Below are 72,089 nucleotides of genomic sequence, written 5' to 3' on the forward strand. Positions count from 1 at the left end.
GGAATTTGGTTCAAGAAGAGTGAAAGTTCAAGACTGTTTGGATTCACAGACAGTGATTAGGCTGGCTCTCATGAAGACATGAAAAGCACTTTAGGTTATGTGTTCTTTGTTAGATTAAATGTATTCAACTAAAATTTAAAGAAATAAGAAACCGTGGCCCAATCGATAGCAGAAACAGAGTTTATAGCTACTGCAGCTACTATTAGTCAAGTAATTTGGCTAAGAAAAATTTTGATGGATTTGAGTCAAAAGCAAGATGATCCAACAGAAATTTTTTTTGTGATAATCAATCAACAATTGCAATAGTCAAGAACCTTATGTTTCATGGAAGACCTAAGCACATTAAGATCAAGTATCACTTTATTAGAGAAGTTAAAGCTGAGAATGAAATGAAGCTGGTGCACTATAAGTCAGAAGATTAAATTGCAGATATTCTGACCAAGGCCTTACCTAAGGCAAGGTTTGAAACATTAAGAAAAAATCTTGTTGTTTCCAGTAGAAATGCCAAGAATGAGTGTTAGTGGTTAAAGTAACTAGGTATGGCATATTTACTGTAACTTTTGCAACTTGTTCTGCCATCTTATCTGTTTAGGTAGTATGTTGGATCTGTGTATGGTGATCCATACTGTTAGGCAAACAACTTTTGTAGTAGTTAAATAAGCTTTTGTATTTTGATGCCTATAAATTAATAAAATGAAGCTCATGATCAGTATGAGCTAATTTACTTCAATTACCAGACTAGTTTCTTCATTTTTTCCTTATTCTTTCTTTGCTCTAATCTTTCAAATGGTCATCCCTTGCATTACCAAGCATGCCAATTTGTCAATTTACCCACACATGAAACAATAACACAAAATTAGGTTGGAAAATTAAATTTAATAGTTAAGAATCAAGTAAATGATATAATTGATCAAATAAGTTTATTATAATTTTTTAAAAAATAGAATTATCAATGATTCAAAATCCCCTTAAAATGATCCAAGGTGTCTTTTCAATTTTGCATGTACACTCTCGGCCCTAAACGATAAACCATAAATAATATTAAAAATGCAACTAAATCGTACTTATTTCTTGTAACATTACTAAAGTGCATTACTTTATCCGTTCAAGCAACAATAAATCTATTCTTTGTCAACTACCGCTTTCCACAAACTTTATTGCACCTAGATAAGTTTAGTAATCATTTTCTAATGAACTTAGATGTCTTTTGTACTCATCATCAATAGAAAAAAAAAAAAAAACACTCCAACCTGACATAAATGCCTTCCATATTCCTTTTTGTTAAAAGAACTTTTACAATTTGCAAACACATTTATTAAGATATGAAATCTGTATAAAAAATTTGTCATGTTGGGAAACATAACCTTTGTTGCATTTATCAATACCAAATTTCTATTAGTAACAATGATAATAGGAAATTTATTAGGAAGCATCAAAATTTTTAACATATCTAATTCCTAACTGTAGTTGTCATAATGCTTGGCTTCCAAATTCACAAATACAATAAAAAATATCCTCTTAATAGAAGTCACACCAACGATCTCAAGCAATGGGAACAATATTTGTTTGTTTTATAGTTGTAATCTATAATTAATACACTTGGGAAGGTATGCAACAAATCTATACCAAAGATGAGCCCAAAACAAGTCTTTCGCACATCAATTGACTCGTTAGTCCTATGCCACTCCACATATTTACAATCAGTCAATTTTTTCATGAGTTGTTACATCTGTGATCTATCAATTTTCTTAATATATCTATCTCTGACATTCATTGTATATAATCTTTGTAGTACTAACGTTCTTCTCATCATGTTGTTTTAGACTCAACAGTATGTTTTTAAGTTTGATCATACTTTTTGACATATCAACCACTGTTCTCTTTTTTTTTTTTTTCAAATAATAATCTTTTAAATGAATGTCCCTTTAATTGTTTTGCTGGTAGATGATTGTGAAACTTAGAAATTACTTTCACGCCTCATTCATCATTCATTGCCAACTTAACCCAAGTATCTCAAATAGGCAATCACATTTTTTTGTTCCCATTTCCTTACACTGCATTTCTTTTACTTTGAGCTTATTTTTTAATTGTTTGTATTTTTCATTTCATTCACATATCAATTTTATTCTAGGTTTTTTCAGTGGACCTCTTAAATTAAAGTTTTTAATCACAATCACAGAACAATTATCTTTTCCAACCTATCTAGCTCATAAAATAAAAACTCCTCTACTACAAAACACCTACATAACATATTTAACTTATTACTCTTTGCCATTATACAAACTAACATGTTATGCCTCCATAACAAACTAATTTGAAAAACCTAATATTATCTCTTCAGTAATAAATGAAGAACTACAATCATATTTGATATTTAAATTTTTTAATGATTGGTTACACTTTATCGGTGCGATTTCCAAATTGGTTTGCATATTACAACATGTTAAAAAATTAAAATAATACAATAATATTAAAAAAAAATTTGTGTTTATAGAAATCAATTTTGTATTTTCGAATATGTATATCTAGTCAGGCACTCTAAGTTTTGAATATGCATATCTATTAATATAATATTGATTCTAGATATCCATTTTTATAAGAATCAAATTTTCAATTGAAACTAAGCTTTAAATGACTTACCTCTTCTTGCTGCTCTTTATCTCCTCTGTCCCCCAATCTTGTATGGACAGATTTATATTTCTCTTCCATTCTGTTTAGGGTTATGATGGTAAGAAGACAAAAAGAAGAGAAGGAGAAGAAGAGAAGAAAAGAAATCTAAAAAATGGGTGTAAAAGGGTTAATTTTATTGAAAATAAACTCAATCTTATTAGTTAGAAAAACACATTTAATCTCTTGAAAAAAAAAAATTAATATTAGAATTCCGTTAATCAAACTAACATTCTTTCAAATTTTACTTTTAAAAATATCCTCATTTTATTTATTTTGTATTTTCCTTTTTCAATAATTTTTGTTTTAATCAATTTATTTATCACTAATTTTTTAAATAATGATAATAAATTTATTTTAAATAAAAATAACATAACACATTTATCTTTATAGTTAATCGGCTCCTGACATCCACGGATGACAATAATCTGAGATTCAGCGTCTGTTCTGAGAAAAATCATTACCTGTCATAAATCACCTAACCCCAGAAGAAGAAGAAAAAAAAAAAGGTATTATCGAAGATTGATAAATCCAGTATTGATGACAAGTTCAAGAATCCTTTAAGATGTCGAAAACCCTCAACTTTTTCTCCAAGTGCTATCCCTATCAGAGCAAAACTCTAAACTAGTGCAACAATAGTTACCAACTCCATTCTGAAATGACTGTAATGCCAAGAGCAGAAACACAACTGACCAAAAAGAAGCATCTAAATTCTAAAATCCAGCTGATTCCCTAAAATTAAACAAACAAATTTGCACTTTACATCGCCTCACATCTCCTAGTTTTGAAATTCCAGTTGAGAAAATAGATATCAGACAGGATTTCCACAGCCTGGGGGAGCAGCCAATTCATAATTTGCTGCATGTGGTTGTCCAATAGCCCGCCTATGGGATTTGCGAGATTCCTTTTCCAGTTTCAAGGATAATTTCTTCACTCTCTTCTTCAATTCCCGCCGCTGCTGCTGCTGCTTCTTCATTTGCTCTTTCAGCATTGGGATCACCATTTTCTCAATCCTCTCTTCTTCAGAAATATCCAGGCCAGAACCTTTCAGTGGCATACGGGAAATTTCCTTAGATGCATCAAGGTGCTGATCCGGGGTTTCTTTACAGGAAATCTTCCTACAAGGCAAAGCCAAAATATGACTACTAGACTCAGAAGTCTGCCTCTCTTGCACAGCCCGTAATTGAGAAATTGAACTAGCTTCCCCTTGAACACCAACCTCCATTTTCTGTGCGGACTTCTTTCTACTGTCCTCTCTAACCTTAACAATAAACATGCCCAAACATTTAAAACCATAGCTAAGTAAAGCTAAAATAGTTTTCAGTTTCAGAATAAAAGAATTTTTATCAAATACATTCTATGTTACCAGTAACAAGACTCAAATTTGCCAGTATAAGTAGCTGTTGGCACTGTAAATGCAGCAAATCAAATCTTAAATAGACTGCCGCATCATGATTCTCATGATTAGAAGAAGTCCCTACAAGATGTTAATTATACATTTCAAAGGCATACTGTGCAATAGTGCGTTTTATTCCAACACCAATATACGAGAAAGTAACCCAAATAAGGTCTGTTCATTGAATCAGGGCTACAGATTCAGAGCACTAAATATTGCATATAAATTCCATTACATGCAAGTACTTCACAGTGCTCGATGGTCATTACTATGCAAAAATTTTAGAAATTTTATTTATAGGTATTTGATCCATTAATTAAACAAACAGCGTTACCAGTGAATTGACCGAATGGAGTATTAAGGGCATCTTGACCAAATACTGATTACCAGACATCAATAAAATCGACTATTCAAAGCAGCTCTTGTACAGCATGAATAGGAATGAGAGAAAAGTCCTTTTTCACTTTTTGTTTTTTCATGGTTCAATGAAGAGAGAGAGCTTTAGTCATCAGAAAGCTTCTGTAGATTTTAAAAATTGATCCAGATGGCAGAACCAGCAGTGAAATCATTTCGTAAATTCTAAAATGGAAATTCCACTGAGGATGATCCACTAAACTTTGCAGTTCCTAAAAATGCATCAAATATATTTCTATTGTGCTGCTTCTCAATACCAGGATGTAGCCAGTGCAATAGGCCAACAGTAACAAAGGAAAACATGCAACTAACCATCAGTCTATGTATTAAGCAAATAAGAAACATTTAAATACAGATTAAATTCAGAATAAATGAAATGTTCATGATGGCCCCAATCTGGTGCTGCCTGATTACTAGGAAATATTGATCATACCTCACATGCAGTGTGAGGTCTATCATTCAAAATTTTAGTTAAAACAGTCCATATATCCTTTCTATTGACAAAAAGACATTTGAAAATATTTACATAAATGCTTTTTGATAATGTAAGTAACTACAACCATGGTCCAGACACAATGACCAGAAACTAGTGTCATAAGAGCTATAGCCTGTCCCAATATATCTCCTTCATTCAAACCTCCATTTATCAAAGATCAGAACTTGCATATATCAAAGATCTAAATCCAGTCCTTTGACAGCCTACCCCATTAATGCATTTGATCATCATCTCCCCTTTTCTATATCTAATGACATCGAATTATAATGAAGGATTGAACTAAAGATTTATATTGAGCAATAACTACAAAAGAAGTGCATACCTTATCATATTTGCACAATGCCCTTCTGCGTTCCTTTGCCCTACGAATTGCACTTTTTATCCCATGGTTGTCCATGATTCCATTTGGCCACAGTTCTGCAAGCTGTATGACACAAATGGAGTATCAATAAAATCACCCAATGGAAAAAAAAGAAAAAGAATGTAATTAATATAAAAGTGCCAGCTAGCTAGGCTGGTAAATCTTACAACAAAAGTCAAAAAGAAAGCGCAAGCAAAGGGGTGAAATTATTGATATGGTCAAATTATATGCTGCCCCTTAAATTATGAGGTCAATCTTAATTTTGTGGCAAAATTACTAATTGAAGCAATATTCCCCGAAACACATAGGCCATGTTCAATATCCCCCACCTCAATAAAAAATTCCCTAATTTAGGTGAAAATTTCCATTAATTGATTACTTCACCGTTAATCAACAAATGGCAGGTGTACCCTTGAAAAAGAAAAAGAATTGACTTATTACCAATCTAATTATAGCTGGATCAAGAAAATGAGGTAAAAAAAACTGCAGTTGACTTCTAGAAGAATTTTCAGATGCAACTTTAAGCATATTAAAAATCTACCAACATCTAGGCCCACATGGCTTCAATTAAAAGTTCAGATGCACAAATTGCAATTACACTCATATTGGCAGATACAAAAGTATTATATATCTCTTTCAATGTGATGAAGCAGGCACGGACACACGTCCAATACAATATTTATGATCAAATGAAAAGTAAAACAAATTAGAAACTCCTGGTCAAAGACAACAGTCCAAACAAGTTTAAGACAAACTCATTAGAACTAAACTTGAAGAATCTCCAAGCCCTTTATCAGAAACTATTAACTTGATAAGAAAAGCTTATTCAGGACATGTGGCATATTATGAAAATATGCACAGTTCGGTATCTCAGACAACCTGAAGAAAAAGGATTCACCGTTGGTTCCTTTTCATTTTCAAGGCAAAAGAAGCAAAAAATATTAAAGGAAAATGCAAAATCTACTGACATCATAAAATTTTGGGCCAAAAAGAATTATCTTTATGGTTCAATATATGCATCAAGTGTAAACCAAGCAGTTTTTGCATTTAAGTTTAAAGTAAAAGAAGAGAGGAAAAAAGTTATGATCAAATTGTTCTGGAGAAACAATAGCAAGGTAAGGACCAGGAAGGCACATGCCTTAATCTCACATAAGGCAAAGCCCAACGAAAGCGCATCAAAAGCTCAACTTAGATTCTGATATATTGAAATCCGATGTCTCATTATTATGTCAATTTAAGCCCAAGACAGTAATTCTAGTTGAACCCAAAGAAGACTTATCAACAAGCTAAGGAAAAAGAGCAGAGCAGAAAAGATGCATGATACTAAAATAGTTATTTCTCTATTTCGTATTTCATGTACATTCCTGCTCTATATCTTTTCATATTTGCGTTTCTGAAAATCTGTGTCAAATGAGCCATCATTTCAACAGGGGAGCAAAGAACTCAAAGGATGAAAGTTTAAAGTGCCATGTTATGATTGATTTAAAGACAAAAAATCAAAGAGAAATATCAACAGAAGCTCGTATCAAGCTATGAGTGTGTGTCTGTAAGCATGTGTCATCAACCAACTAACATGCAGTTTGTCCTGGTCTCCTGATCTACCCAAAAGAAACAAACATCATAAGTACTACAATCTTTGTCATTTTCTATTTTTTTGTTCTAACAAAAAGTTCACAGTTTTGTCATATATTTCAAAGTTCTTTAAGATTTATGAATAAGGCAACATTTGGAAGGGCAGTGTGGTCCGGTGAGGAAGGCTCCCCACTGCATTGCACCCCCAGTCAACCCCATTTTTGCACTGAAGAAATAGGGATCCTGATTTAACTAACTACAGTAGAGTTAATTTTAGATGGTTTCCATGCAGTCTTAGGCTTATTTATTTATGTGGAATGAGATAAAAAAAAATTTTAAAAAAAGAAATTTGACAATAAGAGAAGTTTGCTTGCATTTAGATGCACAATTCTCTCTTTAGCCCATTGACGTTTCTTCTTTTTTCCTATTTATTCTTGCCCCTAATTCTGTTAACTTTGTCAAGTTCTTTACTTAGTGCTTAACACTTTTTCCAATTCATTGCTGCTCTTCAAGGTTTTCATTCAATGCAATAAAAACCTTTTCCTTTTCACAAAATTCCATTGTACTTGATTCACTTGGTTTTTTTCAATATTTACTTTGATTACTTTTCATACAAATATTTTAACTTTTATGTTTTGTGAAGGAGTTTCCTAAATGATAATTTTTTATGTTTTGCAAATCCCCACCAAAATAAAAGATAATAAGTAATTTCAAATCCATGCAATAACACGAAATGGAAATACAGTATATAATCCAAAGTATGAAAACATAATTTAATTATGTATAATGGTTCATATTAATCTTTACCAATATCAAAAAAATAAAAAAGATAGTAATATTAAACTTTGTTATAACGAAAAACGAAAAAGAAAGTTATTTGACTAATATCTTCTATAAAAAAAAAAAAAAAATCATAATCTTCTTTCATTTTAATTATAATTTTTTTCTGACATTACATTAATCTTTCTTAGGAACTGTTGACCCCCTAACTATAAGTCCTGGCAACCTCATGCACAAGCATTTGCATGGCACACATAGAATTTACAAACTCCTCGTGCTTGACTCTAGTGGTATGCCGTACTAATTCTTTCGATTCTTCTACATCTTTACCTTTTTTGCCATGCATGTTCCCTTTCATACTTCTAGGATATCTGTCCCACTCCTCACATTACTGGAAAGATAGTTTACACCTTAAGTCCAGCTTGGCTTCTTATGAGTATTATGGGACAATTCATAGTTCTTCAGATTTGCAACCATATATAAACATATAACTAGTTGGTTCGCACCATAGTCTATGTGTGAAACTACTGTTGACAGATTATGTATCAAACCAAGATCAATTTCCTGATTTGTTGGGATTTATATTTGTGGTCTTTTATTTCTTTCTATGTTTGGATGATTATGTCCTGATTATGTGTTGATTTTGTGGGTTTTTTTGTACATATCTATTCCTTTATATATTTGGGAATTCCTTTTTAATAAAATAACACTCAGAGAACATTGTTTTTATCTCTGTTTTTCATGGTATCAGAGCAATGTTTGCTCTTGTTTTTACTTTTCTAATGGCCAAAACAACCATAATTGGTGCCTCTCTCAAGAGCGGATCAGAGGTGACTACTGAACCAATTAGTACACTTACTCAAAATGCACAATTGCACAAAAAGGTAATTATATCTCTGCTTTGGGTGCAAAATCAGATTCTAGAAATTTTGGATTATAGATTCTAGGGCATCCAGCCATATGACTAGATGCCATAAATTGTTTTCAACATATAATCCATGTCCAGGAAACCTTTTATATTCATATTACTGATGAATCACTATCCTCTGTTGCTGGAAAAGGAAACATTAAAGTTTCTAATATGACATTATATTCAGCCTTGCATGTTCCTAATTTAGCATGTAATTTAGTGTCTATTAATAAATTGACAAAGGACTTGAATTGTGTGGCTAAATTCTATCCTTTATATTGTGAGTTTTAGGATTTACTTTCGGGGAGGATAATTGGCAATGCTAAGGAGCATGAAGGCTCATACTGTCTTGAGGATCCTCAACAAGTGAATAAACAAGTTTTGGCTCTAAGAAGTGAATCTGTTTTTGTTTTTAGTGAAATTATGTTATGGCACAATAAATTAAAACATCCTCGTTTTACATATCTAAAAACTTTTTTCCTTCTTTTTTTAAGAATAAAGATGCCCATTCCTTTGTTGTGAAACTTGGTCAACTTGCCAAACACACTCATGATCCTTATCTTAGTCATCCATATAGATTTTCTAAACTTTTTGGTTTAGTTCATAGTGATATTTAGGGACCTTCATGGGAAAACAACATAACTGGAACTAAGTAGTTCCTAACTTTTATAGATGATCACATACAAGCTTGTTGGGTTTACTTATTAAAAGACAAGTTTGATGCTAAGACAATTCTTCAGCAATTTCAAAAAATGACTCAAACACAATTTCAAGCTCAAATCCAAATTTTCCGCATAAACAATGGGAGGGAATACTTTATTCAATCCTTGGTGATTATCTAAAAAAAAATGGGATTTTTCACCAAAGTTCTTGTGTTAACACCTTCCAATAAAATAGGGTTGCAAAATGTAAAAATCATCATCTATTAGAAATTGCTCGTGCAATCATGTTTACCACTAATGTTCCTAAGTATTTTTTGGGGGGAGATGCTATTTTAACAGCCTCATACTTGATTAATAGACTTCTAGTAGAGTTTTCAATTTCAAAAAACCATTGAACATGTTACTTGAATCATATCCACAAACCAGGTTGTTTACTGCTTGACCCCTAAAAGTCTTTGGTTGCGCATCTTTTGTTCACAATAAAAGTCCATCTCGTGGGAAACTAGAACCTAGAGCTATAAGTGTGGGAAAACATTTATTTACAGCTGGTTGTAATCTTGTAATCTGTATATTTATATTTGTATCTCTAGAATTAAGTATTTGTATCCTTAGAATTAAGGAAGATTTAGTTTCCTAGTTTAACCCCTAGTTAGTTGTATATAAACCTAAGATTCTTGTATAATTCGAAATAAGCTGTTTTTCAATATACATTCAGTTTTCACATAGTATCAGAGCTAGCCCTAAACCGTTCGATCCACGCCGAGCCCCTCGAGTGAGGTAGGCAAGGTGGCCGGCCTCCGTGACGAGGGCGTCACGAGATTGGGTGCGAGAGAATGTCACGGACCTAAGAAAGAGTCCTGAATCCCACATCGAACATAATAGGTGGGTCACTGGGGAGGGTCACTGGGGTATATAAGGGTTCACAGCATCTCTACCTTGTGAAGCACCTTTTGTAGGACAAAACCATGAGGCCAGGGGGCCAGAGCGGACAATACCTCACAAGGGTGTGAATCGAGGCAGGTAGGCTGATCTGGGACGACGGATGAGTGGATACCCGGGTCCCGGAGCCACGCGGGTTCGAAGCTTAAGTCTCAACCCGTGACAAGTGGTATCAAAGCTTTAGGCTCTTCTTGGGAAGCAAAATTTTCAGCCTTCATTGTTGATTTGTTTAGGCCTTCATTGCTGAATCCTGTTTAGGCCTTCATTGCCGAACCCTTTCAAAGAAAGATATCACTACCACCCAATTTGAGGAAATGTTAACTGGAAAAATCACTGGAGTACTACAGATATCTCAGAAACAAGGAGAGTTCAACAGGGAAGAGATTGAAAAGCTGAGAAACTTATTGAAAATCCTTGAAAAGCATACTATGGTATTTTCTTTTGGTAAAGTTTCTAGTTCAGGTAAAACTTCTGGTTCTCATGGATTAAATGTCTCGACTAAGCCTATTACAAGTTCTTGGGTCATTGACTCAGGAGCCACAGAGCACATGACACATTCCTCACAAAAGTTTAGTACATATAACCTGTGTCCTAGTAATAAGAAAATTGTTGTTGCAGATGGTTCACTTAACACAGTGGCAGGATTAGGAGATGTTCAAGTTAATCCTTCGTTTGTTCTCAAAAATGTTCTTCATGTTCTTAGATTGTCTACTAATCTGATATCTATACAAAAACTTACTAGAGATTTGAATTGCAAAGTAACCTTTTATCCCTCTTATTGTGAATTTTAGGACCAGAGTTCGGAGAAGATGATTGGACTTGCTAAGGAAAAGGATGGACTATACTATCTTGAGACATCAAATAACACAAGTAGTATCAACAATAGTTTACCTTTGTCATTTCTTTCTGAAAAATCTTCCAATAAAGACAAAATCTGGCTTTATCATTTTCGTCTTGGATATCCTTCTTTTGGAACCTTGAGAAACATGTTTCCTTCTTTGTTCAAAGGATTAAATGTTGAAGATTTTCATTGTGATATTTGCGAATTTGCAAAACATAGAGGTGTCTTTTCCAATCAGTAACAAAAGAAGTTCTACTCCCTTTTACTTGATTTATAGTGACATTTGGGGTCCCTCTACAATTCCTAATATTTCTGGTGCGAGATGGCTTGTTTCATTCATAGATTATTGTATTAGGGTCTCTTGGGTTTTTTTACTTAAATCAAAATCAGATGTGAATAGTGTGTTTTTAAGCTTCCAAAACATTATCCAAAATCAATTTGGAGTGAGAATCAAGAGATTTAGGTCTGATAGTGCAAAAGACTACTTCAACCAGAGTCTATCCACCTATTTTAAAAAAAGAAAATTATCCATGAGTCATCTTGTGTTAATACTCCACAGTAGAATGGAGCGGCAGAGAGGAAAAACAGCCATTTACTAGCCACAACCCGAGCCTTTCTTTTTCAAGCAAATGTACCTAAATCTTATTAGGGGGAAGCTGTTCTCACTGCACACATATTATAAATAGGTTACCTTCAAGAGTTTTGGGATTTAAAACTCCTATGAAACTACTCTCACAATTTTATCCCAACCTCAATACCACAAACAATCTCATACCTAGGATATTTGGTTGTACATCATTTGTTCATGTTCACAGTCATAACAGGGGAAAGTTGGATCCAAGAGCGATTAAGTGTATTTTTGTGGGGTATTCTTCAACTCAAAAAGGATATAAGTGCTATCATCCTCCTACCAAAACATTCTGTGTTTGCAGATGTCACTTTTGAAGAAAATAAACTATTTTTTACTTAACCTTATCTTCAGGGGGAGACTTCATTTATGGAAGATAAGGATAAAGACTTCTTTTTGCTTGATTTGCCCCCTTCTTCAACATTTACACCCATTAATTCTTCTGAGTCGAAACCTGTTTCTGCTGAGCCCAAGTCAAACACTGAATTTGAGTCTGAACCCATTTCGAATACAGAAGATGTGACAAAGGATAATATTGTTCTTGATTCTATGAAGGAATTACAGGTGTACTCAAGAAGAAAAGTTCTAGATCTTGAACCAGTGCCAGTCCAAGAACCTGATCCTAACTTTGGAAATGAGGTAACTACAGTTTTTGACTCTGTTTATCAAAATGAGCATGAATCTCCTAAAACTATAGCTAGTGATTATGATTTGCCTATTGCCATTAGGAAAGGAACCAGAGAATGTACCAAGCATCCACTATACCCAATATCTAACTTTGTGTCATTCGAAAAATTCTCACCCTCTCACAAAAGTTTTCTTGTGAGCCTAAACACTATTTCTATTCCAACTACATTATCCGAAGCATTATCTAGTGAGAAATGGAGGTAAGCCATGAAAATAGAAATGGAGGCCTTAGAAAAAAATCAGATATGGGAACTGGTAGAGTTGCCTAAAGGAAAAAATCCAATGGGGTGTAAATGGGTTTTCACTGTAAAATACAAGGCAGATGGTACTGTTGAAAGGTATAAAGCTAGGTTAGTGGCTAAGGGCTACACTCAAACCTATGGAGTGGATTACCAGGAAACCTTTGCTCCAGTTGCCAAGATGAATACAGTTAGGATTTTGTTATCATTGGCTGCAAATTATAATTGGCAGCTTCAACAATTTGATGTAAAGAATGCTTTTCTACATGGTGATTTGGAAGAAAAAATATATATGAAGGTTCCACCAGGATTTGGAGGTCATCTAGAAGCAAACAAAGTATGCAGGCTAAAAAAAACTTTGTATGGCCTTAAACAATCTCCTAGAGCTTGGTTCTGGAGATTTGCCAAAGTGATGCTAGCAATGGGATATAAACAGAGTCAAGGAGATCACACATTGTTTATCAAGCACTCTGATTCAGGGAGAGTCACAGTTCTATTAGTGTATGTTGATATAATTGTAACTGGAGATGATGAAAAAGAGAAAGAATCTCTAAAACAGTGTTTGGCTAGAAAATTTGAGATAAAAGAGCTAGGGAGATTGAAGTACTTCCTAGGAATTGAAGTAGCTCACTCACCGCATGGTATTTTTATCTCACAACAGAAATATGTGATGGATCTTCTGAAAGAAACTAAGAAGCTTGCATGTAAACCTGCAAATACCCCTATAGATCCTAATCATAAAATTGGAGAAGCTAATGAAGATGCTGCTGTAAATAGAGAGATGTACTAAAGATTAGTTGGAAGACTCATTTATCTCTCACATTCTAGACCTGATATAGCATATGCTGTGAGTGTGGTAAGTCAATTTATGCATAGTCCTAAAGAAGTGCACCTACAAGCTGTCTACCGTTTATTGCACTATTTGAAGGCCAATCCTGGGAAAGGTATCTTATTCAAAAGAAATTCGGGGTTAGCTCTAGAAGCATATACAGATGCTGATTATGCAGGTTCAGTAACTGATAGAAGATCTACCTCAGGCTACTGCACTTTCTTAGGTAGTAATCTTGTGACTTGGAGGAGTAAAAAACAGAATGTGGTGGCAAGATCAAGTGCTGAAGCAGAGTTCAGAGCAATGGCTCAAGGAATTTGTGAATTACTATGGTTAAAGATTATCCTAGAAGACTTGAAGATCAAGTGGGATGAACCAATGAGACTCTACTGTGATAACAAGTCTGCAATAAGCATTACACACAATCCTGTGCAACATGACAGAACAAAACACCTTGAAGTAGACCGGCATTTCATAAAGGAGAAACTAGACAGTGGGTTGATTTGTACACCTTATGTATCAACCAAGGGTCAACTTGCAGATGTGTTGACTAAAGGTCTCAGCAGTGTAACATTTCAAGAAATTATTTTCAAGCTGGGAATGAAAAACACCTATTCACCAGCTTGAGCGGGAGTGTGGGAAAACACTTATTTACAGCTGGTTGTAATCTTGTAATCTGTATATTTATATTTGTATCTCTAGAATTAAGTATTTGTATCCCTAAAATTAAGGAAGATTTAGTTTCCTAGTTTAACCCCTAGTTAGTTGTATATAAACCTAAGATTCTTGTATAATTCGAAATAAGCTGTTTTTCAATATACATTCAGTTTCCACAATAAGATGTATCTTTATTGGGTACTCTCCTACTCAAAAAGAGTATAAGTGCTATTGTACATCCACGAAACAAACATTTGTCTCATTAAATGTCACATTCTTTGAAAATCAACCCTTTTACCCAAAACTAACTCTTCAAGGGGAGAAGTTAGGTGAAGATAGGCTTTGGGATTTTTCCATTCCACTTTCTATAGCATCTACTATTCCTTTGTGCCACCAACAAAAGCTAAGTTGAAAACAGGGATATAGATTCATTTATACTTAGTCTTCAACAAAAAAACAGACTCTTAGTTTATTCACAATGTAAACCATAGCCTCAAAAAGCACAAACTTTTGTGCCCTAGACACATTGTCAAGAATCTAATCCACAAGTAAATTTTGAATCAAAAAATACTGAGCCCACAACACCATCACCGATGAATACTGATCCACAAGTAAATTCTAAATCATAAAATGTTGTGCCTATCACACCATCAATTGTGAATACTCCGTCTGACGATCTAGACATGCCTATAGCACTCAGGAAAGGTATAAGATCGTGCACTCAACACCTGCTGTCTAATTATCTATCCTACAGTCATTTGTCCACTGCATTTCGTGCCATGATAGGAAAGATTAAGGTAACTAAAATCCCACAAGATATTCATGAAGCTCTAAAATCCTAGAATGGGAAGCTGCTACATTGAAGAGATGAAAGCATTGAAAAGGAACGAGACTTGTGATGTTGTAGAGTTGCCTAGAGGAAAAACATTGGTTGAATGTAAGTGGGTGTTTACTATTAAGCATAATTCAAATGGTAGAATTGAGAGACACAAGGCCTGCTTTGTTGCGAAAAGATTTACTCAAACTTTTGGAGTACATTACACTCAAACCTTTGCTCCATTTGATAAATTGAATACTATAAGGGCACTACTTTCACTAGCTGTTAATCTTGACTGGCCATTACACCAAATGGATGTCTAGAATGCCTTTCCTAATGGGGAGCTGGATGAAGAAGTTTATATGGACCTGCCTCTTGGCTTTGAAGGGAGAAACAATGACAAGAAGGTATGCAAACTAAAGAAGTCTCTCTATGGTTTAAAATAGTGACCAAAGGCTTGGTTTGATCACTTTACAAATCAGTAAGGAGACACAGATTTAGCCAAGGACAAACTGATCATACTCCTTTTTTCAAACACTAACAACATGGAAAAAAGACTACTTTGATCGTTTATGTTGATGATATTGTTAAAATTAAAGCTTTAGAGAACAACTTGCTAATCCCTTGGATTAGCCTTTCATTATATAGACAATAATAAGGAAAGATAATCAATTACAAAGTACACATTAATGTTTCCAATAAATCCCTCCTAAACTATCTCCCATGAAATATTCCCATAATATTCCAACTCACACACACGCATACACTAACGCTCCCCTTCAAGCTGGAGCATATATATAAGTCATGCTCAGCTTTTACATATATAGTCAACTCAAAACTTCTAGAAGTGATTTCATAAGAATATCGGCAAGTTGTTCCCCTATGCGCACATGCTTCAATAATATTGTTCCACCCTGTAACTTTTCCCTAATGAAATGACAATCAACTTTTATATGCTTGGTTCTTTCACGAAATACTGGATTTAAAGCAATGTGAATCGCCACGTGATTATCACACCATAACTCTGCAAGAGTTCGAACTGAAAGCCCAATTTCATCTAAGAATTGAATCATCCATAATACCTCTGTTGTAGCCAAAGCCATCGCTCTATACTCTACTTCTACGCTAGACCTAGCAACTACTTGCTACTTTTTACTCTTCCAAAACACCAAATTACTCCCAAGGAAGATAGCATAACCAGATGTAGACTTACTATCTATAGGAAAGCCTACTCAATCTGCATCTGCATAGGCTTGAATACACCCATCACTAGTAGAACTATAGAGTATTCTCTTTCCAAGAATTCTCAACAAATATCGGAGGATGGCATCACTGCTCTCCAGTGAGTATCTCTAAAAGCTCCCACGAATTGACTAACCACACTTACTAGAAAAGATATATTAGGTCTCGTCATGGTCAGGTAATTCAGTTTTCCCACTAGTCTCTTGTAAGGTGTGGGATCATCGAGTAAAGTGCCATCTTACGGAGAAAGCTTGATACCTGGATCCATCGGTGTGTCACTTGGCTTGGCATGAAACAAGCCTGCATCTTTAAAATATTCAGCACATACTTCCTTTAAGATAAAAAGATTCCCTTTTTACACCTTCCCACTTCAATACCAAGAAAATATTTCAATTGACCAAGATCCTTGGTCTCAAACTGGGACTTTAGATAAATCTTAAATCTGTCAATCGCTACATTATCACTGCCAGTGATGATAATATCATCTACATACACTCCCAACAATATAAGGCCAGAACTCTGCCGCATATAAAATACTGAATGATCTTTCTCACTCTGTCGCATGCCATACTGAACAATAGTTGCACTAAATTTGCTAAACCACGTGCATGGAGACTGCTTAAGACCATATAGAGACCTACGCAAACAGCACACCTCCCCAGCTCCCCCTCAGCAACAAACCCTGGAGGTTGCTCCATATATACCTCCTTAATCAAGTCACCATGTAGGAAAGCATTCTTCACATCCAACTGATGTAATGCCCACTTATGTCTAGCAGTAAAATAGAGAAATAGGCGAATAAATGTCATCTTTGCCATTGGTGAAAAGGTATCAAAATAATCTACTCCATATGTCTGCACGTATCCCTTTGCTACTCGTCTTGCCTTCAATCTAGCCAATGAACCATCAAGATTCAATTTTGTAGTGTAAACCCACTTGCACCCAACAGCTTGTTTCCCTTCTGGTAGGGAAACCAAGTCCCATGTATGGTTGGCCTAGGGCCATCATCTCATCCTCCATAGCCTTATGCCATCCTGAATTTGCAAAAGCATCACAAAGAGTACGCGGCACAGTGATAGCATCAATTGTGACAATACAAGTCTGAAGTTGAGCAAAAAGTCCTTTGTATGAGGGCATGTATAAAGGAAAATTTCTGCAAGTTCACGTACCTTTTCGTAGAGTAATCAGTACATCTTCAGCCACAATGTCTCAAGGTGGATCCATCGACAAAGAGATTGTCTTGATAAAGGAAGTTTTCATAGGTGGATCTACGTAAGTCCTTTTATACGTACAACCAAATCAAGTATTTGGGCATGCCCCAAAAGGAGATGCATTGACCGATGAACTATGTATTTGATAAATGAGAAAATCTTTTTCTTCTTATATGATAGGTGATGGATGAAACTATAGTATTGAAGGAAAAAGAACCGACTCATGAAACGCGACATCTGCTGAATAATAAAGCGACCCAGCTCTAAAGAGTAGCATCGATACCCTTTTTAGACATGTGAATAACCAAGGAAGATACATTTAAGAGAACATGGGTTTAATTTAGTGCAACTTGGATGAGTGTCACAAACAAAACATGTGCACCTAAACACCTAGAAGGAGATTGTAAATAAGGGACGATCAGGAAACAATACTTAAAGAGGAACTTTTCCTTTAAGAACCAAGGATGGCAAAAGATTTATAAGATAGAATGCTACAAGGATAGCTTCACTCCAGAACACCTTAAGGACCTTCATTTGAAACAAAAGAGCTCTAGCCACTTCCAACAAATGATGATTCTTCCTTTCAGCAACCCCATTTTGCTATGGCGTATTTGTACACAAGGACTGATGAACAATACCTTTTGCATTTAGGAATTGAACAACCTCTATAGAAAAATACTCTACCCCATTATCACTGCATAAAATTTTGGTAGACTTATTGAATTGATTCTCTATTTCAGCATGAAAGGTAGTGAAGACAAAGAATAATTCGGTGTGGCTCCGCAACAAATACAACCAGCAAACTCGTGAATAATCATCAACAAACGTCACAAAGTATCTATAACTAGATTCCGAAATAATAGGACAAGCCCCCCATACATTATAATGAATCGCATAAAGGCCTTCAATCCGTCCCCTACTAATAGTTTGTTTCATCAACTAATCCTGAAAAACACAATAAGTAGGAAAGAAAGAGACACTACAATTCAAATTCCTTGTAATCTGACTAACTGAAAGTAAGTTAAAAGGAGAAGAAGGGACATGTAGCACAAAATGTAAAGGTAATGTGGATATAGGTTGAGTCTTGCCACTTCCCACAACATCTATAGAGTTTCCATCAACAACCAAAACAAACTATTTCCCTGTCATAGGAGTATATGAATAAAGAATACCTGTAGTACCCATCATGTGATCCGAAGCTCCTAAATCAATCACCCAAGTCCTAAAAGGGGTAGCCAAGCATGCAGTAGATTTACCTTGTATAAAAGTTATTGTCAGAGAGGAAATCGAAGTCTGATTCTGAAGCATCCGAATAAGCCTATCATACTCATCCTGGGATAACTGAACTCCCTTATTCTCTTACTACTGGGGCTAAAGCACAGCATCAGTCACATATGCCGCTGGTGGGCCAATATTGCCTCAAAGATGCGGACAAACATTCCATAAATGTCCCTGCTATCCCCATTGATAGCAAGATTGTGGGTCTCTTCTACCACTTCCACGTCCTCTACCTCGTCCACCACATCCTCTGCGTGATTCTCGGCCTTCACGCTATGGGGCCACAAGTACTACCCTATCTGCATGTGGAGGATCATGTTGGTTGACCCTATTCAAGCACTTATAAGCATCAAGTAGAGAAAGTGGATCTCCGCTCGCTAATATCTGAGTACTAGCACCGGCGCACTCCTTCCTCAAACCTGCTAAGAAAAACATTATAGCTAGAGCCTCTTGTTGCTCCTGATTTGTTTCCAAATCGGTAAACAAGGGCATGAGTTCATTAAACTTGTCATATACCTCCTTAAACACACAAAATATTCCCTCAGGCTCTTACCGGATTGCTCCATTCTAGTCTATGCCCTAGTAACATCGAAAATCCTCTGCCAATTCTCAGAATTTATATAAACAATTTGTAAAGCATCCCAAAGTTCTTTCCTTGTGAAGTATTAATTGAACATCACCTTGACTCATCATTCCATCAAGTTGAACTATTGTCCAAGTACTCGATTGTCCTCATGCTCCCACACTGCATACTCCGAGCTTTCCTTTGTTGGCCGCTCACTTGTCAAAAGCCAAGCCTTTTCAAGACCTCACAAGGTCACCAACACAGTCTCGTTCCATGATAAGTAGTTGGAGCCATTGAGTTTCTCATCCAACAACCATGAGCCCGTGATAATCTCCTAAGTTATCATCTTCGATGTGGTTGCCTCTTCCTTAGCCATGGCTACAAAACCTTCTTCCTCCAAAATACAACTAGTAATCCTTCAATCAGGTAACACAATCCCAAATCAACAACCAAGAACTTCGTCCCTAGTTCTGCAACCACACTCTACACCGAAAACTTGTCCTCTCGATCTATCATTCACGAAGAGGTTGCAACCCCTTCTTGCTACCTTTGAGAATAAAGGGGTGGCCCCCCTTTTAACTAATGAAGGACTGTTGAAGAGAAAGGAAAAGTTTTAAGTACATTGCTTTAGGGCTGCGAGATCAAAGTCTGTAGTAGCGACGGTTTAGTTGACGCCGCAAAGGCTATAGCAGATGAGTTTGGGGAAAGAGAGAGAGGTCCACAGCAGCTAGAATTGCACTGCTAGCTTTGATACCATGTTAAAATTAACGCTTTAGAGAACAACTTGCTAATCCCTTGGATTAGCCTTTCATTATATAGACAATAATAAGGAAAGAGAATCAATTACAAATTACACATTAATGCTCCCAATTAATCCCTCCTAAATTGTATCCCATGGAATATTCTTATAATATTTCAACTCACACACGCATACACTAACAGATATTATATTGATAGGTGATGACACTGAAGAAATAGAAAGGTGAAAGAAAACTCTTGGAAAAGAATTTGAGCTTAAAGATCTTGGACAACTAAAATACTTTTTAGGGATGAAAGTTGCAAGAAGTAAGAATAGCATTATTGTTTCCCAAAAGAAATATACGGTTGATCTCTTGAAGGAAACTGGTATGCTTGGCTATAAACCAATTGATAGACCTATAGATCCTAATGCGAAACTTGGAAAGAAAGGAGGAATTCCAGTAGATAAAGGGAGATATCAATGACTAGTTGGAAAGCAGTTCTACTTATCTCATACAAGACCTAATATTGCCTTTGTAGTTGGAGTAGTAAGTCAGTACATGCACTACCCATTTGAGGAGCATCTTGAAGTTGTGTATCGAATCTTAAGGTATTTGAAGGTCACACCTGGTAAGGGTTTGTTGTTTGAGAAGAATGAACAAAGAAATGTGAAAGGGTTTATAGACGCAGATTGGGCAGGATCAATTGAAGACAAAATCCACCTCTGGGTATTGTACAAAGGTTTGGGGTAATCTTGTCACATGAAGGACCAAGAAACAATCTATTGTTGCTCAAAGTAGTGCAGAAGCAGAATTTAGAGCTCTTGCACAAGGAACTTGCAAACTTATCTAGCTGAAGAGACTTTTGGAAGAATAGAAAATGACAACTAAATACCCTATGAAACTGTATTGCGATAACAAGGCTGCTATAAATATTGCTCATAATCCAATGCATCATGATTGAACAAAGCATGTGGAAGTTGATAGACATTTTATCAAAGAGAAGATTGATATGGGAGTGATCTATATGACCTATGTTCCTACAAAGGAACAAGTAGCAGATATCCTAACAAAGTGACTATATAAACCAAGCTTTGAGACTCTTGTTGACAAGCTGAGAATGAGAAATATGTATTCTCCAGCTTTAGGGGAAGTGTTGATAGATTATGTATCTAATCAGGATCAATTTCCCAATTTGTTGGGATATATATTTTTGGTCTTTTATTTCTTTCTATATTTGGATGATTATGTCCTGATTATGTCCTAATTTTGTGGGTTTCTTTGTAGATATCGATTCCTCTATATATTTGGGGATTCCCTTTTAATAAAATAAAACTCAGAGAACATTGTTTTTATCTCTGTTTTTCAACTACAAATAGTCGTCCATTACCCTAACCTCTATTCTATCAGCAGTTACAAATTTGGCAGATCAAGGCAACTAGACAGTTTGAACTGAAGAAGAGAATAGAGAGAAAGGATAACACCCAAGTCAAAATGCTTAAGGCCGGTGTTTCACACATTAGGTCATAAATTGATAATGCTACACTTCATGCTTACATTTAATCACCATGAAAGAATAAGCCAGTGTCTAGGAAAATATCATGGCAATTAATTTATGAAAGAAAAGCAAATAAATATGAACAAGCAACCAAAACCAAAACTGCATAGGAACAACGAGTACCTCAACATATAACTTTCGGATTTGTGGACCTTTGTCTTCATCCATCCCCTAGAACCATTAATAGTGTAAAGAACTTAGTAAGTTAATAAAGCTATTTATAATACAGAGAACAAGAATAGTTAGTTGATAAAAGCACCTGGACATATAAGTCATAAAGATCACAGATTTTATCTTCCATGGCGTTATCTATGATGTATTGTTCTTTAAGGACTAGTTGTTCTTCAGAACCAAGCACTTCCTGTAAATCATCAGTTGCTACATCTCTTCGTTTAGATGCCTGGAAAGTTATGCATGTTCATAAGCAAAGAACTAAAACATGTTATCATCACTTGCCACTGAATTTGCACATATACCAAATAATATATTGCAGCATAAGAATGCCTTTCATAACATAAGATAAAAATTCGCAGCCATAAATGTTTGTATCACATTATTCTCACAGCACTAAATGAAGATCAAAGTTTGTCTATATTTTGCCACAAGTGCTGCCTCTTCTGAGAAAAAAAGTTGTATGATGCTGGTGATCAAAGTGACGATAACCATATCAGTCATTATAATACTGAGTATCAATGATGATAGCAAAAGGGTGTAAAATTATTGAAACACCAATATAGAACCAAGGCATCAAAGAGAGGACTGCTTGTGAGAAAGAAACTAAGAACCTACGACCTCAAAGCATCTAAAAACTATTTGGAAATTGCTCAAAGTGATTTTTGAGGAAACCTGCAATTTGATCATTTCAGTGACCTCCATTTTAATCTTTTGAAATCTATCAGCTTTTTCCCGCTTCGCAGAGAGTCCCAGTAAAACCATCTCTCTTAAGTTCCTCTGTATCCAAACAATCAATTGTAGCAAGGGTAAAGAAGAAGGTTAGTATCTAAGAACATAATTAAAAACATAAAGAGCTTAAAAAGTTAGTTAGGAAAATGCAACCATCTTAATTATCAGAAGGAGAGAGAGAGAGAATGCAACTATCCAGAAAACTTGAAATCAATCACCGGTTAGACTACTTAAACTAGAAATTAAGCCAATGAAGCATTGTCTTGATGGCAAGCAGTAGACCTTGGAACTTTTAGGTCCCATGTTCAAGTCTCAGCCTTTGTAGGTTTAATTAGTTTGTTTATCAATGTCTTATTGGATAAAATGTCTTATTGGATGCTAATTTCTACTTGTACAAGTAATCTAATTAAAATGACACTTGAAATTCAGAAGTTATGCTAATTTCATTTATCCTTGACCAAAATCAGAATTAATTTCCAAATTATAGTATGTCAAAGGAATTAACGTATTGGCAAGGCATAGAACAGAATTAAAAAAGAATTACCCATATCACATAAGCTTAAATGCTATTGATTCAAAATTTCTTTGCAAAAAGGTTCTTCATATTTATGATAACTTCATATATTGGAGTCCATAATAAATGCATAATTTATCAATATTTTATATTAAAAATAACACTTCTATTCTATGGAACATTTCAATATCTGTCCCAAAAATATCATATTCTACACTAATCTCAATCTTTTCTTACTATTATTATCATAACTACTACCATTCCTACTAACAGTACTATTCTTTTTTTCACTTAATTAAGCATAATCAAGGGCACAAGGCACACAAAAAGTGCTAAGGCCATTGTATTCTGTTATGGCAAAATATGCAAAAAAAAAAAAGTGCTCACCCTAGGGAAGCAAAGCAAAAATTCTTAAAAGATTAATAAATGGCCACAAAAACAAACTTATATTTATTATACCTAAAAACTTGCATTATACAATTTCTTTAATCAGCAAAAAAGTGCTGACACCATTCTGTTTCTTAATGTGCCATAAATATCAAACATTAGTAAAAGTCATCATAAAACTCTAGCTGTAAGTTCTCTCACTTCCATCACCAGCAAGAATTTATACATGGACGATATTATACTTTCCCTGTACTTGAAAAAGACACGCTCATGTATCATATTTCTTTGTTGAAGAAACACCATTGAAGAAAACATAAGAGAAGCTAAGACACAGGAATAAGAATACAAGGTATGGGTACTGACATGATGACATAGCCATTTTCAAAATTTTAAGATACAATAACAAAATATGATATATGCATATATAACAAACACACTGAACCTTTTCCAACTATTACAGGGATCACCTACATGGATATTATTCCATATTTAAAATCATATGCTCAATCAACTTAGTAAAAATGAGCCTTTTCTTTCTTTATGATATTCATCCATCTCCTATGAAGCACGAGCACACCTTGCACCCTGTGTGTCCATGTTGGACACTGTCCAAACACAAACACTCTTCCAACATGGAGGCAATGTGTTTACACATAGATAACGTAAAATGGCATGAATCAAGGCCAAAGCCCTGTAAGATTGAACATTATAAACATTTTTCCCCTTTTCTTTTATCTCTATTATAGGATATTTCCTTCAATTCACCATCACATTTTTCCAAGATGCAACCCAAACCAGAAATAGATGTAAGTTAGAGGGAGCAGTGTCCATTCTTCATAGAAAAGAACTCAAATAATGCATTCTTTTTCTGTGCCTTTTGCATTTCAAGGCAAAAACTTACTGATGAAAAGCAAGCTGCCTCAATAAAGACCCCTAGAGAGGTTTAAGGTATTTTTCCTAGATTGCACTACACCTTGGCACCTAGGCACAGGGCTTGACTTCACAGCTAAATTGAAATTATTTGCTCAAATTAAAATTATTTGCTCATATACAATAATGTGACACAATAAGAAAATTCGGGAAAAATATATACTAGTAAATAATAAAGCATGTACACAAACACATAGATAGAAATACATTTATATAGAAAATAGGTATATAATCCATCAAAATATATATATATATATATATATATATATATACTTACATTCAATCATTGTGGCCATAGTTGCGTTTTTGGTTGCATCGCATTTATCGCGATTGAGGATGAAATAGATGCTATCACAATCATTGTGCTCATCGCGATTGTGAACTTTTTTCAGTTTTGCACAACTTATCGTAAAGCATAGTAATCATAATTATAATAATAAAAACTCATTTTTAACGATTTTTAAAGTAATTTATAACATTCTTATGATCTTTTATTTATATGAAAAAAAATATTATTCACAATTTTTTATATTATGTTAAAACATTTGTAGTTAGAAAAACACTAATTCTTATATCTATAAATTTCTACAAATACAATTATTAAAAATTAACAAGGTAAAACATGTTAAATGTGCTTATGTCTATGAATTGTTGCAATTCACAATGTTACTCATTAAAGATGGCTAATGTTCAACTTTTGGATTAATGAACTTTTTTAAAGAGTATGAATCTATATAAATATAAATTTTTACTTATTAACAATTTAAAGACTATAATTCTTAATTTATATAATTTATTTTACCATATTTGTATATATAGAGTGATTAATTTTGCAAGCTTTTTCTAGATTGTCATTGCCAAAATATAAGGTAATAGGCCTCTTTGAATGGAAAATATCCATTTGCATTAATTAGAAATTGCAAATATAAGACAATGGGCCACTCAAATTTTCATTAGATTGTTTTCCTCAAATTTCACCACCTCAATCTCCCTCTTATTTTCATCAATTTTTTCTTTTCTGCTTAGAATTCCTCTTTTCTATCTTCTCCCTACCACCTTTCCCCTTTTCTCTCCCACTTCTATTTCCACTTCTTTCTTCTCCATATTCTACCATTCTACCATTCTACCAGCCACCAAGAACCAACAACCACCACCCTCTTCTCATCCTGGCGGCACTAATGGCCACCATCTCACAACAGCAGCCACCACCTCCTTCTCTCTTCTCCGCTTGGTGTCAGATTTCCAACCACCACAAGCATGTTGGAAGTCCAAGGCTATATCACACTGCTAAAGCCGAATTAGCTCAGGTTAGATTATTTGTCAAAGTTACTTACCTTCAATTATTTGTTCTTGATCTTTATTGAGTTTGTTTGAAGCTAATTTTGAGTGAATAATGTAGGTCTAGGGTCCTTTCTCCGTTTTGGGTTTTTTGCTGTTGATTTAGACAAAATGATTTTTTTTATTGTTCTTGTACAATATTTCTGGACGGAAAATGGATTAATGCCAATAACAGACTATTATTTCCGCCATTACACCATTTTTCACATTGTGATTGTGCCACTACAGACATGAATAAAATTCATAGCCATTTTTTATGGAATAGCAGCGGCAAAGGGTGGCGCCACCGCAAAATAGCAGCCACTACACTGCTATCATACCATTATTTAAAACCCCGCTCAAGGCATTTCACTCTGATTAAATTTTACTTTCCTTGATGTTATGCACTACGCTAATAAGGTTTTACTTTCTGCAATTTGACTTACCAGGCTCTAGTGCACTAATTCCAGACCTACGTGACTGAGTGCATACCTTCAGTGTTCTCAACTGCACCGAATGCCCAAGAATATTCATAAGCCTATTGATTAACTCCTCTGATATTTTCCCTTGGCTTGACTGCTGAAATTACCATAGAAATGGTTTAGAAACTAACCATAACTTTTAACTGAAATTGAAACCCCTCCCCCCCACCACCAAAATAAAAAAAAGCACAAAGCTACTCAAATAACAGAACAGGCAATTTTTTTTTCTTACTGCTAATCTGGCAACTTTAGCAAGCTTCAGCTTCACTTCACGAGGCAGCCTTCTTTTAAGAGCTGCAGATGAAGCATCTACATCCTGAACTTCCATGGTTGCCGGTCTCACTGTCATGAATATTGAGCAGACACCAGCTAGTTACATAGAATATATCTTAAACTTCTTCATAAAGTAAGAAATTAAACAACCTAAGCTAACCACATAACTCACATTCTGCAACAACTTTCTCCAACTCTCTTATGGCCCTTTCAAGCATTGTTCCTTTTGGCCTCAAATTAGAAACATCCTTTGACTGCACAAAGGGACTTTTCTGGCAATTTTGAATATAAGATCACCTTAATTAGTCTAAGCACATGCAAATCATTATGCAACCATGAAAGAGATGAAAAACACATTTACAAGGATAAGATATCAAATGTACCAGCCTTTATACCTTAGAAAGATAACAGCGAAGGGGAGCTTAGCTGGCACAGGGCCCCCAATTAATGTTTAGAAGTTAGTTTATAGGCATTGTTTCTCACCTCAATTAAAAAATAAAAAAAAAAATTTGGCCCCTAAAAGAGTTTACAATGTGGTCCTCCTTCTAGCGTACAAGCCTAGTACTATGTGGTTAACAATTTTTAAACTCAAAAGTCTTCTATCCATGGGTTCTACCAATTTGCAACAATTTTAATCAAAATATTATTAGTTTGCTTGTGTTGGACTCTTTTCCCGCAACAGTTCATACACACTAACATTAGGCTCCTTAATTAAAGAGCTAGTACTTAGATGTCCTGTTACAAAAACAATTAAAATAACTAAAGAAACTGTGAACCACACAGCAGCCAAGAACTTGATACAGATCAATTGCTCCAACTTCTAAAGCTTACCATTTTCTCCATCAGTAATTAAAAGAAAGAAGAAAGAGATCAATTGTGTATAAGTAATTTTCCGGTCATTATTACCTTTTTATTTCTTTTCCATAAGCCATGTAACTTATGTCATCACATTTACTTTAGTCACACATAAGAAATATCCCATCGCATGGATATTTCCAATCTGCTAGCAAAACAAAAGGAGGTATACCATAACATATGATCTGATTAGAGGTATGCCCCAAAAGTTGAGGATACAATTTTGATTGTTTGCATTTATCATCAGGTCTAACTTTAAGATCATAAAGAAAAGGCAATAAATTATCTATATTTTTAAGAGTGTAAGTTAATCTACTCAGACTTGACTTGCTAGTTGCTCATAGTCAACTGAACTGCTATTGAGTCAACTGAACTGCTATTGAGTCCCATTAAGTTAGAGCTTGCTAAAACTTGGTTTGAGCAGCTAGCAAGCCCACTCAAGTAGCTGACTTTCACTAATTTATTTTGCACTCAATCTATAATTTTACGTATAGGGATTTTAGTCCAAAAACTTGAAACTTGTGATTAACCTTGATCCAGCTAAATTTTCAGTCAATATTCATTTAGTCAAGGTGAGATCAAGTATCTCCTCCAGTCAAGTAAGATTATAGAAAATGGAACTCAATCAAGTCAAGTTTTGACCACCAACTCACTATGTCAAGTTGATCAATCAAGATTACCCCCCACAATGCAGTACTGCTGGCAAATTCAAATTTATTAAGCAACAGATAAGGACTAAGGAGCTTAGAATGTTCTTAATTATTGGCAAGATTTGAACACCAGTATTTCCAGTAGTTGCATCAACACTAAAGCAAATGCCAAAGTCATCCAGTATTACAGATTATGGTAGGATAAATATACATGCATCATTAGAGGAAGTAGCTCAGCTAATCATAGAATGAGATTAAAGAATTTTAAACTAGAAATATAGCTAATTATAATATTTTAATTTCAAATTGTAAATAGGAATCAGTTATATCAAAGACAGAGGCACTTCACACATGGAAATGGCCTCAACATTGAATTACTTGAGACCACTTATTGTGACAATTGACAAAATAAGATCAAGTCTACACATTCTTCTTGAAATTTGGAGATACAATTGCTTACCTCTGGTTGCGCTGGATAAACAGGAAGATTAAGATCTGGCAGTTCACCACATGTTGCCCTTTTCTCCCTCTGCTCTATTTTGGTGGAAATTCCTTCTTTATCGTTATCAGTCATCAATTTTCTCACTGGAGACTCAAGTTGTTTACAAGAATTTTTTTCCAGATACTTCTGATGGGTTGCTAGAGAGTTTGCATTATTTCCTATATCACTAGAGTGGATGGTTGCACTCCTATACTTATCAGCATCCTTTGAATTTAGTGGAGATATAGAAGCATCATTATTTGAGATTGCTGTGTATGAAGAATGCTCACACTTAGTTCCAATGGTAGCAGGCTTCTTAAAAGAAGATCTTACAGGAGAACTCAACAGGTTATGCAATTTCTGATCATGTTCATTAATAACAGCTGAGTTCTGCAAGAGAGCAGAAGATTGTTCTTCAAGCAGAGCATTTGTTGCAGCAAAATTTAGCCTCCCCTGTTCAACTTTCATATGTTTACTGGGTAAGTGATCATCAACTTTCTCTCCTTGAGCTTCGGCCATATTTTTACTCCGTTTTCTTGATTGTTGAGCTACTGACAATACAGGTTCATTTCTGGACCAAAACAATATATCATTAAAAAGGAGTCAAATTGACAATCAACCTAACTAATTATTTTCTCAAACAAAAAGTACAACATGAATAACTATTAAAATCGGCAATTAAAAAAAATTAAGATTCACAAATCAGTGATTATATTCTCAAAGTAATAGCTCATGTTGAAAAAACTAAAGTTATGCTTTTAATAGCTCATGGTTTAATTGAAAACAATAAAGATAAAACATTACTCCTAAAAAGAAAAAAGTTAATTGTACAAGAGCTAAGCAACAAGTGTTGTTACAGCTTTCCCAGCTTAAGTATTAAATTCTCTTTTTAAGTAACTATAATGAACAAAGTGTTGGAGAAGGAAGGTTCAAGTTCCACTTGCAATACTCTCCCACAATGTCCTACAACACTACAAGTTTTTGAAGTAATTGCTAACAAGATATTCATTTGCAACAATTACATTTTATATATGACATCTCCCTCAAATTCAGTACCACTGGGCATGTGAGTGAATTCCATCTTCCTTTAGGATCTTTATTGTCAGTTTTCACCTAGCTCCATGAAGTGCCAAGGCACCTTCCTATGCCATTGCCTTTGCTCATAGTTTTGAAGTCTGGACATTTAAATTATGACATAAAAGCACCCATATTGAAGAAAACAGCACAGAGAGTTTGGAATTTCATGCTTCTAATCAACCCACCAAAATGAAGAATTTGACTTAAAAGTCAATCTCAAAATAGAACCAACCTGCAAGCCCACGAAATCCAAGTCACATATACTTGGAAAGCTTGATAAGTCTAGTTTCTAAATCATCAAACCATTCATGAATTGGAATTTCCTACGAGTTACAAGTTTGACCAAAATGCGCTGCTAAAGGCAGAATCCAGCATTTTAGGTGTCTCTTTCCATTTCAATGACTAGAACAAGTTCTACTTGTATATTTTTTAAAAGTTTAATTTTGATCGTCACCTATTCCTGAAGGGTTGTTGCATGGCTGGTAATTATTTTCCATTCATTGTATTGAAAATTCAGACTTGAGTATGAGTAAAATTCAAAGCTTTGTGCTTTTAAGAAGAAATTATCCTCTTAACTTTGAACTCTTTTGTGTGAATTCCTTATAGTGGTGAGTTTGTTTGCTTTCCATATCTAGGACGGGCTAATCCCGTGAGCTGTATGATTTCTTTTGTTTCCTCTGCAACCCGGTATGAAAATTTGCAGGGCCACCATCAGGGTAATTCATCACTCTCCTCATCAGGTACTTTCATCAGTGTCTGTTTTATGATTCCCATCTTCAACCTTCTTTTGGTTTAATTATTTTTCCACGTTCAGGTTCCACTAGCACTTAAAGAAGGTTCTATGCCTAGTTAGATTAGAACCAAAGAGTTTTTTGAAGCAAAAGGGTATCAAAAAGTAGATAAAATTTGGGTTACCAAAAATTAAATTCAGCTATCAATCACTACTCCTCCTGATATTCCTAGGTAGTGTTGCAGCAAAAAGCCAAATAAAAATTTATAATACTTCAATTATAAAAAGGGATAGCTCATATAACTTGTTTTAATTGCATGTGCAACACGCACATGAACCGTATCTTAATTACTTAAGTGAGAACCATACAGTTTATAAGTTATTTTTTTGGAAGAATTGACCACTAAACTAGTAAAATGCAGATTCCATTATTTATGTACTCTACCAATTGTTTTCAACTGAAGTTTTCTTATTAATATTTTTTGGTCGATTTTTTAAAATAATTATTTTTTAACCCCAAGTATTCTACTAATTTTAGGATTTATCACTTTATTACAGGTTCATAGTTGTTTAACCACAACAGAGTTCAACATAATACTATATTTTCTTAGATACTCATCCCTTTTTAAGTGTTGACCTTGCTATACTACAATAAAATAAGAATTCTTCACCTTCAAGATCTTGCTTTCTTTTTGCTACCATTCTCATAGGCTGCTTTAGTTTATTGAAATAAGAATTCTCTTATTTTCCCAATCATCAAGCGCAACTTTTTCTTGGACTCATTTCTCTTTTTTTTTTTCCTTCTCGTAGATTGCTTTCTTGTACTGAAATAAGTCTATCAATCATAAAACACTGTTTTTTGAGATTATAAAAACTACTTTTAATAACTATAATTTTATAAAACAGTTTAAATGGTATAATTATAAATTAATGAAAAGAGGAAGTGTAATATAGTCATCACAAAAGTTTTATACCCCTCAAGCCACATTTATATATGGTATAGATTTTGCAGATGCAAACAGATGGATGCAAAAACCTATTGAAGCTCATAATTTTATTCCACAAGCAAACCAAGAGAGTTTTGCCATCTCTCTGCCAGAATACTAGGCAACACAAATAAAAGAATCCTCAATGCTGGTTGTTTGCATTTTTACAACTCATAAAGCCCTGCTTACATGGCAGACAGCCCTCGAACCTTCCCACAGATATGAAACTCCAAAGAATCATAGTACAAATTACATATTTCCCAAAAATTTTGTAAAAAATTGGATATTTGCCACAATCAACACAGTGAAAATAAAAATAAAAACAGAAAATCATTCTTTTAACTCCATCTACATGAGATTTTGATATGTTGCGTAAGAACTTATGCTTAGTTTAGACTTTTATTGGAGCATATTCTTGTTAACAATGTTAAATGTTAAATAAAATAAGGAAGAAAACAATTACTACAAACACCAAATATATCTTTCAATGACTAAGCATGCTACTAACGTTAACATTCATTTTTTCTTGACATTACATCCCATAAAATTTGAATAGTGGAAACCAAAAGACATGGCTTCTTAATTATGGCTAAGGAAACCAACAATTACTAATTATTCTCTTTTAAAGATTTTGGACTGATTAATAAAAAAATTTTCATAATTGATATATCATTTATCAATTATACTTTAGATTAAAAACTCCAAAAAAAGCTATCGTTTTCCTGGATCGTCCCAACAGCCAAGACATGAAAAGCATATAAAGAAGAATGATTTAAATAGTGAAAAAAAAAAAAAAAAAAAAAAAAAAAAAAAAAACTCACATGCGTTCCAATTTCTCAGAGTTTACAAGTAATCCATTTTGCTTAATTGTTGACTTGTCATCTTGAAAACATTCATCCTGCAGAACAATGGACAAATGAACGTCTTTAGCGATCAATTAACTACTTTTGGTATCTTAAGAATAGATGAAAACCACCAGCAATGCAATGAAAAAAGTACTATTGAAAAGCCACAATCGAAATATGCTAGCAAAAGCACAAACAAAAAGATCTGCCAATTGAATCATAACAGTTTGACCTGCAAATGAGCTATTAATTCTTGGTAAAAAGGCAAGGCCCAAAATTCTAGGGAGCATTTCATCTACAATTTTTTGTATTACAATCCTACAATTGTCCAATCACAATAAAAAATTATGTAGGGTCCACCACTTATAACTGTAGACTCCACATAAAATTTTGATGGATCCCACACAATTATGAATTATGATTAATTATATTACAATGACTATAGATGATATGCTCCCCAAAATCCAACTTGAAAAATGATTACCAAAAATAAAGGTACTTGACTTTTATAAGATTACTACTTTACCCTCAATAATAACTTTATTTTGTCTTTTAGTTGTAATTTATAAAACATCAAGGGATATAAAAGAAAACTTAACAATAAACTCATTTCTATTTGAAGGATAAAAAAATTGGGACTTCCAAAAAAGAAAAGAACAACAAAAGAAACGAGAGAGTTTTGACCTATTATAATTCCTTTTACATATCATTTCAACAAAGAAATCTTGTATGTATAGCTGATTGTATCAACAATCTCAAATATTTTGGGCAAGTATCTAGCACTATGGGGTCCAAAAAATGGCAAATACTTCACCCAAAATGCTGCTTCAAACAAATCGATGAAACTTTAAATTATATGAAAGTTGTGGATAAGGCAAATCACCCTCTATAGCTCTTCATCTATGAATGGTAGACATTGAAATCGGACTTCAATGTCAGTTTTTTTTCCCATAATTTGTCTAAACACTGAACACCCTCATGCACACATGTGCTCGCACAAACAAAAGAACCAATTGCCTTAATTCCTCAGCAAATGGAGTCATGATTAAAAAAAGTGTAAAAAGGAGATTTAAAATTTTCACTCTTTTAAGAGACTATATTTGGAAAGTAAATCAATAGTAACAGAACCAGTCAAGGATAACAAATTCATTAAAATAACTAATAAAACAATAAAGTAAGAGATAACAGCCAAATTTGTAAGATCTGCTGAATTTGCAATTTTAAACTAATGTCCATTATATTACAAGCTCAAAAAAGTAATTAGATCCCCAATATATCCTTAAAGAATATTAATGCTTCATTTGGAACAATTCTTCAATGCCTTAACAACAGCCAATTTACTACTTACAACCAACAAAGAAAAGCAAAGCTCGTAAGTCAAAATAGAAGGAAAAAAAAAAAAAGAAGACCTGACTGGCTTAACGTCCTTTCAACATCCTTTTCTTAAATAAGCACCCTTTTGATTGGCCAACAAGCAGAAATACAGCAAAAACAAGCATAAGAGACAATCTTCAATGCATGCACACATACATATATACATATAGACAGAAATATATATATATAAAAGAAACTGCAGACACGCTTAAGCCTCAAAGGCAGTAAAAGTAAAAAATGAGGAGCAGAGGCTATTAGCGCCTTACAACATCATTCTCACATGAGCAAATTTTGAGAACTCATTGGGAAGTATATTCAAGCCCACAGCTGCCAATTATTTATTAAAAATAAGTATTGTTCTCAACTTAGAAGGCTTCATATCTCTACCTTTTTGCATATTGTACAAGGTGTAATAAAGTTGAAGTTAGCCTGTTACTGTGGGAAAACACTTATTTACAGCTGGTTGTAATCTTGTAATCTGTATATTTATATTTGTATCTCTAGAATTAAGTATTTGTATCCCTTAAATTATGATAGACAATCTCTCAATTATAGGATTAGTTTTTTAGGAAGATTTAATTTCCTAGTTTAACCCCTAGTTAGTTATATATAAACCTAAGATTCTTGTATAATTCTCAATAAGCAGTTTTCCAACATACATTCAGTTTTCACACTGATTTATTTCTTAGTTTTTCCACAAGGTATCAAAGCTTTAGGTTCTTCTTAGGAAGCAAAATTTTCAGCCTTCATTGCTGACTTTTTTAGGCCTTCATTGCCGAATCCTGTTTAGGCCTTCATTGCCAAACCCTTTCAAAGAAAGATATCACTACCACCCAATTTGAGAAAATGTTAACTGAAAAAATCACTGGAATACTACAAATGTCTCAGAAACAAAGAGAGTTCGACAGGGAAGAGATTAAAAAGCTGAGAAACTTATTGAAAATCCTTGAAAAGCCTACTGTGATATGTTCTTTGGGTAAGGTTTCTAGTTCAGGTAAAGCTTTCGGTTCTCATGAATTAAATGTCTCGACTAAGCCTATTACGAGCTCTTGGGTCATTGACTCAGAAGCCACAGACCACATGACACATTCGTCACAAAAGTTTAGTACATATAACATGTGTCCTAGTAATAAGAAAATTGTTGTTGCAGATGGTTCACTTACCATAGTGGCAGGATTAGGAGATGTTCAAGTTAATCCCTCGTTTGTTCTCAAAAATGTTCTTCATGTTCCTGGATTGTCTACTAATCTGATATCTATACAAAAACTTACCAGAGATATGAATTGCAAAGTAACTTTTTATCCCTCTTATTGTGAATTTCAGAACCAGAGTTTGGGGAAGATGATTGGACTTGCTAAGGAGAAGGATGGACTATATTATCTTGAGACATCAGATAACACAAGTAGTATCAAGAATAGTTTACCTTTGTCATTTCTTTCTGAAAAATCTTCCAATAAAGACAAAATCTAGCTTTATCATTTTCATCTTGGACATCCTTCTTTTGGAACCTTGAGAAACATGTTTCTTTCCCTGTTCAAAGGATTAAATGTCGAAGATTTTTATTGTGAGGTTTGCGAACTTGCAAAGCATAGACGTGTGTCTTTTTCAATCAGTAACAAAAGAAGTTCTACTCCCTTTTACTTGATTCATAGTGACATTTGGGGTCCCTCTACAATTCCTAATATTTCTGGTGCGAGATGGTTTGTTTCATTCATAGATGATTGTACCAAGGTCTCTTGGGTTTTTTTACTTAAATCCAAATCAGATGTGAATAGTATATTTTTAAGTTTCCAAAACATGATCCAAAATCAATTTGGAGTAAGAATCAAAAGATTTAGGTTTGATAATACAAGAGACTACTTCAATCAGAGTCTATCTACCTATTTCCAAAAAGAGGGGATTATCCATGAGTCATCTTGTGTTAATACTCCACAGCAGAATGGAGTGGCAGAGAGGAAAAACAACCATTTACTAGCCACAACCCGAGCCTTTCTTTTTCAAGCAAATGTACCTAAATTTTACTGGGGGGAAGCTGTTCTCACTGCCACACATATTATAAATAGGTTACCTTCAAGGGTTTTGGGATTTAAAACTCCTATGAAACTACTCTCACAATTTTATCCCAACCTCAATACCACAAACAATCTCACCCCTAGGATATTTGGTTGTACATTATTTGTTCATGTTCACAGTCATAACAGGGAAAAGTTGGATCCAAGAGTAATTAAGTGTATTTTTGTGGGGTATTCTTCAACTCAAAAAGGATATAAGTGCTATCATCCTCCTACCAAAAAATTTTATGTGCCTGCAGATGTCACTTTTGAAAAAATAAACCATTTTTCACTCAACCTTATCTTCAGGGGAAGATTTCATTCATGGAAGATAAGGATAAAGACTTTTTTTTGCTTGATTTGCCCCTTTCTTCAACATTTACACCCATTAATTCTTCTGAGTCGAAATCTGTTTCTGCTGAGCCCAAGTCAAACACTGAATTTGAGTCTGAACCCATTCCAAATACGGAAGATGTGACAAAGGATAATATTGTTCTTGATTCTATGAAAGAATTACAGGTGTACCCAAGAAGGAAAGTTCCAAATCCTGAACTAGTGCCAGTCCAAGAACCTGATCCTAACTCTGGAAATGAGGTAACTACAGTTTTTGACTCTTTCTCAAAATGAGCATGAATCTCCTAAAACTATAACTAGTGATTATGATTTGCCTAGTGCCATTAGGAAAGGAACCAGAGAATGTACCAAGCATCCACTATACCCAATCTCTATTTTGTGTCATTTGGAAAATTCTCACCATCCCACAAAAATTTTCTTGTGAGCCTAAATACTATTTATGTTCCAACTACATTATCCGAGGCATTATTCAGTGAGAAATGGAGGCAAGCCATGAAAATAGAAATGAAGGCCTTAGAGAAAAATCGAACATGGGAACTAGTAGAGTTGCCTAAAGGAAAAAATCCAGTGGGGTGTAAATGGATTTTCACTGTAAAATACAAGGCAAATGATACTGTTGAAAGGTATAAAGCCAGGTTAGTGGCTAAGGGCTACACTCAAACCTATGAAGTGGAGTACCAGGAAACCTTTGCTCCAGTTGCCAAGATGAATACAGTTAGGATTTTGTTATCATTGGCTGCAAATTACAATTGGCAGCTTCAACAATTTGATGTAAAGAATGCTTTTCTACACGGTGATTTGGAAGAAGAAATATATATAAAGGTTCCACCGGGATTTGGAGGTCATCTAGAAACAAACAAAGTATGCAGGTTGAAAAAAGCTTTATATGGCCTTAAACAGTCTCCTAAAGCTTGGTTCGGGAGATTTGCCAAAGTGATGCTAGCAATGGGATATAAACAGAGTCAAGGAGATCACACATTGTTTATCAAGCACTCTGATTCAGGGAGAGTCACAATTCTATTAGTGTATGTTGATGATATAATTGCAACTGGAGATGATGAAAAAGAGAGAGAATCTCTAAAACAGTGTTTGACTAGAGAATTTGAGATAAAGAAGCTAGGGATATTGAAGTACTTCCCAGGAATTGAAGTAGCTCATTCACGGCATGGTATTTTCATCTCACAACAGAAATATGTGATGGATCTTCTTAAGGAAACTGAGAAGCTTGCATGTAAACCTGCAAATACCCCTATAGATCCTAATCATAAAATTGGAGAAACTAATGAAGATGCTGTTGTAAATAGAGAGATGTACCAAAGATTAGTTGGAAGACTCATTTATCTCTCACATACTAGACCTGATATAGCATATGCTGTGAGTGTGGTAAGTCAATTTATGCATAGTCCTAAAGAAGTGCACCTGCAGGCTGTCTACTGTATATTGCACTATTTGAAGGCCAATCCTGGAAGAGGTATCTTATTCAAAAGAAATTCGGAGTTAGTTCCAGAAGCATATACAGATGCGGATTATGCAGGTTTAGTAACTGATAGAAGATCCACCTTAGGCTACTGCACTTTCTTAGGTGGTAATCTTGTGATTTGGAGGAGTAAAAAACAGAATGTGGTGGCAAGATCAAGTGCTGAAGCAGAGTTCAGAGCTATGGCTCAAGGAATTTGTGAACTACTATGGTTAAAGATTATCCTAGAAGACTTGAAGATCAAGTGGGATGGACTAATGAGACTCTACTGTGATAACAAGTCTGCAATAAGCATTGCACACAATCCTGTGCAACATAATAGAACAAAACACATTGAAGTAGACTGGCATTTCATAAAGGAGAAACTAGACAGTGAGTTGATTTGTACACCTTATGTATCAACCAAGGGTCAACTTGCAGATGTGTTGACTAAAGGTCTCAGTAGTGCAACATTTCAAGAAATTATTTCCAAGCTGGGAATGGAAAACACCTAATCACCAGCTTGAGGGGGAGTGTGGGAAAACACTTATTTACAACTGGTTGTAATCTTGTAATCTATATATTTATATTTGTATCTCTAGAATTAAGTATTTGTATCCCTAAAATTAGGATAGACAATCTCTCAATTATAGGATTAATTTTTTAGGAAGATTTAGTTTCCTAGTTTAACCCCTAGTTAGTTGTATATAAACCTAAGATTCTTGTATAATTCTCAATAAGCAGTTTTTCAACATACATTCAGTTTTCACACTGATTTATTTCTTAGTTTTTCCACAGTTACCAATAAACAACTCATCATTTTACATTTTTTTTCTAACAATTGTTGTTAACAGATTAATAAATATAACAAACCAGAAACATGTAGAAAACTTAAAGACCAATTATCCTTATTTCTTCTTATTCTATCTAGAATGAAGGAGTACATCTAAATAAATAGGAACAATAAACTTCCTTATTAGGAAACAACTTACATGAAACAAAAAACAAGAAACAAAAAATAATAAAATGAAGAAGAATTATTCTATTCTAAAATAGAAACAAATCCTTAAAAACTTGATACTCAGAATAGTTGACTAAATCAGAAGAAGAAATGACAAACATTCCCAAAACAAATTAGGAAATCAAGCTACATTAATGTAGGAGAATCAGATTTCTACTTTCCCCCTCAAGCTAGGTTATAAATGTTAATCATACTCAGCTTCGATTTCAATCCGTCAAAAATGCTTCTAAGAAGAGCTTTAGTAAGAATATCTACAAATTGTGAACTTGTAAGGATATAGGCCAGTTTGACCGAGCCATTTTCTATCTTTTTCCTTTATGAAATGTCGGTCCAACTCTATATGCCTGGTCCCATCATGATAAATAGGATTTTTTGCAATACTTATGGTAGCCTTATTTTCACAAAACAGTGTCATAGATGTCATAATGTGAACTTTTAAGTTTCCGAGTAACCTCATCAGCCAAATTCCTTCACAAAAACCATGGGACATTGCTCTAAACTCAGCCTCAACACTGCTCCTAGCTACAACAGCTTGCTTTTTACTTCTCCAAGTGACCAAATTGCCCCAAACATAAGTGCACTATCCAATGGTAGACCTTTTATCTATTACTGATTTAGCGCAGTTAGCATCTATGTACGCCTCGACTGCCCTATCCAATGACTTCTTAAAATATAGACCTTCACCAGGACTCTTCTTTAAGTATTGTAGGATGCTAGGAACAGCCTTGAGATGCTCCTTGGTTGGATTATTCATGGGAGAGGTAAATAAGCTTCCCAACTAGTCTTTGGTATCGCCCTTTGTCCATGAGAAAGCTTCCATTTTCACTTCCAATTTTATTAGTTGAGTCAATGGGTGTATCAACAAGTTTGCATCCAATCATGCCGGTTTCTTTGAGTAAATCAAGTACATGCTTACGCTAAGACATTGATATTCCATTCTTAGACTGAGCCACTTCCATCCCAAGGATGAGCCATTTCCACTTCCATCCTTAAGTCCTTTCAAACACCTTTGCAAAGAGTTTCTTCAAATCATCCATTCCTTCCTCATGGTCTGCAGTGGTTATGATATCATCCACATAAACAATAAGAATAACTCTTTCTCCTATGTTAGTGAACTTAACAAACATAGTATGGTCAAATTGACATTTAAGGAATCCATACCTCTTCATTGCCTTGGTCAACTGTTCAAACCAAGCCTAAGGAGACTATTTAAGTCCATACAAAGATTTTCGAAGTTTGCACACTTTGCCCATGTTGTCTTGCCTTTCAAAATCAAGAGGAATTTCCATGTAGACATCCTTCTCCAAGTCACCATTTAAGAATGCATTCTTGATGTCAAGTTGGTGGAGAGGTCAATCCAAATTGGCTACTAGTGACAATAGAACTCTAATTGAATTGAGTTTGGCTACCAAAGCAAATGTCTCCTCATAGTCTATCCCATAGGATTAAGTGAACCCCTTTGTAACAAGTCTAGCTTTGAACCTATTTAGATTTCCATCTACATTGTGCTTTATCGTGAAGATCCACTTACATCCAGCCGGGTTTTTCCCTATGGGAAAATCTGAAATTTCCTATGTCCTGTTCTTCTCTAGTACCTTGATTTCTTCAAGAACTACTACCTTCCAATCTGGTTCCTTGAGGGCTTCCTGAATATTTTTGGAATTTGCACATTGTCAAGGTTAGTAGTAAGGGCTCAAAAGTTTGGATTTAACTTGTCATACGAGATGTAATTGCAAATAGGGTATCGAGTGCATGATCTCACACCTTTTCTTAATGCAATAGGAATGTCAAAGTCCCTAGCTAGCTCACAAGTTTCAATTTCAAATTCAATAGGTTACCTATGTTAGTTTCAAGTTCTTAGAGATAGATCAAATTGATTTTTAATGCTAGGCTATGTACAATTGTCCACTTCTTCCTATGGTTTTTGCTTCCTTGAGTAGACTATCAATTCTTTTGTTTTTTCTTGCATAACCTCAGGGTTTGAAAAGTCCAGAGTTGTCTAAACAAGTTGGGTTTCGGAATCTGCATAGCTGATAGGTTGGGTAGGTTGAGAATCTGGTTTTGAAAAGGCTGATTGGGAATCTGGTTGGGAATCTGGGGCTGCTTAAGAATCTGGTTGGGAATCTGGTTTTGAAGCGGTTGGTTGGGAAATTGGCAAGTCCACAGCTAAACATTGATATTCCTTAGTAGTATTCTCCACCTGAATATCATTCTTGCTGTAGTATGGAAGATTATTAAAGAAAGTGACATCCATAGAGCTATAGAATTTTTTTGTGATAGGTAAATAACACCTATAGCCCTTTTGGTTTGGGGAATAACCAAGGAAGATGCATTTTAAGGCTTTGGGATCAAGCTCGCTGCTTTTTTGTTGGCTAATATGAACAAAGGCAATACAGCCAAAAAGTTTGATGGGAATGGAAAAGATTAACCGAGTTTGTGGGTAGGAAGCAAGGAGAGTTTGACAAGGTGTTTTAAAGCCAAGAACTCGAGAAGGCATTCGGTTAACCAAATAAGTTGCATTGAGGACAGCTTCTCTCCAAAAATATTTAGGCACATTAGAAGTCAATAAGAGGGATTTGGTCACCTCTATCAAATGTCTATTTTTGTGTTCGGCAACCCCATTTTGCTATGGAGTGTCAACATAAGAGCTTTGATGAATAATGCCATGATTTGTGAGGTAATGGCCAAGAATAGAGTTGAAGTATTCCCCTCCATTGTCAGTTTTTTAGGAATTGGATTTTGGCTTGGAATTGGGTTTGTACCATGCTATTGAAGTTTTGAAAGATTTGGCTAACCTCAAATTTTTCTTTCATAAGGAATACCCAAGTAAGTCAAGTATGATCATTAATGAATGTAACAAACCACCTAGAACCTGTGATATTGTTAACCCTTGACGGTCCCCAAATGTCACTATAAATCATTGAGAAAGGCTAAGATGATTTATAAGAAAGGCTAGCATAGGTATTTCGAGTGTGCTTGAAAGGTTGACAAATTTCACACTGCAAATCTTTAGAGATGTTATTGGATAATAAGGAAAATAGCCTTTTTAGGTATGAAATATTTGGATGTCCTAATCTATAATGCCATAACATGATAAGGTCATCCTTACTGGTACTATAGGCTAAGGTTGGAAACTAAATGGAAAACCTTCAACTTCAAGCAAAGAATGGGTTATAAAGGAGGACAACCAAGAAATCAAGGACAAGCACACATGACTGCAATGAAGTTAAACCAGGAGAAGTCTCAGGAACAAGGAGAGTTAGATAAAAAAGAGATTGAGAAACTGAGAAGCCTATTGGGAACTTTTGAAAAGTCTACTGGTGTATGCTTCTTGCCACAATCAGGTAAGGTCTCTAGTGCAGGTAAAGTCTCTAATTCTCATGGATTAAAACTCTTGGATAAGTCTATTAAGAGTTCTTGGGTCATTGACTTAGGAGCCACAGACCACATGACACATTCTTCACAAAAGTTTAGTACATATACCCTATGTCCTGGTAATAAAAAAATTGTTGTTGCAGATGGTTCACTTACTACAATGGTAGGATTAGGAGATGTTCAAATTAATCCCTTATTCATTCTTAAAAATGTTCTCTATGTTCTTAGATTGTCTACTAATCTTATATCTATACAACGACTTACTAGAGACATGAACTGCAATGTGACCTTTTATCCCTCTTATTGTGAATTTCAGGACCAAGGTTCGGGGAAGAGGATTGGACTTGCTAAGGAGAAGGATAGACTATACTATCTTGAGACATCCAACAACATAAGTAATATCAAGAATAATTTACCTTTGTCATTTCTTTCTAAAAAATCTTCCAATAAAGATAAAATCTGGCTTTATCATTTTCGTCTTGGACATCTTTCTTTTGAAACTTTGAGAAACATGTTTCCTTCTTTGTTCAAAGGATTAAACGTTGAAGATTTTCATTGTAATGTTTGTGAACTTGCAAAGCATAGACATGTGCCTTTTCCAATTAGTAACAAAAAAAGTTCTACTCCCTTTTACTTGATTCATGGTGACATTTGGGATCTCTCTACAATTCCAAATATTTCTGGTGCAAGATGGTTTATTTCATTCATAGATGATTGTACCAGGGTCTCGTGGGTTTCTTTACTTAAATCCAAATCAGATGTGAATAGTATGTCTTAAGCTTCCAAAACATGATCCAAAATCAATTTGGAGTGAGAATCTAGAGATTTAGGTCTGATAATGCAAGAGACTATTTCAACCCGAGTCTATCCACCTATTTCCAAAAAGAGAGGATTATTCATGAGTCATCTTGTGTTAATACTTCACAGCAAAATGGAGTGGCCGAGAGAAAAAACAACCATTTACTAGCCATAACCCGAGCCTTCCTTTTTCAAGCAAATGTGCCCAAATTATTGGGGGGAAGTTGTTCTCACGACCACACACATTATAAATAGGTTACCTTCAAGGGTTTTGAGATTTAAAACTCCTATGGAACTACTCTCACAATTCTATCCCAACCTTAATACCACAAACAACCTCAAACCTAAAATATTTGGTTGTACATCATTTGTTCATATTCACAGACATAATAGGGGAAAGTTGGATCCAAGAGCAATTAAGTGTATCTTTGTGGGGTATTCATTAACTCAGAAAAGGTATAAGTGCTATCATCCTCCTACCAAAAAATTTTATGTGCCTGCAGATGTCACTTTTGAAGAAAGTAAACCATTTTTTACTCAACCTTATCTTCAAGGGGAGACATCATTTATAGAAGATAAGGATAAAAACTTCTTTTTGCTTGACTTGTCATCCTCCTCCAAAACAGTTTCACCCATTAATTCTTTTGAGCCTAAACCCATTTCTTCAGAGTCCAAGTCAAACACTGATTCTAAATCTGAACCCATTCCAAACACAGAAGTTGTGACTAAGGATAATACTATTCTTGATTCTGTGAAAGAATTACAGGTGTACTCAAGAAAGAAAGTTCCAGCTCCTAAACCAATGCAATCCAAGAACCTAATCCTAACTCTAAAAATGAGGTAATTATAGTCTCTGATTGTATTTCTCAAAATGAGCATGAATCTCCTAAAATTAGTGATTATGATCTACCTATTGCCATTAAGAAAGGAACCAGAGAATGTACTAAACATCCATTATACCCAATCTCTAATTTTGTGTTATTTGAAAAATTCTCACCATCCCATAAAAATTTTCTTGTGAGCCTAAACACTATTTCTATTCCAACTACATTATCTGAGGCATTATCCAATGAGAAATGGAGGCAGGCCATGAAAATATAAATGGAGGCATTAGAGAAAAATAAGACATGGGAATTGGTAGAGTTGTCTACAGGGAAACATCTAGTTGGGTGTAAATGGGTTTTCACTGTAAAATACAAGACAGATGGTACTATTGAAAGATACAAGGCCATGCTGGTGGCTAAGGGCTACACTCAAACTTATGGAGTGGATTATCAGGAAACTTTTGCTCCAGTTGCCAAGATGAATACAGTTAGGATTTTGTTATCCTTGGTTGCAAATTAAAATTGGCAGCTTCAACAATTTGATGTAAAGAATACCTTTTTGCATGGTGATTTGGAAGAAGAAATATATATGAAAGTTTCACCGGGATTTGGAGGTCATCTAGAAGCAAAAAAAAGTATGCAAGCTGAAAAAGGCTTTATATGGCCTTAAACAGTCTCCTAGGGCCTAGTTCGGGAGATTTGCCAAAGTGACGCTAGGAATGGGATATAAACAGAGTCAAAGGGATCACACATTGTTTATCAAGTACTCAGATTCAGGGAAGGTCACAGTTCTGTTAGTATATGTTGATGATATAATTGTAACTAGAGATGATGAAAAAGAGAGAGAATTTCTAAAACAGTGTTTGGCCAGAGAATTTGAGATAAAAGAGCTAGGAAGATTGAAGTACTATTTAGGAATTGAAGTAGCTCACTCACGGCATGGTATTTTTATCTCACAACAGAAATATGTGATAGATCTTTTGAAGGAAACGGGGAAGCTCGCATGTAAACCTACAAGTACCCCTATAGATCCTAATCATAAGCTTGGAGAAGCTAATGAAGATGCTACTGTAGATAGGGAGATGTACCAGAGATTAGTTGGAAGACTTATTTATCTCTCACATACTAGACCTGACATAGCATATGCAATGAGTGTGATAAGTGAATTTATGCATAATCCTAAAGAAGTGCACCTACAGGCTGTCTATCATGTACTACACTATTTGAAGGCTAATCCTAAGAGACGTATCTTCTTTAAAAGAAATTCAGGGCTAGTACTAGACGCATATACAGATGCTGATTATGCAGGTTAGGTAATTGACAGAAGATCTACCTCAGGCTACTGCATTTTTCTAGGTGGTAATCTTGTAACTTGAAAGAGTAAAAAACAGAATGTGGTGGCAAGATCAAGTGCTGAGGCAGAGTTTAAGGCAATGGCTCAAGGAATTTGTGAACTACTATGGTTAAAGATTATCCTAAAAGACTCAAAGATCAAATGAGATGGATCAATGAGACTTTATTGTGATAACAAATCTACAATAAGCATTGCACACAATCTTGTGCAACATGACAGAACAAAACACATTGAAGTAGACCGGCACTTCATAAAGGAAAAACTAGACAGTGGATTGATTTGCACACCATATGTATCAACCAAGGGTCAACTTGTAGATATGTCGACTAAAGGTCTCAACAGTGCAACATTTCAGGAAATTATTTCCAAGCTGGGAATGGAAAACACCTATTCACCAGCTTGAGGGGGAGTCTAGGAAAACATTTAGTTACAACTGGTTGTAATCTATGTAGCTAATTGTAATCTGTATATATCTGTATCCCTAAAATTGAGAATTTGTATCTCTAGAATTAAGTAAATCTATGGTGTTTGATGATTCAACAGACAAGTTTTTCAATATACTCTCAAATTTTCCACAAAAATGTTGACTAAAATGAGAAATATTCCAAAAATAAATTAGGAAATCAAGCTGCATTAATGTAGGAGAATCAGATCTGCACTAATGTAAGAGAATCAGATTTCTACAAAACATATAGTTCTTGTTAAAAAATATCACTATTAACCAAATTGAAACATATCAGTATCTTCTGAAATTTACAAAACTAGGATGAGGTCAAATGGAAGTATAATATTTGAAAGATAAACAAACAGATAAAAGTTTGTCTTAAATGAAATTGAAATTTAACTGAGATCTTTACCAAATATTAACACATGAGTGTGCATCAAACAAAAACATAAAAACCAAAAGAAAGTTATAGCACATAAAACAATAGATGTCAATTCCAACCAAATTAAATGCAATAATCCCACTTCCCTCATTACATAGGGTAATTAAATCCAGTACATCAAATTCTAGTTCAGGGTTCAGACAAAGCATGTTACTCTAATAAATTATGATTCCGTGACAATAGGCTTGACTGGTTTATGCACCTACAAGAATGCCCACACACTCACATAGAAACCATAAGTACCTGCATTTTAGCATCTAGGTAGGCAGTATACATGTACAATATGAGAGTATGTTTATTATACTTACATACGTGTATAAATGTATAATTAAAAATATTTAAGAGACGATAAGTTTTATAGAATTTCAATTTAATGATATCAGGCCACATACACAGGCTCTGATAACAATTATGAAAATAGAATTTATTATCTTAGTGAATACAAAAATTGTGATAACCATTAACTACTTTAGTTCCATTCTTCTCCTCATAAATGATTTCTAACTAAGCATTTTCAGACTAAAATCCTCATTCATCTTTGCTAACAGTAAGCATTCTAAAGCGCTAAGTTTTAGTTATGTTACAACTCCAACATCAACCATGGCACAAAATTATATCAAGATAATCAGGATTAAAGGACCAACCAGAAAAAACGAGGTAATAGACCAAATTGTCAAAAAACTTAGGGGGTAAACTAAATTAGAGATCAATTTCTTATCTTTAGGGGCTCCTAAAAGTGAATAATTGTAAAGCACGTATAAAGAAACTGCCAAATGAACCTAAATGCCCACATTTTAACACCTTGTAGTCCACTGCCACAATTAATTGTTATTTCCTTTTACAATTAAAAGTCAAAGATTGACAACAGCCTTTGAGGCTAAGTCTTTTGGCAGTCTAAAGCATTTGATGAAAGATCAAACTACAGTCCCAGCTTGGCTTGTCATTTATTGAACAATTCTTACATCCCAAATCATCTGGACTGCAACTGTCTAGTTTAACTAGTCTCAGACAACACAAAAGCACGAAAAAAAACAAAAATAAAGTTGGAGGTTCGGTGACTTTCACTGGAAGGAGTTGTCCTTAAATCACTTCTCCAATTTCTTACGTTTATGAAACAAGTGACAGGGATATTGCCTTTTCCCTTTCCTTTTTTATGTCGACAGATCCAAAATCAAGTATTAATTAGCACTTATTGCTTGCAATAGAAGCAGTCCTAGACATAAGATTACGAAAAAAGGATCGTGCATAGATTCGCGCTTATCACATCCAATAGCTATAAATGGCTAACCTAGCTTTACTCTTTATGGCTTCCAATCACCATAGTTTACAAACAAGAAGCGAACCATTAGTGTTTAAATTGTGTCAAGAAGCAATCATTAGTTTGTTCACATTTTAATATATTAGTGGGTTCATTGACAGCAATTTTAAATGAAACAGGGTCTCCCTTAAAAATGCTACAACAAACATGATTAGGAAAATCAAAGGCAAAAACTTTGCAGAATGATCGCAGATTAAACAATATGATCATCCATCCAAATCATATAATCACAAATGGAAGCTCTATATAGCATGCTTGGAATTCTATTTGAACAATTATAATTTAACAAATCACCACGAAATCCTAGGGAGCCACAAAGGCCCAATCAGGAATACAAATGCCATTTACAGCTTTAAGTTAATAAGCCAGGCAAAGAGAACATTCCAGATCATGAACTTGAGTGTAATTGTACCATAATAAGGAAACAAAGACCTGTTATATGCCAAAAAAATATTCAGGCTGAAGGCAACCAAAACATTTATTCTGTCCTAGTTACCACAATAAATACAAGATTAATCTGACTTATTTTTAAAAAGATGAGCTGATATGGATCATACTGCAATTTACAAGGTCAGATATCTTAGGTGATATTTTCATAGACAACCCAGCACAAGAAGACAACTAATAAAATCTATCAACCTATTAGGTATAAAGAATTAGCATCTAGCCAGTAAATCATGGACATTTAGGGAAGTTTTCATCTTTTAGTTCCTCCAACATAGCAGCGAATTGTAACAAGAGGTTGCGCCGCAATTAGTATTTAAATCAGATTCCATAACTGAAATATAGCTATTCATATAGCTTCCTTTTTTTTTTTTTTTTTTTGGAACACCAAGCAATAAGGAGTTTGGTTAAATCCAAGCTTTGATGGGCTTCAAAGTAGTTTTGATTTCAAAGAACCATACATTTTACCAAAACATGTTGCTCCAAGCATACCCGTATAGTTTATCCATACAATGAAAATAAGCAAACCCAAAATTATTAATACAGTATAAGATAATTTACAATTATAAGTAAGAAAGACCCAGTTAAATTTACAAAAACAATACTATCAAAATTACTAATCACATTCCATTCCTACAATGTTAACTTCAATTAAAGAAAATGAAAGAAGTACCAAACTCCAATCCTAGAAAATATATATGTACAGAAGTAGAAGCAAGCAATTCAGTGGAATAGGCTTGGACCAGAAATTCTCACCAGAGAATCCTCAGTCTTTTGGGCAGTCAAAGGAAGGGACGTGTTTTGAGCATCTTTGACCAGCCTCTTCCAAGAAACTATCGTGGTCTCACCAGGCCTGAGATCAATGGTGAATCGCTGCCTCCTAGCAAACAACCAAGATGGTGAACCAGCCGAAACCCTGGAAGAGGTTTCCCCACCAAAACCAATGCTTTTATCACCTTCCTCCATGGGGGATCGGCACTCGAAAATTGTCGATTTCTATAGCATTCGAGTTGAAGAATTTAACGCCATCGATAATCTAAAGGAAAACTGTAATCTTTCGCGGGGATAGGAGTTTAAGCTGTTTAAGTCATGTGATCAAAGAAATCCTTGGAATTTGATTTGAATACACATTTCCCTGATTTTGTTTCCGTCCCCTCAGCCTACTTATCGCCAATTGTTCTCCCTTTTTATTTTTGCACGCGGAGCTTTTAAATACATCCATTTTTTCTTTCCACACTTTTTTTTAAAATGAAATTATTTAATTACTTTTTATAAATTATATCTAGTTTAAACTAATGTGATGCATTAGATATATTTATAAATCAACAAATTTACATATAATTTTTTTCTAAAATTATACCATAAATTTTAAATTTATGAACAACTCAAATTTTATATTTTTATGAAACATTTCACCTACAATTTATTTTATTATAATTTTATAATTATACAATCACAATTCAAAATTATTTTAAAACCTACAATTTATAAATGTAAACTCTATATAAAATTTTAATAGATTTCATATAATTCTAAATTATAATTAATTGTAGTACAATAATATAATAAAATAATTATAGATGAAAGGCTAATGATATGCTCCTTTTTTTTATTTGGATTATGTATATTTCAATATAATAAAATAAATAAATTATATATTAAATACAGTAATGCAATTATCAAAAAAATTGAAAACTCAAATTATAATTTATTAAATATAAGTAGTCTTTAATCAAAAGTCAATCTCGTCATTGATTTCAAAGAATTGAAAATTTCATCCTATGAAATTAAATCTCTCATACAAACTTTTTTTATTAAAGATTTTTTTATAAGTAATTGTTTAGGCCAAAATTTACAAAATAAAACAAAATAACAATTAATTACATTTATTTATTTTTATTTAGCTTAAATTACAAGTAATTAAATTCATAAAAAAATAAAATTTAAAAAATAATGCAAAATAATTGAATTAATTAAATGTATTTATTTTTTTTATTTATCTTAAATTACACTCAACCAAATTTATATAAAAAGCAATAAAACTTTAAATGTTATTATTAATACATTGTATATCCCCTTCTTTCGATAATATTATAATTTTAGGTTTGAATTTAACAAGAAATTTTAATTGTTAGATTAAATCAATTTATAAAATAACAAATAAATGCTAAAATTTTAATTATTGGAGTAAATCAATTTATAAGTAACAAATTAATGACAAAAAGAATATTATTGCACATCAAATAGAAATAATGCTTTTATAACTATGAATGTATAAAAAAATTAAAAGTAATGTGTTTACAATTAAAAAAATAATATTATTGAATTCTAGGAAAAAGAAAGAAAGAACATTGATAGCATAACATATTTATAAATGAAAAGATATAATAGAATATATTTATGAGATAGCGTTAGATACTTTTGAAATTCTACCACAACCATTTTTATAACAAAAAATTTTATTTTTCATGATTTTGCATTATCTTTTTTCAATAGTTTTTGTTAACTTCAGAGGAATTTGTCTAAAAGAAAATTATAGATTTCATTCATCTCTACATTTTCCTTTCATATCTTAATATACAAAAAAAAAAGTGTAAAATGTATATATATTGAACAAAAGCAATTAAACAACAATTGAAAGGAAGGAAAACTTTTGTAACAAATATTCATCCAAAAGCATACATATATCTACCCAAAAAACTAAAAACTAATTAATTCATTAATTGTTTACATCTTTCCCTCCAAATAGTAATGTTTTCCCTCTTACTTATTATTGCATATGCACTCAATAGATGCGCTCCATAGAGGAGTAAAAGGTATAAAGAAAAGAAAGAATTTATTGCTTTTTGAAAACCTAATATGGTTCTAACAATATATAAAGTCATTTTAGAAATGATTCTTAATCGGTAGGGTTTCATTAGTAGTTAGAATGGTACCGGTCTTCATTTTAAACATGAAACAATGTGGAAATTCTACTTGTAATGAGGTAATATTGGACACTAACACATACCTAACATCTTTGTGCAAAAATTGAAAATTAATTTATTAAAAAAGTAAAAAGTAAATATAAAAACAAATAAAAAAAAGAAACAAACAAATAGAACAAATAAAAATATAAAAAGCAAAGCAAAACAAAAGTATTGAAACATATTTTCAAACAAGTACTCTAACACGCCAAAGTTATTCCTATTTATAATGAAATTGGATTTTAAAAATTAAAATTTTAATTTAATTGAGAGTGATTTTAGATAAAGAATAATAAGATAATAAATTTGATTATAATTTGATTTAAACTTATTTATATAAAGCAAGTAACAAATACTATTTAAGGTTTCTTTTAAATTTATGACATGGTAATCTTTATAAAATCAAGTCTATATGATTTGCTTTAATTTTTGGGCAATAGTATATGTACTAGTTACTCCTTTAGGCTTCGAAATTTGAAATTTGTAATTAAATTGTCATATATTTTTCATTAATGTTACTAAAAATAAAGGATATTCAAGCTTAGAATTAGATAATGAAAATAATACAAATTTAAATAAAATCTCATTCTTAGTGAAATAGTAATAATATGATTCCAAAGATTTTGCTAGCCAATTTTATGAAGAAAATTAATTAATTTTGTTACTTATTAAGTATTTTAAAACTAATAATTAATTCGCATTAATTAATAAACAAATGGCATCAAGTAAAGCAATCCATGGGTTAAAAACATAAAACATTCACATTAGATTTTTTCTTTTTTGCCAAAGATTTTAACTTTTATATATTTGTATAAGATTTATCAAATGTGTATAACTTATTAGATAAAAATTGGAGTAAAATTTTAAGAAAAGTAAAAAAAAAAATTTATTAAAAATTTTTATTAATTATTGTAATAAAAAACATTATTATTAAAAAATTATAAATTTCATAATTTTTACTTAAAAAAATAAAAATCTTCTGATATCCTAAATAAATTAAGGATACAATAGTATATATAATTTTTTATAAATTTAAATTTTTTTTTTAATAAAATTTTTTTTTGACATTGGGAATCCTTGAAATTATTTGTGAATCTTTACAGTTGCAAAATTTTGAAATTTCATTGGTGAATTTTTGAAATTATTTGTGAATCTTTTCAATTGTGAATCTTGGAACTTTTGCAAATCTTTAGTTTTTTTTGTGAATCATTGATATTTTCCAAACCTTTGAATTTTTTTTCTAAAACTTTTGAGCATTTTGTGAATCTTGATATCTTTTTTTAATCTTTGAACTCTTTGTTAATCATTGAGTCTTTTGTGAATTTTTGAATATTCGCGAACCCTTAAATTTAATTGCGAATTTTTTACTTTCAAATTATGAATCTTAGAATTTCAAGTTGGGAACCTTTAATTTTTGAATTGTGAATCTTTTTAATCTTTTTTGTCTATAGCCAAATTGTGAACTTTTATTTCATATGAGAATTTCTAAATTTTTATTTAAAGTTAGACCCAGATGTAATAAATGTCTATATCTTTACAGAATTTTTATTTCATAGAAAATGTGCAAAAGGGACAGTTATAGAGACCCAATCTTATCCAAGGTTTAAAATCTTGGAATTACTTTTGGAGACGTATTAGTTTTTGATATTATTTGGACCCAATTTGGGTCTAAGCTTAAAAAACATTTTTTTATTATTTTAAAATTTTTATTATTTATCTTTATAAGTTATTTATCTTCATTAGTTATTTTAATTTAGTAATTTATTTCTTATATATCTTTATTTATTTCTTAACTATCTTTATTTTTTTGAAACAAAAAAAAAAAAGAAAAGAGTTAAAAAAAGGTATAGGTTAGGTTTAATTCTTGGAGGATAGGAGTTTATTCAATTCAAGGGTTTTGCACCAAGATCAATTTTTTTGTCAAATACATAATGTACTTATCTAATCCAAGGAGTTTGATTTTGAAAAAAAAAAAGAGTGAGAATGTGAATGAATTTTGAAGATAATTTTTAGAATAATTTTTTATTAAGTTAGAGTCCTTATCAATCTGGGATTAAGTTCCTATAAATACCCAACAATTCATCATTTACCAACACAACAATCACAGAAGAGAATTTGAAAGTAAAAAAGTTTTAGATAGTTCAAGTTTAAATTTTATACTTTTTTCAATTTCTAACAATTTTTCAATGAGATTTTGTAGTTCCGACAAGATTTTTAGATTATAGTGATAGTTTCCAATGAGCGTTAAAGTTCTCGATGGAGGTTTCGATGATAACTCTAGATTCCAATGATGATTCTTAATTTCCCAAACATCAGTATGTTTCAACTCGTATCACAGGTTCTACTTTTTCTCTTTTTTTTTTTTTTGTTTGTTGTGTTTTAATTAGTTTATTTTATGTTCTTTTTATCATATTTTAGTTAAGGTAGGAATTTTTAGGATTAGGTAAAATTATTAATTTGATTAATAAAAATAAAATTGAAATAAACTAAAGGTAAAATAAAACTTTAATAATATCTTGAAAAATAAATGGTAATTATTTAAAGATTAAATTTTTAAAAATTATGTATGGATAATTTTCTAAGAAATTTCTAGGTGACATGTTTTTTCTAAATTTAACAAAAATGGAGAAAAATGTAGATAAATTTCAACAACAATAATTGGTATTTATTTTTAAAGTAAAATAATAATAATAATAATAATAGTAAACTTTATAAAATTTTGAGAATGAATAAGAACTATCCAATTATGAGATTTTTAAAAATTTTAAATGGTTAATTTTTTTAATAAATTTTTAGGTGAGATTTTTTTTCTAAATTGATCCAAATAGTAAAATAATTTAGATGAAATTTCAACAAAAATAATTGTATTCATTTTCAAATCAAAACAAAATATATGACTTTTATATTTTTTTTAAAAGTATATGACAATTATCCAAGGATGAAATCTTAAGAAAATCACAAATGGTTGATTTTTTAAGAGATTTAAAGGTGAAAAATCTTTTTCCAAATTCAACCAAAATGGTGAAAAAATTTAGATAAGATTTCTACAAAAATAATTGGCATTTATTTCCACTCTAAAAATAATTAGGAAGTAAACAATGAATAAAACCCTATAATGAAATTCTTAGTAATCACAAATGGATGATTTCTTAAGAAATTTTTAAGTGAAAAAATATTTCTAAATTTAGCCCAAATAGTGAAATATTTTCAATAAAGTAAATAACATAAAATTAAGGTTAAAAAATAGAATCCTCAAATAAATACTAAATTCGAAGATGAAATTCTTTATAATCACAAATGGATGACTTTTTAAGAAATTATTAGATGAGAAAATTACTAAAAATTTCTAGATTTGACCAAAGTGGTAAGAAAATTTATATATATTTTTAGATAAAACTTCATAAAACAATTGATTTAACTTTTTTTTCGATGATAGAGCTTTTTCAAAGAAACAAATTAGATTCTCAAATATTTTTGAGGTGAGAAAATATTTTTAAAAATTTTACCCAATTGATGGAGAAAATTTAAAAGTTTTTTGAATATTTAAATACCAAAATCTAACAAAACAAAATACCATTTAATCTAAGACTTTTAGGATAATTCAAGATAAATCGGTACTGTCTTTTGGATGGGCGTATGGAAGTGCTATAACCTTTTCTGCACATAATTGAACACCCGAGCCTAACTTGATTAATGTAGACACTTAGTTTTGTCCGGGTCTATTCGAATATATTTAATTTTATGCTTAATTTGAATGTTTTGATTTGAACCAATTAAAATGTTTTAATTAAATTGAACTTAATTAGGTTTTATTTCGGATTAATCATTTTATTTATTTATTTATTTTTGCATAAGCCTAAATCTAATTCTATTTTATTTGGTCAACTTTGAATTAAGATATGAAAGCCTAATGAAAGTCCAAAGTTTGATTATTTTAGTATTAATTTGATTATTTTAATAAATTAAAAGCCATCAACAAATAAAAAAAACCAAAAATTAAAATGAAAAGGTAATCAATTGATTTTCACCCTTTTTACCCCTCTTTGCTTTTCTAGCCTTTTGATTTTCACCATCATTTTACCTATTGTTCTTTATTGTCTTTTAGCCAAAATTAAGCAAACTCTTCACCACAAATGCAGCACACTACTGCAAAATCAATCTAAAAAGCCCCAATCACATTTTCAGAGGAAAGATCCATTTTACAAGTAGCATTAAGCTACAATTGAAAAGAGAATGCAGTGGCCTCTAAAGAAACCACCAAAGAAAATAATGAAAACACCTTTATCAAGGATAAAAGAGAGGCCTCTTTTGAAAACCTACAACCCCAACTCAGTCCCCTTCTATAACCGACCATCATAGCCCATGATGGGCACCATTTGGCCAAACAAAAATTGAACACACATCTGGCCTCCCATCCATAGCTCTTGTCACCTAAAACCCATTCGACTTCTAACCATCTTTAGCCAAGATTCAAGTAAACCACAGCCAAACTCTCATTCGACCAATCAAGACCCCTCCGCCATAATGCCCACTGCCAGTAAAAATAACTAAACTAAATCTACCCTCAAACCACCTCTCAACAGATCTAACCATAATCAACCTTCCATAATCCTTGATAAAAAAAATCACAACAAAAAAAGCCATAGTCATCTTATTGGGGAGGAATCTCAATGATATAGTATACAAAAAAAAGTTATAAAAAAAAAAACACCAAAGGCTGTTAACATACACAATAAAAATCACAAGCCATAAATTTTGAAATGAACATGAGGTTCTCAGTATAGATATAGTATTGGGACAAAAGGGGTTTTTGTTCGGCAAGAAAGAGTAAAAAGTTAGTTTTTGGTTATAACCACCACGGACTATAATATTAGTAACAATAATGAGCTACGATGAACACCCCTTTTAGATATCCGAATGGTGAAGAAAAGGAAGAGGAAAAGAGAAATAATATACTCAAAATTCAAGATGATTGAATGATGGGAGTAAGAGATTTTTGAGTGTTTGTACCAAAACTTTAAGGGTAGATGTAGGTTATTGTGAGAAGATTTGTGAGAAATAAAGCCTAGATCTTAGAAAAAAAGAAGAACATGAGTGTTTGGGTATTTTTTGAAAGCCAAGCAGCGTCGATTGATGGTGGACAATGGTCGACGATAGGGCACTATGGCGGTGGTGGCATAAGGATGCTAGAAACTAGGCTTTTTTTTTCTCAAATGGAGAGTCTAGTTTGTAAAAAGAAGAATAAAGCTATTTTTTTATTTAAAAAAAAGAAGGAAATGATTTAACAAAAAAACTTGAGGATTTATAGCAAAAAAAAAAAAAATGGTCAAATGGGTTAACTTAAGCCAACCCACTTACGACCCACCAACCCATAAACCAACCTAGCTTGATGGCTTGACCCGATTTTGTTGTAGATCCAACGTAGACCTTTTGGTTTTAACCCAATAGCTCAATTCATTAGGATCAGTTGATTATGAGTTTTGGGCTTTAACAACAAAACCTTGTTGGGTATAATTTCCTAGCCTTGATTATTTTATAATGTGTCTATTTATATTTATTTGTCTTTTGCATGCATAATCATGAAAAAGTGGTAATTATCAAAATGAGGTGTCTTACATTATTGTTATTATTATTTTTTCTTTTTTCTTTTTTTTTCTTTTTTCTAAATGGATAATTTTGGTTTAAAGATATTTTTTTTACAAGAGGGTCTTAAAAGCTAAAATGCTTTTTTTTTAAATTAAAAACCCTGCCTAGATATTAAAGGGAATTTAAAATTGTATTTTATAAATTTAATTTCGCTTAGATGTTGGAGAATTAAAAATAAAAAATTAATTAAAAAGAAAAAAATTTTCATTCACAAACCAAAAAATTATAAATAAAATTTTTTGCATTTTTCAATTTTGTTTTAAAAGAAAATGATAAAAAAAGTAAATACGAAAAATATGCATAAAATTGATTAAATTGGTTGTTCTAATTTTTAGCTTTCATTTACACAATTTATTTGTCTTACGTTGCATTAGTATAAAGTTGTTAAGGAAAAGGGAGAATTACGAAAGTTGAACTTATTTCAAAAGTTTACCTAGATGTTGAGGATAATTGAGGAAGTTCGATTATCGACAATTCCCTTTTTTTCTCATAAGAAAAAGTTCTAAAATCTAAAACCTTAAAATCCAAAACCTTGAATCCCTAAAACTCCAAATCCTAAAATCCAAAACCTTGAAACCCTAAAATTCAAAACCTTAAAACTCTAAAACTTCAAACCCCAAAATCTAAGTCCCTAAAATCTAAAACCTTAAAATCCAAAACTTTGAAATCCTAAAATGAGACCTTAAATCCTAAAAATCCAACAAGACCCTAAATTTAACCCAAACCTTAAATTTGACTCGCAACCCAAATCATCACCCAAAAAATCATTTGAATCCTAAAAATCAACCTTAGCCCACACCTAAAACCATCCCAAATTCCAATGATACATACAAAAATTTCATATGAAGTAATTTGCTCTTAAATGTCACCTAGAAAATAGGATATTTAGGAAACTTTATTTCATTAAGTTTTTTCGTACAAATCTTTAACCCACAATAATATTGAGATTAAATAAAAAAAAAATAGAATTTTTAATATAAATAGTTGTACCTAAACTCTACCTAGAGGTTGAGAAGTTTGAGTAATCTCATTATATTTAAGAACTCAATTTCAAAATGGCATTTTATCCTCATGCATGTCATCCATTGGCATATATGCATTTATTTATTATTACTTGCATTCATTTCGCATGTTTATGCTTGTTACTATTATTTCTTAATTAATTATAGAATTATCTTTTTTTTTACATAAAATGTTTTTTTTTATGAAAAGTATTATTCAAAAAATAGATTTTTAAATAAAACTAAATTAACATTTTAAGGGAAAGAATTCTTGATACTTTGCTCGATGTTGGAGAGTCACTAACAATTGTCATTTACAAAAAATGTTATTTTCATTTTGAGGAATTTTGTGACAAATCTTAGGTGAAAAGAATTATACATAAATTCTATCTAAGCATTGAAGAATTTTAAGATAATTCTTTAACTTAAAGATTTCCTTGATATTCACAAATAAAGAATTTTAGTAAAATTATTTTCTTTTTAAAAAAATGAAGGGAATTGTCCTAACATATAGATCCGAAAATCTATCGTTAGACATTAACTTGAAGAGTCGCCACCAATCTTTTTTATTTAGGTGCAATTGATCACCTGATTGAATCTGTCCATTTTTAAAGAGAAATCCTAAGTTTGGCTTAGGTAACTTTAAAAGGTAAATTCAATGTCTACAAAATCAGAACTAGGTCCGAGAGTATGATTACGTGTGAGAAAGGTTATAGCATCCTCACAACCTCTATCGAAAGATGATACTAGCTTGATTTTGGGTTATCCATTAAGCCTTAAAAATTTTACTAAGTAATTAATTATTGGAAATTATTCTTAATTAACTCCAATACTTTTGGAAAAAAATTAAGAAAATTCCCTCACCTCAAGAGTATACAAGAAAACTATTCTTTCTCTTGCAGAGGCTTTGTCATCGTATTATTTAACATTTAAAAATTTTTCAAAAAAAGAAAAAGATAAAATGAATAATGATTTGACTTTTGATATAGATATTTTTTTGTTGTTTTATAAGAAAAAAACTCACTCTTTTATACAAAAAAAATTGATACTTTCAACTTTTTCTTAATGTATTTTAAGGTTTTTATTTTTAAGGAAAATTGATACTTTCAACTTTTCCTTAAAAATATTTTTTCGTCAAATTTTATTTTTCAAAAAAATTTGTACTTCCAAATTTTCCTCAAGAAATTTTTTTTTGAAAATTTTATTTTCAAGAAAAATTGGTACTTTTAACTTTTCCTTAAAAATCCCTTTTTGAAATCTTTTTTTTTCAAGAAAAATTGATACTTTCAACTTTTCCTTAAAAGTACTTTTTGAAACTTGATACTTTTAACTTTCATTCAAAAATATTTTTTAAAATTTTTATGTTTAAAGGAAATTAATACATTCAACTTTCCTTGAAAAATATATTTTTTAAAATTTTCATTTTAAAGAGATCATTGAAAATTAAAAGATATTTAATCAAATAAATAACTTATTTTAATTTAGTTAATAAATAAATAAGAAAAAAAAATAATCAATAAATAAATAATAAAACTAAATGGAAAAGAAAGAAAAAACCTTTGGCATGGCTTGGCTGAGAATTTGGTGCCGTTCCAGAAGCAGAATCGATTGGTTGGCTTGGTAAGCAACTTGACTCAATGGCTCAGCATTGGTTAAGTTGAAACGTAGGGAGGTAGGTTGAAGCGGGTTAAGTGATCGGGTCAGGTCATCCAGCTGTAAAACGCGCGGATCCTAGGTCTTCTTAAATGCCAAAACGACGTCATTTTGATAAGGCTATAAAAGGCTAAGTCTCAACCTTGTTCCTAATATCTTAATTTCCCATTTTTTTTACCCATTTCTTTTCTCTCCCTCTCTTTCTACCCAGATGAACTTTAGTTGAATCCTTTATCAGATTCTAAAATTTTATCAGAATCTAGGTTGGATCACCGAACGATTGTCGAAAAATTCAATCGGTGCTAAAATCTTATACCAAATTCTAAGAATCTCGTCAAAAAATTCAACCGACACCAAAAAATTGATCGAAAAATTCAATCAACACCAAAAAATTCATCGAAAACTAGAATTTTTCTAGAAAATTTCCAAAAATCTAGGATTTTTTAGATTTTTCCAAAAAAAAGCCCTGTTTGTTTTCTAAACCTAAAAATCTTCAAAAAAAATTTTTTACTATTTTTTGCTTGCTGTGTTTACTTCTACTTTCTTATTTTTTATGTTTTTCTCCCTGTCTGTTTTGTGTTATGTGTTCAAGACTGTATTTATAGAACCAGATTAGAAGAGTTTTTAACCAATTAGGAATCTCCTTTCGATTGGGTTTTCACATTATCAAAAAATTTAGGAATTATCCTAGAGACATTGAAACCAATTACAATTCTACCAGTGCCTATGCACGGCAGAATTTACAAATGCTCCTTTTTTTTTTTAAACTAACATCCTGTTATCTTAAAATAATAATAATAAAATCAAAATAAAAACAAGAATAAAAAATAAAATAAAATAAAATAACCAATAGTTGGGCCTATCTACTTAGACCCTATTGAGATAGGCTCAATAGGCTTGGGCCTAGACTAATTAAGGTGTCTACAGCTGCCCCTCTTTACGTATTTTCTGTGAAACAAAAATTGTGTAAAGACACAAACACTCGATCAAGACTCAACTTAACATTTTTTTGTTTTTATTCTTTTCTTTTTTTAAAAAAAAAATAAAGCCCCTCTAAACAAAGACTTAACGACTTTTAGAAAAATAAATGCTCCTCTAAACAGAGGCGCCACAACTTTGAAAAAAAAATAAATTGCTCCTTGACAACCATGTCCAAAGGAGTCTTAGATCAGATTTGATGAAATTTGTAATAAAAGCTCAAAGATTCGTAATTTAAGTTTGAAAGTCAAAGGTTCATATTCGAAAGAACCTTTCAACTTCGCAAGAATTCACTAAAATTTGATTATCAAAATTTTAGTTTCACAAGAATTTAATTCGCAAGATCTTAAGATTCATATTTGCAAATTGCAAGACTTGTATCCATCATTTAAAAGTTCTTATTTGAACTTTGAAGATCACACCAAAGAGTTCAAAGCTTCTTATTTGAATTCAAAGGTTCATATTTGACAAATTTAGGATTCACATCCAAAAAGTTTAAAGCTTTTCATTTGTATTTTAGAGATTCACACCCAAAAGTTCAAAGCTTCTCGTTTGAATTCAAAGGTTCATATTTGACAAATTTGGGATTCACATCCAAAGGTTTAAAATTTTTTATTTGAATTTTGGAGATTCAAACCCAAAAGTTCAAAACTTTCCATTCTAGTTTGAAAATTCACATTTGATGAACTTTGAGATTTCACACCTCAAAGATTTTCATTTGAAAATATTTTAAAGATTCTCATTTAAAATGCAAAGATTCTTATTTAAAAACTTAAAGATTCTCATTTAAGGATTCACAAACTTATCTTAAAAGACTCCATCAAAATATTCAAAGTTTTTTTCTAAATGACTTTCAAACTTTTATCAAAATCAAAATTTTATATGTAATGAATGTCATGATCAATGATGCAAATGCTTTCTTGATGGTACGAATGCAACAATCTAGATTCTCACAAGACTAAAAATGCCATGTTCTCAACTATGAGTCAAATATTTACTACATAATACAAGTGCATAGCCGAACCAAAGTTTCAAATATTCTCCAAACAATAATGCAAATGTAATACATGTAACGCGGATATCCATGTCATGAAATTCTAATTAAAATATGGTATCATGGTTTTCAAGACCCCACCATTTTGTAATTTTCCATTTTAGCTTCTCAGCACTTTAGAATGAGTTTCGTCAATTGATCCTCATCATTTTCATCACTTGATCATCATTCATAGGTTTTTCAGCATTAGTAATTTCAAAACAAGTTTTCATCTTTCATCGTTAGGTTACCACTCATAAGCTTCTTAGCACTAGCCGTTTCATCAACTGATCCACATTCTTTTTCATCACTTAACTCATAGGCTCATCAGCACTAGCCACTTCAGAATGAATTTCGTCCACTAATCATCATCATTTGATTATAATTCATGTCGATCAATCCATCACCATATTCATTTCTTAATGTCATCATCTTTTCAGATTTTTGCCATCTCTTCATTTTATTGAGCAAGCCATCACTATATTCATCATTTAGCCATCCCATGTGGTATCTTTTCAAGTTCTGTCATCGCTTTATTTTTTTTACCCCCTATCATCCTAGATTTTTTTTAAAAAAAATGTAATAATCTTTTAAGCACATATTCATTCATTCATTATCATTTCAATTCTTGACAAACACAATGCAATCATACATTTTCTCGATTTATTATAGGGATGTAAAAATAAAAGAGCACAAGGTGCATTGAGAGAAAAGCAATGAGAAGTGAGTCTGGTACAAAAGCAAATGGAAAAAAAAACAAGTTGGATGTAAGTCATTAGGATGAATGAATATTCAGACAATTTTGAACATTATTCTAAGATTCTTTTTCGAAAATTCATTTCATTGACTATCGAAATTATTTTGAACTCATCAAACTTTGCCCTAACTTTAGGGGATCTTTGATGCCTTGATCTTTTTATAAATTTGAATTGTTAATCCTATTTTTAACTCAGAGATTTGTCTACTCAAATCACCCTTTCGAATTATCAATTTGAGTCTTTCTTTTTTTTTTCATCTTTTTTCATTTTTTCTTCTTTCTTTCATTTTTCATTTTCCTCTTTTTTTCCATCTATTTTTCTTTTTTCTCTTTCTTTTTTTTTTTTCATCTTTCTCTTTTTTTTTTCTCATCTTTCATCTATTATTGATATCTCTCACACATCAATCTCTAGAGCAATGTAGCATGATTCCATTGTTTCATCATGAGCATGCCTTTGCCTAACATATGATAATTTAATTCAAGCATTCACACTTGATCCAAATAGACTTTTCAAGGTTGTAATATAAGCCATGGTGAGAGTCATGAAAGAAATGGATAAGATAGGCTCAAAACATGTGTTTAAAGGGTTCAGAACCAAATGATCATTTATTATTTGATGTAACTTGGCATTTTGCCCAATTTCACATTATTTCACTATTTTTTTCTTTTTCATCGATCTCATTCCTCACACGAGGATTCTCATTACTTTGCCCTAATTCATTTATGGCATTCATTTTTCTTTTTTTTCTTTTCTTTATTTTGCTTTTCTTTTCTTTTTGCTTTCTAACTTTGAGAACTTTTGTGATCTTTGGACTTTTTTTTAAAAAAAAAATTACCCTCTAATGTGGAGGGTGATCCTTGGTTGGGGGTTCTTTAGAAAAGAATCATAATAGGCTCAAAAGGGTAGTAATGGATTGTTTTACACATGGTAAAAGAAAGATGATAATTTTTCATCTCAGATGTGAATGCTTTTCTTGAAAATCATCTACTGAACGAAAATAGGCTCACGGATCTTTATAAATGATTGTGTATTTTCAAGATATATATATCTCAATTTGCTAGCTGCTGATTTTTTTTACTTAAATAGTCTCCTCAAATTAATGTGAATGGGTTTTCAAAATTAAATCCTAAAATTATTATTGTCCTTGTCTAAACATTTATCGTTTAGAATTTAAAAATAGGAATGAAAAGTTATAAAAGGTAACAAAGTATGAAACAATGCTTGAATGAAAGATAAAATGTAATAAAGTGTATTAATTTACCTTTTATTGAAATGATAACAAGTGAAATCCTATTGCATAAAAGAAATCCTAACATTGCTCTAAAAGAAATTCTAAAATGGCAAGCAGCCTTCAACCAGCCTTAACATCCTTCTCAAAATTATGCTTATGTGCAATCAGGTAAAAGATTTTTATTGGCACCTTGCCCCCCGATTCATTGAAGCTCACTAAGCCTTTCTAGATTAAACTTTACACTTTATGTTTGAAAGCAGGGCATGTTTTAATAAAATGACCTACATTTTCACTATGATAATCATATGTCACATTAGCATCGTACCATTTTGGATAAGGTGGTTTTAATGGTTCTAGAATAACTGGAGATACCAAGTTATTTTTGACTAGTTCTGAGAATAACTCAGTGTAAGTCATAGGGATAGGGTTAATATGTGCCTTTTTTTGTTATCTCGAGATCTCTTTAAACCACTCGCTTGGCATTTTAAAGTATATGTACCTTATAAGATAGGTGAACTACTGTGGTGGTGGACCTTGTGAAAGTTGGGCTTGATGTGGCCCAAAACCAATAGGGTATAGTGGGTATCCACTTTTTGTGAAGGATGATCTTGTTGGCTAATACTTTTTTTTATACCTTGTTTAACTTGTTCAAAGCCTTCAAAATCCTATTCAACTCACCTTCTAACTTCTCTTGGGCTTTCTCTATCCTCTCAAGACGATTGAAAATTTCTTGTTCCATCTATCTGGCTTGAGCCCTTGTAGTGTATTGGTGGGTGAGGTTGCTTGGTGGAGCTATCCTTGAACCTTAAGCACCACAATTATGATTAAAAATGATATGCTATGCTTTATGTTTGATACATTGATGCATAAATGAAATGTACATTTTCATGGATGAAATCTAATATAAAAATTATGTATATGCACAATGTCACATATGACAATGAAAATGATGCATAAAGTCAAATAATGAAAACGGTTAGCAAGTTAATATATCACACCAATTATTTTTTCTTGTGTCTTATATTCGGGTTACATTTATCATCGGGTATGAAGGGCTCTATCTTAGGACTGGTCCTCTTTGGTGTTGACTATATGCAGGGTTAGGAGATTTTGACCACTAAAGGTTCTCAAATTTTTTCTTACATCATAGTCTATCACAAACTAGTAGGACACCCTAATCCTCACCCATTATAGGCTGTAAGAGAAAAATATTCAATTTGAGTGGGAGTATTTCGCTAGTCATTGCGAAGGCATTAGAATCTCATGAAAGCATAGGTACTTTACTTTCTCCTAGAGGGACGAAACTCGAGTATAGAGTTCATGTTATGCATATACATATGAATGACATGGTTTGCAACATAAATAAATAAAATGAATGGAAAAGAAAGAAAAAGAAAAAATCCTTACAAAGAATTCAATTTTATTAGGCTTTTTGGATACTTTCAACTTTCCCTTAAAAATATTTTTTTAAATTTTTATGTTTAAAGGAAATTAATATATTCAACTTTTCTTCTAAAATATATTTTTAAAAATTTTTATTTTAAAGTGATCATTGAAAATTAAAGGATGTTTAATTAAATAAATAACTTATTTTAATTTAGTCAATAAATAAATAAGGAAAAAATAATACTCAATAAATAAATAATAAAACTAAATGGAAAAGAAAAAAAAACCTTTGGCGTGGCTCGATTGAGAATTTGGCATGAATTTAGAGATAGAATCGGTCGGTTGGCTTGGTACGCGGCTCGACTCAATGGCTTAGCATCAATTAAGGTGAAACACAGGGAAACGGGTTGAAGCAGGGCAAGCGATTGGGTCAGGTCGTCTAGCAGTAAAAAGTGCGAATCCTGAGTCTTCTTAAATGCCAAAACAACGTTGTTTTGATAAGACTATAAAAGGCTAAGTCTTAATATTTTTCCTCAGATCCCACTTTTCTTTTCTCTCTCTATCCCTTTTTTTCTCTCTCTTTTTCTCTACCTAGATGAACTCCAGTTGAATCCTTCACCAAAATCTGGGTTAGGTCATTGGATGATTGTTAAAAAATTCAATCGGTGCCAGAATCTTTTACCAAATATTGGAAAACTCGTTGAAAAATTCAACCGACATTGGAAAACTCGTTGAAAAATTCAATCGATATCGACAAATTCACCACAAACTGAAATTTTTCTAGAAATTTTTCAAAAATTTGGGATTTTCCAGATTTTTCCAAAAAAAAGCCCCCTTTGTTTTCCAAACCCAAAAATCTTCAAAAAATTTTTTTATAGCTTTTTCCTTGCTATGTTTTCTGACTTCTACTTTCTTATGTTCTATGTTTTTCTTTCCTATTTGTTATGTGTTGTGTGTCTAAGGCTGTATTTATATAACCAAATCAGAAGAGTTTTTGATCAATTAGGAATCCCTCTTCAATTGGGTTTCCACATTATTAGAAAATCTAAAAATTATCCTAGAGAGATTGAAACCAATTACAATTTTGCCAGTGCTTATGCACGGTAAAATTTGTAAATTTTCCTTTTTTCCTTTTTTTTTTTAAAAAACTAACATCTTATTATCTTAAAATAATAATAAAAAAATCAAAATAAAAACAAGAATAAAAAATAAAAAAAATAGTAGTTGTGCCTATCTACTTGAACCCCATTGAGACAGGCCTAATGGGCTTAGACTTGGACCAATTAAGGTGTCTACATAAATTATTATTAAATTTCAAATCAAAACCACTTTATCTAACCTCGAAGATAAGGCTTGATTAATTTGTACCAATTTTCATTGGTGTTGTAGGGTGTTAATCCTTCATTATATGTAACTGACTTTCGAATCTAATTTTGTTTCGTAGACCAAAATTATCTTTTTGATAAACTTTAAACTTGTTTTACTGTCGTATAAAAAAGATAAACTTTTGGGTGGTCAATCCAATCCTAAATAAGATTGGTGGTGACTCTTTCCTATTTTTTTTCGATTTTAAAATCTTTTCATGTAGTAGTCCCAAACCATTATAATAATAAATAGACTAAAAGCTATTCTTTTAAGGCTATTCTTTTAGATACTCTTAGTTAAGTTTAGGGCTTTCTCAAAGGGATATATTCACTTAGAAGGCCAATCACAATCATATAAAAAATATTGGTGGTGACTCCTGTTATGTGTCTAGTAATAGGTTCATGGACTTATAACATTATGACAATTATATATTTAATAATTAAGTTTTTATTTTTACAAAATCTATTTGATATCAAGAGTATGTTATGTTTTTAGTCAATTGACTCATTTTTTCATTTTTTTATTCTTTTTCTATTTACATTTTCTTACTAATTTTTTGAATACTTAATATTTTCAAAAATTATTTTAAAATTTCTTTAACTAGGGGCCTATTTGATATGATTAGTTAAAATATATTTGTTTTTTGTTATTTTTTTCTTTTTTTAATTTGATGATCCTTTGAAAAATATTAACGAAGGTGTTGATGCCATATAGGATTATATATTTTTTTTTCCATTTTTTAGCTTCTTTCTTTTTTATTTTTTTATTTTTAAATCCATGATATAAAATTTTCAAGAAAATTTCATTATTTCAAATATTGTGTGGTTAGTCAAAAAAATTTTTTAGCTTGTTGTCTTATTTTTTTCTTCCTTTCAAAAAAAAAAGGTTCATTTTTTGAAACAAAAAAGTAAACAAATGTGTACATATGGCAACTTATTTTTTGTAATATTTTTTATTTCTAATTAAGCAAACTATTATTTAATACCTTAATTTAAAATAATTAAAAATTTAAACTCAATTGGAATGTCCACGAGGTACCCTAATAAACTTCATTCTCTTTTTAACCCTTTTTTTTTCCTTTTTTCTAAAAATTTTTTTATGCCTTTCTTATTAAATTGATTTTGTTATAAAAAAATTAAGACACTATAGATGTCTATGTAGTACTTCATTTACCTTTTTCCTTTCATTTTTTTGTATTTTTAATTAAATAAATTTTATAACAAAATATGCCAATTGATAGAAATATCAAAATAATACATATCCAATAGGTTTCAATTCATCCTAATTTGATAAGAGATGAATTTTTTTAAACCGTGATCAACTAAGAACGAGTTGAATTTTTTTACAAGTTATGACATTAAGGCAAAATGTGTTTAGGGTGCTTTGTCTCAACTCATTTTAGGGTTTATACAAAAATATTTTATTATTAATTTAATTTAATATTTATAAAATTATTATTTAATATTTTAAACTAAATAAGGGTGCCATACAACATATTTTATGAACTCATTTTTGTTCATTTTTAATTTTTATAAGTTTTGTTATTTTTTATTTTTATTTTTTAGTTAGAGATATTTTATGATAATAAGAGGTTATCGACATGTCACCCTTATTTGGGTTTTCTTTTACATTTCATTTTTTAATTAGACAGAGTTTGTAGTATTCCATCTTACCTTAACTATATATATTACATTATATCTTAAATCATTTATATAATTTTATATTTATATATACATTATATTAATAAAGTTAATATTTAATAAAAAATACTATATTTATATGTTATTAAGATGTAATCCATCCATCCATTATATAAATATGATTCATTTTGACTTTCATTTAATGCTCGTTCAAAATCTCGACATGTCCTTCTATTTTTTTTTTACTTTTTTCCTTTTTTTTCTTGTTCTTTCAAAATTTTTGATTTTTTAAAATTTTTTAATTTATATAATTTTTACAAATACAAAATCAATGCAGATGTCCACATGCCAATTCAATTTGTTGTTTTGCTTTAAGTTTTTAAATTGGATAAATTTTGCAACAAAAGGACTTGAAGGATAAGAATCGCAAAAAAAATTATATCGAGGTTCCCAATGAGTTTTCTTTTCCTTATTTTCCTTATTTAAATTTTTTTATCTTTTTTTTTCATTTTTCTTGTTTTCTTTTTAATTAAAATAATTTTGTAAAAAAAATGTATGTATCCATGTGGCACCCTATTTGAGTTTTTTACTTTTCGCTTTTTTGGTTTTTTTTAATTAGATATATTTAGCAACGAAATGTGCTAATTGATAGAAATGCCAAAACAATCTATATCCAAAATGTTTCAATACATCTCAATCCAATAAGGAAAAAATTTTTTAAATTGGGATTGAGTTAAGATGAATTGAGTTTTTTTTTTAAAAAAATGAGATCAAGTCATAAACGTATTTAGAGTGTTTTTTCCTTATCTATTTCGAGATATATATAAAAAAATATATATTTTATTTTTATTTAATTATATATATATGTATTATGTTAATAAAATTATTTTTTACTTTAATTTAAGAAATTAATATTTTAAGCTCAATATGAGACGTTAATGTGGCACCTTTTATGAGCTATTTCTTTTTCAATTTTTTCTTTAACCATTTCACTTTTTTTTTTCATTTTTGTATTTATTTTTTATTAGATCAATTTTTTGAGAAAAAAGGTCCAATTAAGGTATTAGCATTTCATTCTCATTTGTTTTTTTCTTTTTATATTTTTTGTTTTTTCAATTAAATAAATTTTATAAAAAATACAAAGAAAAGAGATGATAAAATAAAAAAATAACCTACAGTAATGCGTAGACACCTTTCTAATATGGTAATAATAATAATAATATATAGAAGATAAGAAGAAAGCTAAAAATATAAATAGATAGATTCTTGTACTCTTTAAAAAAACCTTTCAATTATGCTAATGAGATTTTCGTTTAATGGTAAAAGAGGAGATCTTAAAGTCTTGATATTCTGGATTCAAGTCTCACTGTGTATGAGTTAAATTCAACTTTATATTAGATTTGTCTAGTTATATTGTAGTTTATTTATTGATTTGTTTGTTTGTTTGATTATTCAATGATTTTTATGTATGGATGTAGATTATTATTATAACTTCTAAGAACAATCTTTCAAATATGATCATTTGAAATGAAATGGGAAACCAAAGAAATGGATGAGAATTATTATTCATTTTGTAAGCATACATGTATAAACAAGGGATTCATAAAAGTCATTACTTTTTTCTTACCATTAGTATATAATAGACACATACATCATGCAAAAACCAATAAAGAACTAGCATTGGGATCAAATTCAAGCTAACAAAAAAGAAAATCAAAATAAATACAAAAACCATCATCAGCATGAAAATGTTCAATGCAAAAAATGGGTCATTGACACATTAATATTTTAATTTTCCATGCCTCAAAAACTTATGATTAAAAATTACAAGAGGAATGAGATGATTCAAACTTAACTCTTTAAGTAGAAAAACATGCATTAACCATAATCAAATGTTTGAATGCAAAAAATTACAAATTTCATTACATCGTCCAAAAAAAGAAAAGTAGAAGAAAGTATATATACATAAAAGGTTTACAAATTAAATAGATATATAAAATGAAAAGCCAAAGATGAAATATCTAATATACATAAAAAGTACTATAATTTAGGTTTGGTGATAGGAACAACCCTTGGTACATGCCAACCATTTGCTTGAACAACACCTCTACCTTTCAACTGTTGACATCCTTCTTTACAAGCAATTCTGCAATCATAAAGTTTAACATTTTTTATTCTCATGCACATAGGCATACAATCAATCCGGCATTTGAGAAATGACCATATGATTTTAGTGGCTCCTCTCACTGTCATGATATATGTAAACATAATTAACATCATCAATGTAACCAAACTTATATGATGCTTTTTTGCTTGATGCATGGCTTCTTGGTTGGCTTTATGTTCTTTGAAAACTAATTTTTATGACAAGAACATCATTTCTCCCATATTAAGTAGTTGAAGCGTATATCAATTTGAGAGGTGTGGAGAGAAATGAGGAGAAGGCTTTAAAATGGTTGGTCATTCTTGAATTCAGTATAAAAATAGATGCAAATTAGCATAAAACATATATCAATATATTGGATATTACCTATAACAAACAAAATAATTCATTTAACTCAATTAATGAACCATGTTAATCTTATTAATCTCTATAACTCTATCTATTTAAAAATCTATATTAATTAAGAAAAGGCTTTTAAACACCATTTGTAGCTTGTAACAATTGTTTAAAATTTTGATTTTTAGGTAATTTACTAGAATTATAATGATAACAAAGAAAAATTAGTTATTTAAATAATTAATGAAGTATTATTTTAATTTAAATATATTAATTGTTTAAACAAATCTTTTAAAAAGGTTATATATTTCTTCATCATGCTAAACTTATTTAGTTAAATGTTGGTATCACATAATGTAAACTTTGGCATGACCATTTTAGTAAATGTATTAGCTCATCTTATACAGCATAATCCTAGTAGCTTATATTATGTAGCTGATTGAAATAATATACGTGCTATATGATTTTCTTACATGATTAGTTAATTGTATTGTACTTATGTCAACCCATACATATTATATCTCTATTTAGATTTGATACACTTTATGATGCTTCAACATGAATTGTTACTCCTAGTTTTAACTTTATTTTTTTTATATAACTAGTATTTATGCCCACAAATATAAAAAGGTGTGGAAGTCTTTTGTTGTTTCCACTTATTGAAAAAAAAAAACATAAAATAAAGATAAATGATCCATTAAACTTAACCCAATTTTTTCATAATCACTAAACCAACAAGATAATTTTATGCATAAAATAATGTTTTTAATACCAAATTTGGTTTTCCTTCACCACAGTTTTTTTTCTCGAATTTTTAAATATAGTCAAACTACAAATTGGAGCCCCCATTACACATTATCAAGTGATGTCTCTTAGATCTTAAGTTTGATAATAGCCATTGTGAGATTCTCTAACATTATATCCAAATTTTTTTACAACCTTGTGTTTTTCTATTAGCTAAAATTTGACGATTTCCTATCTAATTTGGGCACTCAAATTTCCAAAACCCAAAACTTACAATCCAACTTTAAAAAATTTCAAATCACTCTAGCATATGTAGTAACCAAATTTTGCACCTTTAATTGGTAATAAAAATAAATTTTTCTCAAACTAAAATTTATGGAGATTCGATCGGCTCAAAGTTTAAGGGATAAGTATGTATTTGGACTATTTTTTATTTTTTGATGAATTAAACTCACCTTAATGCTAATAAGCTAAAAAATTAGAGATAAGAATGAATCTGATGCAATTTTTAACTAACCATTGAATCTTGGAATTTGATTAATGTCTGTTAACGCTATAGAATATTGACATTCACATGCTAAAAATCATGAGATAATTCAATTTTTTTAGATAATTATTTTAGGGAATTATCTTTTTCAAATGATAAATTATGGCTTATATCTTTAAACTTAGTCATCTTTTGGCTTTAATCTAAGCTGTCGATTCCAGTCGTTCCAACATAATGTTGTCTTTTCAATTCTTATTTTCCACATCTGAGAGAAATTCTTTCTTCTTGGGTGGTTTCTAATATATTTTAAGCTTTAAAGATGTGTTTAGTATATAAAATTATGATAAGATGATATTATAAATAGAATTATATTAAATAACGTTATCCCATCTTATGTTTGATTTGTATAAGAATTAGAATAAGCTAATTTATTTATTGATCAAAATTATTCTTCTTCAAAATTTATACGATTTAAATTATTGATATAATTTTTAAGGATATAATAAAGCATGTAAGCTCAATTCATGGATATAAATAATCCTCTCAACTTTGAAAGGATTAAATCATCTCTTACCAACTTACTAAGAGCATGATTAATTCTTTTTGTAATCTTCTTTCTTTTTTTAATCCTGTCTCTATTTTTAGGTATAAATCAAATATTATATAAAATAATTATGATCCTATTTTAACTATCATCCTATACACCAAACATATTCTAAAGTCTTTGGGATTAACAATGATTTTAGCTACACCCCAAAACCTTTGAAGGATCTAATAGCCAACTAAGCCCAAAAGCTTAAGAAGTATTAAAAAGTCTAGACTCCAAACTCTACTAAAAAACAAGTAAAAAAGTGTACAATCCCAAACAAGCTTAAATTTTGCTTGGATGAGCCAAAAAATTTACAACGCGAAGATAAGTGTTCAAATTCAAGCCCTTTTTCCTTGTTAGCACTAGGTTGATCTTTATTTTAAAATGACAAAACGTTAAACTAAATAAATTTGATTAAAATTTTATAAAACACTTATTATGCATATATTTATAAATTTATATTGTTTTTTATACTAAATAAATTGTATGTTTTTAAAATTAATATTTAAAATTAAAAATATTTTGAAAAAAAAATTTAGATTTTAAAAAAAGTTTATTTAATATATGGTTCTTAAGATATATTATGTTTGGTACTAAATAAATATTGTATTTTTCAAAATAGTTATTTGATTTGAAAAATATCTTGAAAAAATATTTTAAAAGATTGATTTTAATGTTTATTTCAGAGAAGTAAAAATGCCAAGATTGACAATTATTTGTAAAATATTCTTAAAGTTTAAATAAACCTTTTTTTTATGCCTTGATATTTCTCAAACCAAATAGCTCTTTAAAGATTATTTATCAGAGTTTACATGAAAATTCAATTGTTGTTTCTAAAGTGAATTTAGTTATCTAAGACTCTAAATAATTTTGAAAATATTAGTTTTGAAGAATGAATTAACTAGAAAAAATTGTTTTGTAAGAACAAAGTTTTCCTACA

The 72,089-nt window shown here is 31.6% G+C and overlaps 1 protein-coding gene across 5 annotated transcripts; it reads right to left on the reverse strand.

Annotated features, from left to right (window-relative positions):
* Nucleotides 1-3,166: 3,166 nt before the first annotated feature.
* On the reverse strand, nt 3,167-48,356 carry LOC111316345 (ubinuclein-1-like). 5 transcript variants are annotated; one of them, XM_089753809.1, is made up of 11 exons: nt 47,929-48,356; nt 31,893-31,969; nt 28,258-28,849; nt 26,465-26,564; nt 26,252-26,361; nt 26,030-26,113; nt 22,333-22,437; nt 21,746-21,886; nt 21,610-21,657; nt 5,296-5,397; nt 3,167-3,928 (listed from the first exon to the last, which is right to left on the reverse strand). In XM_089753809.1, the coding sequence occupies exons 1-11, from the start codon at nt 48,136-48,138 to the stop codon at nt 3,479-3,481; spliced, it is 2,019 nt and encodes a 672-aa protein (XP_089609935.1). In that variant the 5' UTR covers nt 48,139-48,356; the 3' UTR covers nt 3,167-3,478. The 5 variants fall into 5 exon arrangements, with proteins under 5 accessions (XP_089609935.1, XP_089609934.1, XP_089609933.1 ...); XM_089753808.1 differs by having other exon boundaries at nt 26,030-26,116; XM_089753807.1 differs by having other exon boundaries at nt 26,252-26,388.
* Between the last annotated feature and the right edge of the window lie 23,733 nt (nt 48,357-72,089).

This window comes from Durio zibethinus, chromosome 24 (genome assembly GCF_047325235.1).
Source record: "Durio zibethinus cultivar Kanyao isolate XHJ-2024 chromosome 24, ASM4732523v1, whole genome shotgun sequence".
NCBI lineage: Eukaryota > Viridiplantae > Streptophyta > Magnoliopsida > Malvales > Malvaceae > Durio > Durio zibethinus.

Coding starts and splice junctions, on each gene's coding strand:
- LOC111316345 (XM_089753806.1), bottom strand. CDS start 48,138: ATGGAGGAAGGTGATAAAAGCATTGGTTTTGGTGGGGAAACCTCTTCC. Junction 26,117..26,251: donor CTAAAGTTGCCAGATTAGCA/GTAAGAAAAAAA, acceptor TGGTAATTTCAG/CAGTCAAGCCAAGGGAAAAT. Junction 21,658..21,745: donor TTTATGACTTATATGTCCAG/GTGCTTTTATCA, acceptor TAATGGTTCTAG/GGGATGGATGAAGACAAAGG.